Source organism: Tinamus guttatus, unplaced genomic scaffold (genome assembly GCF_059628265.1).
Source record: "Tinamus guttatus ecotype Peru unplaced genomic scaffold, ASM5962826v1 Tinamus_guttatus_pri_ptg000372l, whole genome shotgun sequence".
Lineage (NCBI taxonomy): Eukaryota > Metazoa > Chordata > Aves > Tinamiformes > Tinamidae > Tinamus > Tinamus guttatus.
In genome coordinates, this window is record NW_028288906.1 from 339,226 (window position 1) to 410,508 (window position 71,283).

Below are 71,283 nucleotides of genomic sequence, written 5' to 3' on the forward strand. Positions count from 1 at the left end.
GGTCAAACTCACTTCAGAAATTGCAGAACTGAGGCACAGAGGAAACACAAGTGACACATGCAAAGATACACAAGAACTGAGATGATTTCTTGTCATCCATTCCTTTGCCAATCACAGAAGATTTTTGAGAACTTCTCCAGATAAAAAAGAACAGTTCTTTGATGCTTATGTTTTTGATTATGATCATCTGAAATATTTCAATAGAACCAGGCGGAAGAAAAGATGACAAATAATGACATGTGGTGAAAAGATATTTTAACCAGGCATGTGGAAACATTAACCTAAAATTGTAAGTTGTCATTTCTCATTACACTGAGAATGTGCGGGGAGGGGAGAGGGGGGGGAAGCATGATTCTTACACAAGCAAGCTTAGGGTTACTTCTAAGCCTGCTTAACTTTTTTTTTTTTTTTTTTTTTTTTTTTTTTTTTTAAAGCCAGGAGACATATATTGCCTCATTCCCACCCGCCAAGGGACCAGCTGCGCCTCAGCCTCAAGCCACTGTGGCTTCCTATCAGGAACAGCCTCATTACGTTGACAGAACTCAACCCGTGAGGCAGCTAATTGATTGATTCGATTCTATGAGTCACGCCAAACAAATTGGGAAGTATGTTTTAAGGACTTGCTGTGGTCCTGTCAGTCTGCTGGACTGAAGGGAAGGGGGTTTGACGCACTATTGCCCTCTGAGTGGGATACCCTGGGCAGGAGAAGGGCGTTTGGGATGTTCGAGTTCGGCTCAAGGTTGGGCCGAACCTGAACGTCCCTATTTCTAAGGGAAGTTACTTCCTCTGTGCTAAGACCCGGCCAAACCGCCCGTTTTTTAAGAAAACAGAAATAACAACAAGGCCTCGCGGGCCCGGCCAGTTGCTGTGGCAACGCGGCAAAGCCGGAAGCGGCCCGCGGCGCAGGGCGGAAGTGGTGGGGGGGAGCGCGACCAGCCGCCTGGCACGAAGCGCCCGCAGGCCCCGCCCCGCTCCTCCCCGCAAGCCCCGCCCCTGGCAGGAAGCCCCGCCCTCCGCCGCGGGGCTGGCGCTGCAGCCGCGCGCGCCCGACGGGCCCAACGGTCCCCAACGGCTCCCAACGGTCCGGCGCGCCGCCTCGCTCCGTGCTGCCGCCCCGGCGCGGGCCGCCGCGGCGGGTGGATGCCCAGCGCCTGCCCCTCGCCGCCGCCTGGCGCCTAGCGGGCACGGCCGGGGCACGGACAGGCAGCCGCCGCCGCCGCCATGGGCTGCTGCAGCTCCGCCGCGCAGGTGAGCGGCCCGCGCCCGCCCGCGGGGCCCCATCCCCGGGGGCGCCTTCCCTGCGCTAGGGCCCTCGTCTCCGTCCCGGGCGCTGAGAATGTGCCTGATCCCCCCCAGCCCTTGCTCTGCTGTAGACGTCTCCCCCCCCCGCATAGCCGTGCTGTCCCGTGTTGTGTCCCCCTTGCCCTGCCATAGACGTCCCCTCCTCATAGCCCTTATGTCTGTCCTGTGTTCCCGCTTGCTCTGCCGTAGACGTTCCTTCCATAGCCCTGCTGTCCTGTGGCTGTGCCCCCCTACCTCCCTCTCCATACCCTCTCCAATGAGGATGCCCCTTCATTGCCCTGCTCTGCTTCAGCTGTGCCTTCCTGCCTGTCCTCCATCCCCGCTCTGCTACAGATGTTCTCCTCCCGTTGCTCCTTGTTATCCCGTGTCGGCACCCCGCTGCCTGCCCTGCCATAGATGTGATTCCTCCATAGCCCTGCTCAGCTGCAGATGTCCTCCGGCACCTTGCCCTGCTCCACCATGACCGTGCTCCCGCATCCTCCCCCGGCAGCCCTGCTCTCCCGTAGCTTTGCAACCTCTTGCTCTCTCCTGTAGCTCTGCTGCTTCTCGGGACTCTGCAGCCCTTTGCGTCCCCCCCCACCAGAGCCCTGTTCGCTGTGGTTCTGCACCCCGAGTCCGTGCCTCCCTTTCTCTTGCATGCCCTGTTTTCCCCGCATCCCGCACATTGCTTTTCCCCCCCTTTCTGGGCTCTGCTTTCCCTATGGCTCTGCACTGCCTGCTCTTTCTGTAACTTCTGCTGTATATATCCCTGTGTTCTCTTCCATGCCTTGTTCTGCTCCACCACGGTGGTTGTGCCATGCTGTGCCGTGTGCCTCGCGCACCCCTGCCAGGGCTCTGCACCCCCTCACCCACCGTCCCACCTCGCTGCCTGGCTAGTGCTCTGCACCGCTCCTCCTGTGTGGCCTCTTCTCCGGGTCTCCCTGCTCCCAGTGGAAGAGTAGCCATCCCCTGGGAGGAAACTTGTGGGGAGGCTCTTCCAGATCTGCTGCCTTTGGAATGGGAGATCTTCCCCCACCCACCTCCAGGAAGCCCAGGTGCTGCTTTGCATCCTTTTCTTTGAGGGCAGTTGCCCCCACTGCATCTCTGCTTTCTTATTTCCCCGCTCAGGTTTTCTCTTCCCCCTCCCTCCTTGCTCTCCTTTGCCCTTACTGACTCTTTTTCACCCTCCCCATCAAAATGGTGCTGCCAAAAAAAAGGCACAATCAGGAGCTCCACCCAGTGCTCCAGATTGCAGCTCTGCTTCCCATTTTAACTTTCCCTTTGAGCAAGGCAACTAGGACAGTGTTGTTCTTTGCTTGGCTCCTTTCTGGTAGCACAGGGTGGAATGGCCATGACTAACGCTGTGGCTGTATCTTGTTTCCTTGTTCCCTTTGGCTGCGTGGTGGCAAAATCCAGTTTCCAGCAGAGTGCTTATGCAGGAAAGTCCATCTCTGCCATCCCAGATGACTCATCACCAAGATGAGTTTTTGTAGCTTATCCTGCTAGCAGGCTTTTTTTTTTCTTAATTATTGTTATTATAAGATTGTGTCCTTCCAATGCAAAATGCTGCAGAGAGCTGCCCAGTTGCAATAGGGAATATTCTCTGCGTATGACAAAATATGCTGCAAGGAGAAAGAAGTGATTTGTATATTTAAGGAAATGGTTTTGAATCTCAAAGAGATCTATGCCAAATGTTTGAGGAAGATTTTTAAATTCCATGGTTGATGAAGCACAGCAGTAGACTGCTGGGGAGAGATTGTGGGCTCCTTATTTCTTGAGGTTTGCTAAGATAAGTGTTGGATGAATGTTGTCATGAATGGCTTGAAGAGAGCTGATACAGACTTAAAGCACTAAGAGTTAAGTTGATCATATTTTTAGGTCTTTTCCAGACATATTTTCTGTAACTACACAAAATGATTTTGTAGCTCTTCATAGCTGTTTACTTTTTGTGAATTGGTATTGCTGTTTTTCTTTTCTTCCTTTTTTTTTTTTTCCCTTGAGGGGAAAAAAAGCAGCCTTATCTCTGGATAGTAATGGACCAAAAGCAGAAAAATAGAAGATTAGATGTTTACAATAACTGATTCTGGTTTTCAATGAAATTTTTATGTCCTTTTCAGAGCTCATGTTAATAATACATTGCAGAGTCTTTCTTTTAGTTCTCTTATTTGTGGTGGAATGTGGTATAGTAATTGAGATTGGTATCGCTTATACACAACCGAAGTATAAAGAATGGTTGATTGTCTAATTCCTTAACCATGAGCAATTGTGTATCTCTTGAGGAAATCCAAATCAAAGGGTAACTGCTGAATATTTTATCGGCAACTGTTTTCTCTGGTATATTGATTGCAAGAACCTTATTACCAAACAGTACAGCATTACATTAGAGCCTAATGTCTCTCTTTATCCTCCTTTTATCATTAACAATAAATGTTGGGTTCCTAATTACTCTTGTCTTGTACCATCACCCTCCATTGCTACCTTTTAAGCTTTCTTTGAGCACGGTTTCATCAGATCTTCTTTCATGTTATCTTACTTGATTTTATTTATCCTAATTTAGTGGACAAGTTTAAGCTTCAAGATGGAGGGAGTCCAGAGAAAGCAAGCACAAAAAGCTTCATGAACCTGAGACTTTGACAATCTTTCCTCTTGTCATGACTCCTCACCCTCATTCCTCATGATTTTATTTTCCAAGCTGATTTCTCATTGTGTTTTATTTTACAATTCTCTTGCCTGCTTGGCATTCATCTGCTAATGCTCATTTCTGTTTCTGAGAACAGTGGTTGCTTCTGCTTTGACTTTGCCAGCCATACCCATATGTGTTCACTGCATTTCCAAGTCCTTTTCACATCACTGCGACCTAAACTTACTTAAAACTACCTGTGACTAGTTGGCAATCAGATAAGTTTCTCACATGCCTCCCTCCTAACTCTTATTTCTTCCTAAATTGCCTTTTTTTTTTCCTTCTTTGTCTTTCCCCTTCCCCAATGCATTTCTCAGCTCCTTTGTTTTCCAGGCTGACTACAGCTTTGTCTTAAACTCTTCCTGTATTTCTTTCCCTGCAGAATCTGAAAGCTTTCAGGGAGAAAAAAAAAAGATTAAAGTTGGCATATTTGTGTTTTCTCTTGTCATTTACAATGGTGGATTCTGCTGTTTGCTGCCTGCTTTTTCTACCTTTAATAGCTTCGCCTGACCCCAAAGTTCCCTTCATGTTTTTGTTTGTTTGCTTTTACTCCATGTATGGATTTTTAAGTTCAAGTTCTTGCTGCCATCTTTTTCCTTTTCCAGCCTTATTCTGACTTAAAATCGACAGCTTACCTTCCAGTTCTGTTTCTGTGCTCTGTTGAAATAGCCTGCATTAAGCTTTCTATACAGGCATCTTTTGGCCCAACTGCAAGGCTTCCCCTCCTATTTTACCCTCCTTGACCTCTCTTGCTTTTGATACTGTTGGTAATCCTCTACATCTTCATATCTTATTCTCACTGGGCTTCTACAATACGGTTTTCCTGTTATTCTTCATTGCCTTCTATTTTCTGATATTATTTCTTCTCCACTACTGTCTGTGCTTGTACTTCTAGGGTATTTTTTTCTTTCTTTAACTTCTCATTTCCTCCTATTCCACCAGATTCCTCACTTCGAACTGTTTTGAGTGATGTTAACTTAAACTTAGTACAAACATATCAGGCTGTCTTGTTTTCAGTATGCTCATTCTTTACTGTTGTTCTGTTACCATTTTGCCTGGGGAGACTTTAAGCCAGACGAATAATTTGAAATGTGTGTGTATTGTTTCCCTCCCTCCCCACTTTTTTTTTTTTTTTTTTTTTTTTACATTTTCAGTCTTACTTCATTCTTGCTCTAAGTTATTTCTTCTCTGGCACAGTACTTTTTAGTGATCTGTCTTGTTCTTTATTGTTACAACCAAAATCCTTGCTCAGTTGTGTCCTCTCATTGCTACAATTGTGCCATTCTCTTTTGTTCTTTAGGTGCTGTGTTCTCCTTATTTAGGCAAACTTTGCTGTAGCTTTTTGTGCTTGCTTTTGTTTGATTCTCTCCATCTTTAAACTTGAACTTTTCAGCAAAACAGTATGCAAAGTTAACTGTACCTACTAAGTAAGAGTACTAATCTATGTACTCTTTATTAGTTATGATGAATTGTTTTTCTAAAAAATGCCTTGAAATAGCCACTGCAGTTATGTAACTACAGTGTAGTGACCTATTTGAGATGGAAATTTTAGGAAGGAAAGGGGGGGAAGAGAAAGAGAGAAAGGAAGGAGAAGCTAACTCTGTCTAATATGCTATGCTTTTGGGTTTTAGTACCTTGATATTAGTTTCTGAGCATTGCCTTCCATTATCATGTCTATATTCTCAGCTTTTTAAGGTGAGTGCTTTTCTTTGTGTGTGTCTTTTTCCTTGTGGGTATTCTGTGAACCAATAAAAACCCATTGCATGGATTCTGCTTATTCTTCCTGAGTGTGGAGAAGGGTAATGGTAGAGTAGGAGAAACTACTGAAACTACGTAAGTGAATGCAGATTTATTCAATGCATCAAAGCTTAAAGTTTTCCCTGGGTTTTGATAAAACTTTTTTATCCTCTTTTCATCTCTTTTGGAAGAGTTACTTCCTAAATTATGGTCTTTTGAGAAAGGGGTACTGAAGCTCAGAGCTGATAGAATAATCAAATTTATCTTAAGTGTTTGCTTGAAGAAAAATGGAGTGCTATTATCTTACAATACTAGTCCATGATAAACTGGCATTGTAAGAGCTCATCACTTCCCTGTCACTGCAACTGTGTGGCTCTGCTGGAAATCTGATTGACTGAAGTAACCCATGCAGGCCTTGATTTTTTATTTTATTTTATTTTTATTTTTTAATGCAAGCAAACAAAGCTTCTTTGCAGCTTAACAGAGATTGCTGTTTCTGTCTGCTTTGTAACTCTACTAAAAGTTCTATTCTTATATCAGGGGAACACAAATTGGTGATTCATAAAAGGGACTGAGTTGTGGGAAGAAGCAGACTCTCTTAAGATACGTTCTCTAGGAATAGTTTAATGTGGAATTCCTTCTTCCCTTTTGCTCTGCCACAGTTGAATCCTTTGACAGAGCTCTCAAAGTTGTTGATTTCAGTTAAAAGTCATTTGCTTCTGCATGACATTGTAGAAAACTGTTTATGGATTTCTTATTGTTTGTGCTGGAAATGAGAACCTTATGATAAACATTTTTATTTTTACAGCTTTCCATGTCACTAGTTTAGGTAAGGAGCTTGAAATCTTCTTGGAAACTTGATCCACAAATGACAATGCAAATCTCGTTCAAGTATAGTGTTGATTTAACAAGACTAAAAGAATCTCGTGTTATAAAGGATATGAAAACAGAGTTTGTAATAACTTTCCCTCAAAGATCTGCTGTTAAAGCATGGCAAAATAAATCTTTCCTTCCACAGTTCCTAAAGCCTCAATATTTTAGATGAAATTCAAGTCTCCTGGGAGCTGTTATGAACAGAATGTATCACTACTGAAGTGATATGTTACTCCAGCTTTAGCTTCAACTGTAAAATGTTCCTGTGCTCAAATGTCTGAATACAGAGGTTTCAAACCACTCCCGTTTCACTCATGGGCATGGTCAAGGCAGATGACAAGTTGGATGGTAGGGTGGACAAACAGAAACAGGATCAGTTATGAGCTCTTCTTGCAAGAACTAGAGATCTTAGTTTCCCATTCAACACACATATAACCAGGATATGAGGCTGTCATTCTAGTCCCTGGTAGGAAATCTGATATGAAGGATGAAGCAAACAAGCAGTCTTGGAGTCAAGCATCTTACTAAGTTACTCTGTTAATGTTCTTTTAGTGTTTCTGATCTGTGACCTCCATCCTATTCCTGTGAAGCGCCAAGTATATTTAAAAAAAAAATGCTGCTACAGGCAGCTGCAAACCTGTGCAAATAATTCCTTCTGAACTTAGTTCAGAAAAGGTATTTTAACTATATAACTACATGTTTATGTTTTTTTTTTCATTTTTTCAAATTCATTAGTTTTTTTCCCCCCACTGAGCACTAGCTCTTTCTATAGTTTAGCTTATCTTTCAGTTATATGTCATATCTTAATGTATGCCCTCTTCTTTTGTAGAAAAGGGTGATCTTTTTAGCACTTCAAAAATGAAGTTTCACTTAAAGATATAGTGGTTCATGCCTAAAGATCCATACTTTTTCTATAATATATGTAGTCTAGAGGATCATATATATAAAATCTAAGTCATGTTGAGTCATTAAGAGTGAATATTAAAGCTTATACTGTTGTAACTTCTATCTGGAAATGTTGTCTACTATTGATCAGTATCATGAAATTGACCATTTTTATTTTTCATGGTGAAGAAATGGTATTTTTCTTGTGATGTAGTGAAGCTGTCAGCTATCTTTATGTTGTTGTTGTTTATGAAAGTGAGCTTTATACAAACTGCTGCTGTGCATGTGTTTTCTCCTTTGGGCTAATTGTAATTTTTTTTCCTTAGAAGTTAGTGAAATTGTTCCTTTCATGACTATTAGAATAGAAATAGAAATGATGCTTCTATTCTCAATAGAAAATGGTGTTTGTTTTATGTTTAAAACTTTCTAAATTGAAGAAGTTGGTAGGAAATCCTGTGCAGTTCTTGTGCTTTTGTCCTAAAAGCAAATTATGTGGAGTGTAGTCAAATGGGCTTTACCCACTGACTAGACTGATTGATAATTGATACCTCTATTTGATGAAACTGTGCAGTATTTTCATTGTTGTAGTTGTTGTTTGTATGTGTATGTTTCAGGGAACAATTACGTGTTGGTTGATATATGACACTTCTTTTAAATCTTCCAGTGACTTTAAACTTTGAGTGACTTAAGAAGCCATCATACGTAATACTATTTACTTCTTATCTTTAGCCTCCCACCCTTTTTTTATCTTCCATATGAGCAGTTCCAAGTTTCTAATGTAGAATAGCAGTGTGCAATACTATATAAATACTCTGAAGAATGCTTGAAAGGAGAGAAAAAACACAAAACAAACAAAAAACCCAAATCTTTCATTTTGAAGTTCAGGTTTAGAAGGCCATATTGAGGAATATGGCAGGTTTAGAAGGCCATATAGACGAAGACTAGTACAGGCATCAGTGCTACGTTTACCTTAAGTATAAATTTAAGTCCTGGGGTGACATTTTAAATCCAGTTTTTTGTTCCTGTTGCTTTCCAGATACATTGTTTGACTGAGGAAAAAAACTTTGCATATCATTATTTGGATCTGCAGAAGCAAAACAAGAGACCCATTAAAATATTTGTTCAAGGTCGTGATAATTATGTCATGGAAATGCTTTATCCCTTTGTTTGTTATGAAGAACTGCAAAATAATTGTCTACTTCTAAGGAAATATGTTAATGTATCAAGCTCTTATCTTATTACATAATTTCCCTTTCTATGCTGCTCCTATCCTTTCTTCCATAAAGCAGATAGAGCCTTCTTAGAGTAGGTTCTTACTCACCTAATACTCTTTCAGTGTCCTCAGGCACTGTGTTCTTGTAATAATCCCAAGCAGTTATTATTCTTATCATGCTAGAATTTAAGACTCATAAGTCAAGATTTTTTCTTTTTAAAAGTTTGTAAGATTTTTATTTTTATCTTTATTGGTAGGTCCAAAGTTGTCTTGATCCTTAATGAGGAAACAGAAGAGATTCTGGATAGTTTTAATAGTGTTGCTGATAACCCTCAAAAATGGTCAAATATGTTTATTTTTATGCTACCAAGAATATGTTTATTTTTTTTTCTCAGTTTCTGGCATAGATCTGGCTGTATATGGCCAATGCATGCAAGAGTGGTTTCTGCAGTGTATTGTCACAAGTTTTCTCCAGAACCATGTTCATTTTGAAATATGCTAGTATGAACTAAATTCACAAAACATGCAGCCATGTAGAAGATGTTTTCCTTTGAAAGGTAGAAAATCTTTCTGTAAAGAATGTAAGTGATGGATGATTTCATTTTTTAAAAAGTTATTCTGTGTCTTTTTTGTGTAGATTTTTCTAGCACCATCCTTGAGAGATTTGGGATTGTTTCTGATACTGAGTATTAGTCATTCTGTGATTTTTGACCCACCATCAACTCAGCAAAAGATAATAAATTATGGAAATGTATAGTGAAAACAATAAAACACAATAATTAAACTCCTCCTTTGGAAAACAAATTTTCAGTAATACTCACTTCTGTTGACAAACATGTTTAAATGATGCTCTTTGACAGATTATCTAGAAAAATGCTGTGTACAGTTTCTGACAAAATCATTATTATGATAGTGTTGCCACACTGTTGCCACAAGGTCCTACAAGAACTGTGATGCTGTTTTTCTGACTTTAGAATTCTAACTTTAGAACTTTAAAAAGATGAAAAAATTCTTTGGAGAAAATTACTCATCGCATATGAAGGGTGTGCATAGGCCGGGGTAGCATTTTCTGTGGAATATCCTTCATTTTCTGTGGAAACATCTAATTTGACAGTTCTGTTGTGCTGTATTTTCTTTGCTAATGTCATGTTGTGAAAAAGCTAACATGTACTTGAAAGTTAAGTGCATGTTACAGTTGGATAATGTTTTACTAGTGCAAGCCTTGAAATTACTATGTAATTTAAGACTTGCAAAAATCTCATAGTGAGAGTAAAATCTTAGAATCTGTTAAGCAGATTGATATAAAAAGAGAGGTTTCAAAGTAGAGGAAATAGGTGCAAAACATCCATAAAAGTGAACTGTTTCTTTTGGCATCACTCCATCTTAAAGATTAAGAACTATGGAAATACTAAACACATCAAAATAGATATTTTGACCATTTGAAAAAAATTACTGTGATATTTACATGCACTATTTATTTATTCCTGCTTTCAAATAACTGTCTATGATGGATAATGAAAAAAAGAAATGTTGTCAGAGTTAGTCTGAGCTTTTCTCTGCAGATACCCTTATTTGTAAGCTTTAAAATATCACAGAGTGTTATGATCATGACAGCTTTTGATTTAATCAGCTGTGCTGTGTTTCAAGATAGCTATTTAAGTTGTAGGATCTTTATAGTGGAAGCAAAGGAATAAAATATTTTAGAAACAATATTTACTGTAAATTGACTGAAAAGATGAGTGGAAGTTGATCTGCAAAAAATATTAACCATATGACAGATTCATAAGTGAAGTCTCTGAGTATAGATTTTCAAGGTAAATGTCTTTCTATTATACTATCAAATATGTTAATTCTTGAAAGTGTTGGCTTATGTACTCTAAATTTTATTTAGATTGTGTTGAAAACTCAAAAATATCATGTGAAGAGTAGGAGCAGCTAGGTGAAGTAGCAGATGTGGAAGCCTTGCATTAATAGTATGCTTAGTCTCTGAGGAAAAGCATAACTTAAACTCTTTATACATTCTTGAATAATTTTAAGTAGTATTACACGACCAAAAACATACTTTTTTTTCCAGCAAGAAATCTAATTTTTGTACTTGTGAAGCACAGCTATTTCTTTCCAGTGCAGAAGGCCTCAGAGAATAAATGGTGATGTGAGTGTTTAGCCTCCCTGTAGGGCTAAAGCAGATAGAACTTCACATAGGTACCTAAATCCCTATCAACATGGTTTTGAGTGGAATTTAGAACTTTGAATGTTATTTGCTTTGCAGTGATCAGAAAATAAAGCATTTTTAAATGTATCTGAAGCAGAAATGCCATGAAAATTAGCATTAGACACTACTGTGTTTTACATTTTCTGAAATGCTGTCCCTTTCAGGAGGCTTGGAGGTGTTTGTGCCGACTTGTTGTTCAAAGTATGGAATAGAGGGCCCATGCAAATTATGGTATATATTATTTTCTTTTCTCTAGAAATAATTGCCACTTGTGTTTTATTTCCCAACTCTTTAATAAAATTACAATTGTGAGCTCACGTGTGCCTGGAAGTGGGTGACCTAGCTTTAGTCCTGCAATTTTGGGGAACTTCAAGCACCCTCTTTACCTCCCAGGATAATTCTTTAATCTGCAAAATGTTTGACTCTTTGGAGAAGGAACAACACTTCTCCACAGGTAGCTCCAAGCCAAATTTACAGTAAGAATTTATTCTGAGTGCTTATGAAGATATTTTTATTGGTACAATAAATTGCAGTGTAGTTAGGGCACAAATATGCACCAGCAAACCCAGTATTGTAGAATCTGGGTTTGTTAGTGTGTATTTCTGCCCTAATAATGGAGTGTCAGTAAATTGTTCTATAGTAAACCAGTTGTAATGTGAACCTTAGAATTGGAATTCATGTTGTGTGGCCTGCAGCAAGCAGCTGTTTGGTATTTTGCCTGGACAATGAGAAATGCATAGGAAGTGCAGGTAATCCTGAGTGTTTTAACTAGGGCAGGTTTGCACAGTGTTCCTACAATTCACGATGCAATAAACTGAAGGGTTTCTTTAACAGATTATAAGGTCACTGGGGTTTGATGAGGCTATTTAAGAGAGAGTCTTAACACCTTGGGACTCTGTTTTGGGCACTTAAATATACTGCATTCGCAGCATGAAGTTTTTCATGTATGGAGCTAGATTACTCAAGATGTTTCTTTTTTTCTCACAGAATTGTGTGTGTGCAGGGGGATGAGTTTTTTTAGGAACTGAGTCATCCGTTCTTCAGAGTCATAGAAGATACTAGAATAATGATAAGCTTCATTCTCCTTAAAAAAAAAAAAAAAGGCAGGAACTTTGACACTAGCCTCTGCTTATGAATAGTAAAGGATTTAAATGCCCATATGTCTTTTCTCTGCCTCAGTATGATATTTTTTTTCTTGTCCTGTTTCTTTAACAGGCTAAAAGTTATATAATATTTTTGTTTGAAAACATGAAACAATTTGCTAGATCTTAATTTTATATTCTGATGTTTTCCAGAGTCAGATCAGTTGTTACTTGCTAAAACATCCATGCATGTAGACAAATACTTTGTTTTTCATAAACTAATTACTGGATCATGGTGTTTATAGAATGACTCATTTATTCCAGACGTGCAGCTGATAAAGCTTTTATTTTTTTTTTTTCTGCGATCAACATGCGATTCCCAACCTCGCAGTTTGCTCATGTTCTTCCTTATACTTAACATCCATGTTGCAGGGAGAGAATCCACTGATTACTTCATTTGCTTATGAATGGGGAACTTTGTATGATTTTAGGATGCTTCTAAGTTATTCTACCGTAAAACTAAACTATTAATGCCTGGAGTCTTTCTGTTCCCAGAATCCCAGAATGGTTAAGGTTGGCAGGGACCTCTATGAATCATCTAGTCCAACCCCTGCTCCAGCAGGGACACCTAGAGCACGTGGCACAGGGTGGCATCCAGGCGGGTTTGGAAGATCTCCAGAGAAGGAGACTCCACAGCCTCTCTGGGCAGCCTGTGCCAGGGCTCTGTCACCCTCACCATCGAGAGCTTTTCCTCATCTTCAGGTGGAATGTCCTGCCCTTCAGTCTGTGGCTGTGGCCTCTCGTCCTGTCACTGGTGCCACCAAACCTGCCCCATCCTCTTGACACCTCCCTTATGGTGATGAGATCCCCCCCAGCTCTGCAGAAGGCAGGGTGGGGGGATCCCCTTCTCTTCTGCAGGCAGAACAGCCCCAGCTCCCTCAGCCTCTCCTCACAGGGGAGATGCTCTGGGCCCCTCATCATCTTCGTAGCCCTGCGTGGGACTTTCTGTAGTCGCTCCATGTCCTTCTCATCCCGGGGAGCCCAGCACTGGTCACAGGACTCCAGATGTCGCCTCACCATTGCTGAGGGGAGGACCACGGCCTGCTGCCAACATTCTTCCTAATGTACTCTTGGAAGTGGCCTTCATGGTCACGGGGGCATTTGCTGGCTCATGGTCAGCCTGTAGTTCAGCAGGATGCCCGGGTCCTTCTCCTCAGAGCTTCTCTCCATCAGCTCAGCACCCAGTCTGTCCTGGTGTGTTGGGTTGTTCCTCCCTAGTTGCCAGACGCTTCACCTGCCTTCATTGAATTACATAATGTTTCCCTCTGCTCAGATCTCTAGCCTGTCCTACTCCCTTTGAAGGCCATCCCAGCCCTCCAGTGTATGTGATAAAACTTGTTGAGGGGGCACTGTGTCATTTGATGAAAAGGTGGAACCAGTCTGCACCCCATTCTGATCCTGGGGGGGTCACTGCTGACTACAGCCCTCCAAACAGGCTCCATGCTATTGACAACCCTCTTGAGCACTGCTGTTTCACCAGGTCTCAGTCCTCCTCAGTGTCCCCTCATCTGATGTACACTGCCTGAAATTGCCTGTGAGGATGTCTTGGGAGACAGTGTCGAAAGCCTTGCTGAAGTCAGGGGAGATTACATCCACTGTTCTCTCCACATGTACAAAGCCAGTGATTCCACCACAGAAGGCTCTCTGGTTCGTTAAGTAGGATATTCTCTTGGGGATCCATGCTGGCTGCGCCTGGTCACCTTCTCTTCTTCCATGTGCTTGGAGGCGAAATGCGAGGGCTGAGCTGCTGCATGGCTTCTCCTGGGGGTGGAGGTGAGACTGCCGGGCCGGTAATTGTGGGCATCCTCCTGTTGCGAAGGCTGGAGAGCCGTCAGCCTTGTCCCGGCTTGAGGCACCTCTGCTGCTCTCCAGGATCCTCGAAGGACAATGGATGGAGTGGCCCAGCACTAACATCCACCCGTGCCCTGGGCACTCGTGGGTGCATCCCCATAAGGGCCCATGGATTTGTGCGTGTCAAGTTTGCCTAAAGGATCTCTAACCCAGTCCTCCTCAGCCAAGGGAAAGTTGTTTCCTGGGAAGAACTCAGAAATGGACCAGGGTTTAGATGTCAGTTCTTCTGTATGTAATATTGCAATGAAACCAGCAATTCTGGAAAGCATTAGACCTACTTTGTGCATGCAGAATGCCTCCGTGTGTATTAATTGTGCTTCTACAATAAACTGAATGCTATCAGTGGAGTAACTGGTGCTTTGCAAAGCCATCAGAATCAGTCGTCTTCCTAGGAAATGTATCTCCATTTCTCACAAGATCATAATGAGAATGAGTATCCTCTTTTGCCTCCAAGCACTGTGTTTTAGTGACATGTGTACAGTGTGGCTATTTGCTTTGTCTCCTGCATAGATAAGTAGCTATACAGTCGCTTCTGAATTCTTCAAGTTGTGAGTACATACACAGCTTCCAAAAGTCGTTCCTATTTACTCTTCTGTGTTCAGCTACGGTCACATACATTGTGAAAACAGATGTTAGATCAAGGTCATACAACAGCGTGGGTTTTAAAGGGGACATAATTAGATGAATGTGGTTCTCTGGAGGACGTTTTGTGTGATCTTAGAATGCTACATCAGTAACAATGTCCTTGAGGATTTTTTAAAGCATGATAAACACTATCCTTCAAATTAAAAGGAAAAAAAAAAAAAAGAAAAGAAAAAAAAAGAAACACTACCTCAAATTTTCAGTACTGTTAGCCTTACTGAAAGTGATTAGAAGTGATAACGTAATGAATACTCCAAGTTCTTTTTTTGGGGAGTCTCAGCAGAAAGGAGAATAATAAATGAATTTAAGGTATTTTGAAAAGCTTAGTTATGTAAACCTTTTATAATAATTCAAACTGATAATAAGTTACATAAAAAAAACTTTGGCTCAGAACACACACACTTAATTTCTTTGTGAAACTACTTGTTCTCCAAATGTTTTTTAAACTCATCTATCTAACTTTAGCCAATTTTATGGTGATAGTTAGTTCAAAGCTGTTGCATTTTTATGAGCCTAATGAATTAAGTGCTCAGAATGAGGTCAAAAATGGGACTGAGGCAAAACCTAAATCAGGAACAGAAGCCACCAGGAATTTTTCTGCTGTTTACAGAACTCTGATCATAACTTCCACTTCGTTAGAAGTGAAAATCTTAGCACAGGATGTAGGAAGCCCAAAGATAATGAAACTTCATGAATTACGTGGCTTCTAGAACTGTTTTTGTTTCATGCTAGATTTTATGCTTAGAAAAACAGAATGAACTTTTATCCACTGGAAAGAAAACTCACTTTGACAATAGCTTCATTAATGGCTGTTAGAGCTCTTTTGTAAATGTGGTTTAGAATACCTGAAACAAATCTTTGCCGTCTAGGAAATTCAAGATGACTTCTAATGTGAAGGTATGTATAGAGGTTATACAGAAAAGTTATGCTAAAGGTTTTGCTGGGCAAGCCAGAATGCAGCTATTCATGTAGCCCCGATATTTGTAATAGACATTGTAACAGGAGGAAAGGAAGGGTCCTGTGGAAGGAAGATGAATATTAACCTTTTTTTAATTTTCTAATTTGACATCATAATGTTTTTAGGAAAGGTCCTTGGATTTTCTGTGGCGATTAAGATACTTGAAGGTTTGAAGGTGTTCTTAATATAGAGGGGAATATAAGGGCATGCACAATGTGCTGATGAGGGCCAGCTAGCGTGGGAGTATGCAGTACTTAAGAAAAGATGGAACAATTGCTGAATTTGAAATAAAAACATGATGAAAACAGGTGATAAAGTTCCCATACACCAGATACATGCCTGACCATAATCTAACTCTGGATCATCTACCAAACCATTCAAAAGAGGAGTGAAATTATTAGTGGTCTAAAAAGCTGTTTTATTAAAGCATGGAATCAGCTTCTGCAGGGGGAATGGACCACCTGCTTGAGTACTTTATTATGCTAGTTTCTAGAAAAGAAAAAATCTTTGAAGTCTGGTCTTGTGTCTTTGTAAATATATGAGTCAAAATATCTTTTGTGTATTCAACATTGAAGAAAAAAGTGGTCATTTCTAGGTGTATAAAATGTGATTGCTCATTCTCAGTGCCTGCAAATGTGTAACTGGGTATTTTGCAACATGCTGTGTTAGAATCAGGTTGAAAGAAAAAGGAAGCTATTACAAATAAAAGAACTGATTGCTTTTAAAGAGGAAATATCAAAATGATATTTCCATGTATGTGTATTTCCATGTGTCAATGGAGTGCATGTATGTTTGTCTTCTGTACTCTAGCAATAATTAAAGTACGCATGGTTTTATGCTATGCAGATAACCGTTTAAAGCAGTTATGAAAAACATTGTGTTTTAAAGCATATGGGAGAGATGCAAATTCAGACTTACTGCATGATGCTGCAAAGATATTTTCTGGAAGGAGAAAGAGACAAAAATCTGTGAATTTTATTAGATTAGGTGATTGGATGCAATGAATAGTAAGAATAGGGTGCCTTTTTATTTTACATTTGCATTTAGGGACTCTTACTTGGTGACCATGTAGATCTGAATTAAAAGACAGTAATTAGTCACTATACTGGCATTCTTCACTTTTTGGCAAAAATAGCTTTCTTTAAGAACCTCTGTCCTCCCTCTAAGGTGTCTCACACCTTAGATTTCAATTGTAAAAGTTAAGTTTAGATACTAACCTTCGTAGATATGGGACTAAGGTGTAGCTGTAAGATTATGTAGCACCTAGCAATTCAGACTTGTCTTCAAGAAGCTCTGAGTCTGCAGATCCTGAAAATGGGTTAATAGGTGGCAAACAGAACATGTGCTATGTGTTTCTGAACACATTCATTTAGATTATTGAGTAAATTATTCTTAGCTGTTAAAATCAGCACCTCGTAGCTGTTACGGAACTCTTTTGCTGTTCTGGACAAGCAAGGACAATATAGGATCAAGAAGTTTTGTCTTGGAGAGTATTTTGTTGCCTACCCTCTGCCTTGGCTGATAAAGCTCCTGATCCTCTGTACTGCCCTGACTGTGAACAGGAAGATACTGAACTTGGTTAGTGGCAACTGTATCAACAAGTAGCTTGAAATACACCACAAATGCTCTCTTTTAAGAGAAAACTTACATTGAATCTAAAAATTAAAAAGAAAAAAAAAAAAGCACTTATTTTCCTTTCTTACTGATTTTGGCCTTTCATCTAGCCAAATTAAGACTCCTTCAATATTTGCTGATGAAAGAAGTATATAGATAAAAATCTGCCAAATAAAGATTGTATGCAAAATATGTCAGCTAAAATTTTGATAGTTCTTGAATTTACAATGGAAATAAAGCATAGTTTCCAGATGGCAAACCAACATTTTTAGACATTATATTGAACACAGAATAGCAATTTGTGTTGCTCAAGCATTAATGTTAAGGTCTGAGTAAGGATCTCGGTGTGCAGAGTGGGCCTGGAGTTAACACTAAGCAACTGGAGAGAGGCAGACATCAGCATCTAAGATCCTGTGAGGGCCAAAGGGAGTGAAAACCATGGAGGAGCTTCAGTGGGAATCAAGGGTGTAAGAAAACAATTCAGAAGAAAACACCAAATAGTTACTGGCAACCAGCTTAGGTTGTAGCAAGACCTGAAGGGAAGTTATAAAGATATATCACTATGTCTTGTGGTTTTGCTGGGTGGTTAAGGTATGGGCTGGTTATATATCCTGTGAAACCACTTTTGAGTTGCCTCAAAAGGTACTCATTGTTTACAATATCTTCATTAATGTTTTTGTTTTTTCTGGAAGTAAGAACCTATTTTTTGGAGCCAAATAAAGACTATGAGCACAGATTGAATTCCTTCATTTGTAACCTTCAAACTACCTGCTGTACCTTGCCTTTTCAAGTTTCTTTCTGGAATCTGAATTGCAGCCCACTTCCTACACGAAATGGATTATTACAGAAACTGTGACTAGTCAGACATCCTAAATCCTTGTCAGAACTGTTCCAGAGGATGTTCAGTGGCTTTTAAAAATCCTATTAAAAGATTTTATTTGTGGATGGTACTGAGAGGATAAAGAAAAGACACCTCATGCGTCTTATTGCCACCTCTTCTCTCAAGGGCAGATGCTAAAGATGCTAAAATTTGTCTCTGTGCTGTTTGTAAATAAAAGTAAATCTCCAGTGAATCCAGGGTTCTTGCAGTGAATTTAGGAATACTGAGTATGAAGCTTTACGCATTTTGTGTAGTTCTGATTATGCTAATTATAAGAATATAAATGTCACAATCTTGCTGTAAATGTTAAGTTTGAACAGTGTGTTAGTTCTAAGTGTGAACTTGCCAGGATCAGAAGACAGTTTTATTGAATGAGCATAGTAGAGTGCATAATGTGACCTTTTAACACCTCTCCATAGTGATTAATGAGTGAAATAAAAAGAAGCTTGATTCTTCAGAGCCCAAAGTGAATTTGTGCAACTGGAATTTAAAGTATTAGCTGGGACCTTCTTAATATAAAACAACAAACAAGGCATGGAGGTCCCTAATTCAAAGTCCTACTGCTTAGAAAACTGTGCTTTTTGATGTGATATTGTCATAGCTGCAAGCAAAACAACCTGTCAAACTCAAGTAGTGCTATTCGCACCTTAACTTCAGAACACTCTCTGTTCCTCCTAATTCTTGCATGTAAACATGACTTATGGTGCGTATCCTCTACATAACAAGTTCAGTATGTACCCAAATATTATTTTTGCTGTGTATCTTTTCAGATGCTGTTTGTTTGGTTGGTTTTGCTTGGTTTTTGTTTTTTAACTTTGAGCTGTGATAGCTTTCTCCTGCATATTGTCTAGTTGTTTTGTCTCAGCTCAGACTCCAGCTGAGCAGGGTCAGACAGCCAACACATGTCAGAAAAGGTTGATTCCCAGAGAGCTTTTGTTTTTCTCTCTCATCCGTCACAGATTAGAGAACTTGTACGTGCAGCTTAGACTAATACAGGAAAACCTTAAAAAATATTAAGAAATTACCAAAGCAGTGAAACATCAGGCTACAACTGCAGTTTTCGTTGGTTTTAATTCATGAGATGAGGTACATGCAGGATTTCATTTGTATTCTATTTAGCTTGTAGATTTCTAGTGGCATTGAACATAAAAATTGCTTTCTGATTGTGACTTAGCTAAGAGCAAAATCATGGATACCCAAAAGCAACTCAGTGACTTCACAAAAGTTATTTACTATAGTATATTATATATTTTTTTAAATTACAAAAGTAGGTGCTAGAGGTGGCTATAAATGGTTGGATGAAATGTCAGTACTGAATTAAAATAAAAGATGTTGATTAGTTGTCTTATCAACTAAGTCTTCTAGATGCTTCAGAGTCCTGAATGGAGAAAATATGTAAAAATTGCTAGGTTATCCTTACTGGTTTTGTCTTGGAGAGATGTTCTGTATCCTCACCACACCAGTCTCCTTTTCCTTTCCAAGTACAAAAGCAATGTACATATTCAGGATCCTTGTAGAATAATGTGAATAGTGTAAGCATCTGAAAACTAATTAAAAGTTTTTTTGTTAATGAAATGTAAGTAGCCCTAGTTAAGAATTTCATTACAATTACCATTTATTTAGTACAGTGGCTAGTGTTCATTCTTGCCTTAAAGCCTTTTCTAGATGGCAAAATGATCATTTCTAATAGACTTTGTTTATCAGTGTAAACAGACATAAGAAGTTTTATGTCATAAGCAGTAGACTATTTGAATTGCTTATAGCAATCTGTTTATACTTAGCAGTAGAGCCTCCCTCTCTCAGTGCTTTAAATTTGTAATTACAAAACTTTTCTTTCTGGGTCGTGAGCAATACTCATTCAGGATTTCTCTGCGAAAGTGTTGAACTCAACTGCCTCTTGGCAGACAGAGAACTATTAACAGCAGCTGATTTCATCCTTTCTTTATGCACTACTCTTTCTAATATTGCCAATAATATTTTAAAACTTACAAACTTTTGCAAAGCTTAACCTTTTATTCTTCTTGGAAAGCAGATTACCAGAAGATAGCCATGGGAGAGTGCAATAACAGCTATTATTTATTCAGTGTCTTTAGCTTCTCTTTTCTGCTAAAACTAGGGAAATTAGTGAAATGAACCTTTACTGTTTATGTACTTTCTGGATAAATATTTTTTGTTAATCTAGCTTCCAGTACACTTCTTGAAATGTCTTTCGTGACATGTTTTAGATATTTTTTTTCAGGTAGATCTGAGTTTAAAGATAACTCCTGCTCTATGTTAATGCCCTGGAGAACCATTTTCTGCATTTTTTTTTCTTCCATGGATAGAAGACACTAAATTGAATAAACACTGTTTAACCCTATCTCTCTCCCCTCTTCCAAGAGCTCCAAGCGAGAGTGGAAACCATTGGAAGATCACAGCTGCACAGATGTGCCATGGCTACTCCTATTTATCATATTCTGCATAGGAATGGTGAGTAAAACGCACAGAATTCTCTGAGTGTTGGAGAGTTTATATTCATTAGAAAAAAGGGTTTTTTTAATCATGTATTTATTAACTTAGTCAAGGACAGGATGTATTACTGTAGGGATTGCCATCTGTGAACCAGAAAAATGTTTTATTTTAGCACTGTATACAGATAAATGACCTTTCAAAGGGATTCAGAACTTGTAGTTTGTACCACGGCTTGATCTAGCACCTATTCCCCTGAAACATTAGTTTCATTTATGGAGTGATTTCTATTGATACAGGGTAGCAGTTGCCTTCTGCTTCTTATGGAACTGCAGGTGTCCTGAAAATTACAGCTTTGAGCCTGGTAAACATTTGTGTTAATAACAATAGACCTATGGGTCAGAAACAAAGATTTTAAGCATCAAACTGCTGACCATTTTCTATTTGGATGCTCAGTAAAAGCACCTCCTGCCAGCAAGCTTATTCCCAATGGTAAAGTGCTTCCCATTCCATCCGAGAAGTCCCTTCCTTGTTATCTTAAGAAAGGTTAGATTTTCAACATACAATGCAATGCATTTTATATTAAAAAACAAACAAGCTCCCAAGACCTACAGGGTAGTGAAACTAGACATAGAATGTCCTAGTTTCTTTTTGTCTTGTACTGTTTAATGTTGACCTATGTATGCTGTTTTTCCTAAATGTAGAATGTCTGTCACTGTCTTATACTGAAGTTTTACAAATTGCAGGTCTAAGCAGGTCTAAAGAATTTGTGATTTATATGCTATCAGCTTTCTTCTTCTCCTCCTCCTTTTGTTTTCTGGAATTCTTATTGCATTGATAGAGTGGTTTTCCTTTCTCATTTCATTGAAGTGTTTGTCACTCACCATGCCTTCAATGCAAGATGTTAATGTTTTGCTTAAATTTTACTAATAATGTTCTCACAGTGATTGCGTATATTAGCTGTGAAATGCACAGTGTTTCATGAAAAAATGCAGTCTTTCTGGTTGTGTTTTTCCTGCCATTTTTGCTGATGTTCTCTAGTAATTCAGTCTATACCTACCTGCAGTCCATAATTATAAATTTGTCTGCTGTGAGTTAGTTTCCTAGATTTTTTTCGTCTAAGCAATATAATACGCAGAGCGAACTTGGTCAGGTACAATGTTACTTACTGTCCTAGATTACTTTGTTGGAGAGATCAGTTAGTACCGTGGGTCAGGAGACTGTGGTAGTATTGTTTGGAATAGATTAGAATGGAGGAGAATTGTGTGATTTCACTCTGTGTAAGGAAAGAATTCTTGAACAAATTGATAATATGAATACTACTGTACATAAAATGCAAAGTAGCATGTCCTTTACAGGGATCCAAGAAAATGAAAGTGAGTGCTGTAAATCATCTTTAATTATTACTTGTGCCTTTTGCTCCCTCTGCTTTCACTTGCTTTCATTTTGAGTGTTAAGTCTGTAATTATATTAGAACATTGGCAAGAAAAAGATAATAACCAGCTTATTTGGAATGTCTCTGCTGTGGTAATCTAATCTTGGATACTTCCACCCTCGAATGTCATCCTCTTGAATTTTCAACCTTTGAAACCACCCACATTTTGTCTGTTCCAAGCTGATCGTTCCTTGCTGTCGTCATCTTGTACAGTCCTGTTGCTACCATCTGTTGCTCCACACACTTGTCTCAGTCATTTACTCTGCTTCACATTTCTCAAATCTTAGCTTGCAGCTCCTCTGTAAAAGCAGTTCATTGAAGGTATTGGAGGCAGCTTGCGATTTATTTCTCCCTGTCAATGGTATTGCTAGACAGCTAATGGTATTCTGAGGGTGAATTCTCCTAATCATCTCATCACTGTTTTGAATCTGATTTTGCTAGATCTTTGAAAGTTTATGGTGAGATGTACCTAATATGGGGCATTTCCTATATTGTTCTGTATATGGCCTTCTCCATTCTCTTCTTCCTTATTTCTTTTCTTTACTGCGTTTAAACCCCAGGGTATGAAACCTTGACAATTGTCTCTCTGCTCATAGCTGTCCTTCGCTGCCTGCCCTTACTCATCACTTATCCATCACTTCATTAAGATATGACAGCTCTCAAGATTCTTAGCTCTGCTTAGGTAATACGTAATGTTAGAGATCTGAATTCTTGATTTGCCTTCTATTTAAATTCACAATTGCACACTAGTTCTCAGAGGATTTTCCTTGTCTTTTCTTTCTTGATATGAAAGGGTTATTTTTGAAGACTCTGTGCTGAGAAACAAATGAATTTAGATGACTTTTTCCTAATGACAAACAAAATATTAGTAAACAGTCTTTTTTTTTTTTCCACAGGGTTTTATTTGTGGCTATTCAATAGCTACAGGAGCAGCTGCAAGACTGCTGTCAGGATATGACAGTTATGGAAATATCTGTGGACAGAAAAATGCCAAGGTAGAGGGAATAGTCAACAGTGGTTTGGACCTCACACATAAGAAGTGAGTATGTGATTCCATTGCATCATTCTGCAGGCCAGGAGAGGCAAAATCTTTCCTTTTTCTGAGAGAGGTTTATAATAAAATGAGAAAAGAAATATGTTAACTTACCCTGTTGTTCTTTGTCCACTCCTCTCACCTAGGTAACAGCAATGGTCCTTGTAGAAGGCATGTTGATACATGTGTAATTGTGTGCAGCTAGGTCGTTGAGAGGTGTTCTTTCTTAATATCAGCTCTGTGGTTAAGAAACTATATCAGCCTACTAAAGAACTTGGTTAACTAGGATTTTAGGTATGAGAAATATTCTCAAAACCTCTTACATGTGCATTAATATAGAAATTGTTTGATTTTGTGCTCCTTTACTTCCACTGTGTTTTTCAGGTTCTAGGTTATACCCAACACATTAAGATTAGACTTTAAATCTTTAACTGTAAATGTACAGATGGCTATATAAAGGTGGTTCCTGAAGAAAACATACAACTTAAAGGTGGTGCTCAACTCTTGCTGAGCTGTGTCCTGCAAACCTTTATAGGTCTAACCAACACAGGTATTCCTTATCAATGGTGTGGAAAAAATATGACATGCTGTACTGAGCACAGTAGTTAGGATGGAGCTGAGTAACAAGAATTTTGGATTCAAGGATTGAAAACCTAGCGAAGGTCTGAAATTCAACCTACCAGTCAATGTACATGTGTACAATTTCGATGTCTTTAGAAAGTGAACTAATTAATCTGTAACCTTAGAATAGCACAGAGTATTAATTTAATTTAAAAAAAAGGGTGTGTCTTTCACCATTCCGTTATTTTAACTGTAAAGCAATTAAGTTTTAACTTGAAATTCTAACTCCTGAGGGTCATGCTCTTTTACTTCATAATAGCAGATATGAAGTATTCTTAATACGTGCAGATTACTTGGAAAGACGGCTGTCTAAAATCTGTTTATTTTGAGCTGCTGTTATAGAATTTTCTGAAGTATCTGAAGTATTCTGAATATTCTGAAGTAAGATTTAATGTGACCAGGTAAGTGGTATATTATCAGAAGAATTTGAATGACATAAAAAAACCCAGAAACTTTTACAAATTTCTTCTGGGAAGAGAATCCTTTCTTTAGCTCATTGTAACCTCCATAAGAATCAAAAGGTTTAAAACTTTTGCAGGGAACATGCCTATTTTTCTATGCTAATATTTTTTATTCTTTTGAAAATCAACTATACTCAATACAAAATTATGCTGTGAGAGAAAATGCAAACTTAAAAATTACTGTTTGAAACCTCCTTACCTTTAGGAAAAAATGTTTCCTGATTTGTGTATGTGGAGATGAAGGATTCCAATAAGTAACCAAGAAACTCAGGGCACCTCATTCAGACAGTTAGTCTAGTAGTGTGACAGTGGTTCCTTTAAACCCCAGAGTATCCATGTGACCAAATTCAGGCTATCATGAGGATATACGAAGAATTGCTAAGTATGATCACTTTGTAAGGGCGTGATTGGTATGCCACAGCAAACAGAAATTGAGAATGTCTTTAACACTTAACATAGAACTTCTTGCCAGAAGATACTGTTCAGCCAGAGTCTTAGGAATCTTTCACGGGATTGTATTTTTCTGATAAAGATACCTTGAGACATGATTTGAACGAATAAATGGATATGCTCTTCTATTGGGCTGAGAGCAAGAGAGCTACCTTCTGTGAAGGCAGTTTATTTTGTATAAGTGTTCACAGTGAAGTGTCTGCGACAGTCCAGGGCATCCAGCTTTGATACAGAACATTTCTTAGGTAAAGCATGTGATCCTCCCTATTTCATGCTTTATAAGAGTGCTTTTGTAGGCAGCTTGAAAAAAAATTAATCATTCTTACTGCCATTGTTTCAGATCTTGTAGAAAAAAAAGGAAGTCTTATCCTCTAAAAATGCATTTCTAGAAACCCAAAGTTATTTTTGATTTGTTCTGCTTCCAGGATAACTAATTTTGCAGGCCAAGGCATAAAATTAAGTCATCTATAACAAGAAGGAAGTGAAATTAGCATGATCTTTGTAGATGTGGGAAATCAGGGTGGGAAGGTGAGGAGCAAGTGGCATGATCTCATGCGTATACTGGAGGTGGGAGTTGGGGAGGAGTTTTTTAGAACTTGATCTCGAGTTTTTTAGAACTTGATCTCGTCAACAGTTTGCTTTTGAAGTTTTGGCAGTACAAGGGGTTAAAAATGGCCTTTGACATGTTGGAGTACTTTGCAAATGAAAACAACAGCAGCAGACACATACAAGTTCATGAATGACAGTTCAGTCTGAATTTTGATCAGTAGTATTTTGTTACTTGGACAAAAGTCATTCTGTGTTGCTTTTTCAAGTACAGAAAGGCATGCACATACCACTACAGAGTATGGTTAGAGTGGGATTCAGTCCTAATAATCTTATTACTCAGGAGACTTGATTTCAGGTACTAGGAAAACTCAGGATGAGTTTACAGCATTCATGCAAAGAAGCTGGATGAGTCAATCTCTGTATGCCCAACACATAATTGGTATAGACTGGATGATCATTAAATTCACTTCTCCATTATTGCAACACGATGACTTCAGATCACAGTGAATGATTGTTCTGCTCATCTGCGCTCATCTGACTATGAAGAAATGCCTTGAGGGCTGACAGAAAATCGATTACTTTGGCAAATACAAGAATTTACAGAATAGTTGAAGACAAGATAGGCTTGTACATATAGTAGGTTGCCATAATTGCTTAAATTTAGTGTTCATGTTTCTAGAATCAAGCATATCTGGAGGAGAAAAAAAAACTTTGTCTTCTTCTTCTTGCAGGGGTATATCTCATGGGCAATAGCTTGTTCAATAAGCTACTAGTCGAAAGTAGTAACTGTTTTTTTCTTTTTTTAACCTCTGGTTGTATTAAAATTGTATTTTTAATTCTGTGGAAATGTGTTTTTTTTTCTTTTTTCTTTAAGATTTTCTTTTTTAAAGTAACATTGTGAAATATAAACTTGAAACAATAGTTAAATGTAAGGAGGCTCCTACCATTCCTTTTTAAAAATAAATTTCTTACAATGCATTTTGAAAAGTCAATTTTGAATTACATGCCTTAGGATGGGTAACTTGCTGCTAACCTTATTCTCTGATATGCTGACTTGGGGAAAATTAAACTCTTTCCTCCTTTCCATTTAAGTTTAGGAATTGGCTTGAAATTAAATGTAAGCTTAGCATTTCAGGTATTTATTATGGCTAGGGAAAATTGACATATTCAAAATTGCATGCAGTTATTTTTACCTCAAGTAATTTCCATCATGCCATGATTTAGAGGATGTTTTGACGTCTAGCTTGTTAAGGTCAAATCCTACATAGGTTTCCCTAGACTTCTGTCTATAATACGAAGTCATGTTTGTGTGAATTTGCTTTCACAGAGAGAAAACAATAACAAAACTGTCTGGTCATCACTAGTATTGTATTGGATAGGTTAGTATCAACACAAAGGTATATTATTTGAAGTAAAGGGAAAAATATGGAATCAATGGCATGTTCCTAACATGGTTACCTCGACTATGTCTGAAGGATAATCATCTTCATTTTATGTTTTCTTGCTGGATTTGTATTGTTTGCAGAGTACTCTGGTGTTTAGTATTACTTATTAAATAAAAAAATAGTACAGGATAACCTTCCTAAAGATATTGGCAGTATTTCCTCAATAGGAAAAATTTTTATGAATGTTACTTCTATTTGTTACTGTATTGCAGTTAATCTAGATGGCACGGGGTGCGGAGTTGGTGGGAGCTGATCACCTACAAGGGCTGGAGGAAGTAAGATAGCTTGGAGGATAAAAAATGAGTAACTGTGCTAAATAGTAATAATTCTTGAAGACTGAGACTGGATAATAGTCTTTCTGTAGGGGCAGATTAGACTAATAACCACATAGGCTGAAAATGTATTGGCAAAAGGTAATTGCTAACCTTCATGTATGGGGCCAAGTTGAGCGATATATGTGATCTTTCCTAGTGTATGTACCATGATTTTTGAGCAAGGTTTGTTCTGGTAGTTTAAAATAGATTTATGGTTTGACATTCTTACATTCTCTGTAGAGTACCATTATAAATGTGGCCTTAAAGATGTTATCTCTAAAGTGTGCGGTATTAAACATTTGGGGGTATTGCTTTTGTTTCCTTATTACACTTTTTGTCATAGCAGGAGATTCTTCCTGAAAGTTTCACTATAAGGAGCTAAATAAAGCATGAATCTCTTGGAATACTATATTTTATTTTTATTGCTCTTCTAGCAATAAAATCTAAGAGTTGCAATGACTGCAAATATTTCTGTTGGTATACTTAATGTTGTGTAACTATATTGTAACTTGAAATAAGTTTTCTAGGATCAAAAAGCATTTTTATTGATTATGGAATAAATTTATGCCATGAGGATTATTAAAATAACAAAAATACCATTTTATTTGATCCACGAATAAATGACTGTTCTGTTTTCCCATCGTGATGTTACATAATATGAAGAGAATATTTCAATGCACAACCTACCACAAAAATACGAATTTTTCTTAGCTTTCAGAAAATACAAGGTTCCCTATCTGTATTTTATCATGAATGGAAAATACCGTAGCTAGTGTTTGCAATGAGATGTTTATAGCTACACATACTTGTTTTCTGTGAGGTTATAATGTCTCATAATGTCTCATAATTCTTTTTATGACAGTGAACATCATGAAAACGTGTCAAATAAAATCTTTTAAAAACTTTGCACAATCACAGTAGATAGTCCTATCCAAAATACACAACTTTTATTTCAAAATAAATACCAGTATGATCTGTTGGATAATATTGGACAGTGATATGAAAAATCAGTGTTCAAAACAAACAAAAAAAGACTTTTCTCATTTCCTTTTTATAATGCAAATGTAAACTTGTAGGTTTTTATGTTGTGTCTTTTTTTTTTTTTGGAAAAAACATTGGAATCTTGAAGCTAAGTTTATGGTTGGAGTGAAACCTAATATTTAAATGTTAAAACCTGCATCTATGAAGTGCTACTATTTCATAAAAAGTAGCATTTGAGCAACTTGAAAAGTTATCAGCAGACTGGTAAAATATCCAAACATCTATAAATAGCAGTATCTTTGTAGTTTTTATGTTGAATTCATGAATACATGAGTGTACATTGAAATGAAAAACTCACTTGTTTTTCTTCTCTAGGTATGTGTTCTTTCTGGATCCATGCAATGTTGATTTAGTACATCAGAAGATCAAATCTCTTGCTTTGTGTGTGTCAGCCTGCCCAAGGAAAGAGCTGAAAACTTTGGCCGATGTTCAGAAGTTTGCCGAAACTAATGGTACGGAAAAATACATATGTTTTTGATCCTGTAGCAAACATTTTTGTAGAATTAAAAAAGGCTTGGTTAGCTGAACAAAAAATGAAATACAAAGAAATAGTAATAAAACTGTTTTTATTGAACTAAAACTTTCCTAAGAATGTTATTGTATTAATATGTGTTCTGTCATGTCTTAAGCAGTTTTGATACTTGTTCTTAAAACATGGGAGCAAAGTGTAAGGAAGTTTCACTAGTGGAATATGCAATTATAATATCTGTTGTTCCCAGCTCTGCCAGAAACATTCTGAGGCTTGCTGCTCAACAGCAGTTCTCGTGACACTTCCTGATGTACGCTGGGCTAGTGAGAGCACATTTTTCTTTCTAGTGATAATCTCAATCCATATTTGAACTATGGAATGATATGCACTAAGGCGATAAATATTTACTTCCAAAAGTACGTAAATATAAAAACTTACATTCATTTGAAGAAATTTGTGTTATTCACCTACTCAAATGGAAGGTGTTGTATCTGAAGCTGTCCTACTTGATCTTCTTGAATGCTGTCGTAGGATTTCTTTGCGAAATCTGGCTAGTGGTGAGTCAGTCTGAGTGACCAAATTGAAAGCAGTGAACTGTTTACTTCTTGTAAAAGCCTTTAAAATGTTGACTTCTGTTGAGACATCAATTCTGTGAGCACTTGCCATGGTGGAAGCACTTCCACTGTTTTGTCTGCCCTTGCAGTGTGGTAGCACAGCTGGACATATGACATACTGAGTCAGGGAACTGAACTGGCTGAATTATGGTGAGGAATAAAAGCGAAGTATTTGCTTGTGAGTGCAGCTCCTCAAACAGTTGTGCCAACATGGTATAATGGGTGAACTGGGGCTAGCAGTTTCCTCATGTGGGTAGGCACTATTGTCAAACACTAGTCCACAAATGAAACTGGTCAGTATTGGAATATGGTTTTATAATTTACCTCTCAACTGCATTTGCTGTATTATTCTTAATACATACAAATTACGTGCTTCTGCAAAAATCAAATTAGTCAGTAGTGGAGTTCCTTGAGTACCTCTTGAAGTAATGAAATGCAACCATGTAAACCTTGTTTTCCACAAACATTGTTTCTGTGTTTGTGAGTCAAGTCTCTTATTAAGTGTGCATGAAATATGATAACTGATAAAATACACCAAAAGCCATACTTTTCCTAAACTGTACTACACCTTGTCATGAACCTACAATTCTAACTGTATCTCCCCTAGCATTTCATGTTTTACAATAAATATTTCTGGTCAGTGGGTTTGAGTTGAAATTATATATATATATGCATATACATGCATATATTCATTTATGTTATATATACACTGTACATTAACATATAATAATTTTATGTTTGACAGTCTATTTCAAGTGATCTTAGAATGTTAAAGACCTACTGTAGGAAGAATAAGGAAACCTCAAAACTTCAAAAGCAACTGCACATAGATCAGTTACAAGCCAATTTCTATAGTGTTTTGTAATTATAATTTAAAATTGTAAGAGGGAAGACAAGTGACGTATGTTTAGTTTTTTATGATAACTGTCTTTAAATAATCAATGCTGAATTTTCCAGGTTTACAACTTCTAAAACTTTTTTTTTAATTAAAAAAAAAAAAAGTGAAATAGCATGCAAGTTGCCTGCATACTATACCTATGCTGAATGCATTAAGCATAGATACAGTATGCAGGCAACTTGCAATTTTGTCCTTCTGAGCCCTTTTGAAAGTTGTAACCCTTCCTACCTACCTGAAAATAGCAATTGCATTGGAGAAGGCTATACTAAGGTACTTGCATGTGTGTATGCATAGTTAGCTATGTTCATCTGGCTTGGATCCCATCCCTGAAATCACCTTGCTCTGTACACTTTGGGAGTTCCTTCCTAAACTACTGTTCAGGAATACTTTCATTGTAAAGGAATCCTGTGCTGTTTTGATCTGTCAAGAGATGGAATGAGTGGATGTGGAATTCTCTGTTACAGTGAGGGTGACAGAGCCCTGGCACAGGCTGCCCAGAGAGGCTGTGGAGTCTCCTTCTCTGGAGATCTTCCAAATCCGCCTGGATGCCACCCTGTGCCACGTGCTCTGGGTGTCCCTGCTGGAGCAGGGGGTTGGACTAGATGATCTCTAGAGGTCCCTTCCAACCTCAACCACTCTGTGATTCTGTGACTGTGTTTTCTGCATGTGTCTTTATTAAAAGATATAACACTAAAACATAATGCAACATTACTATTTTGGTCAAGATTAATACCAAGTACAATCTTTCAACTATCTTAGCATTTATAGTATCTTCCTAAAGTGAGATAGGCTTGTAAATGCCTATACACAACAAGGCAGAAATGTTAATACCCAGGGTTGAGAGCATTGGTGACAGAGCTCATATTTATTTTGAAGTCCAGCTAGGGTTTGTCTACAAGCCAGATCATAAATAAGCAGTCAGGGCAGAGGAAATGAGTGCTTGAGGCATGAGGAATATCTTATGACAAAGAAGCTTTGTGGCTTTATGGATCAGTAACGATGCACTTCCTAATCTCTTGGCTCCTGGGGAAAGGAGCTGACTTGATGATTAATGCAGAAGTTCAGGACAGTAATTTCACCTATTTGTCACTCTATCTCACCCTCCCACGGTCAGGTTTTGCATTTGCAATATTGTTCCACCTAAGAGAAAGAGAGCTCTGTCCGTCACAAAGCTTGGCTCGTCAGAAGAAAACCAGAAGGTGTGTAGCTTTAGTATGTTCAGGGTAATTGACACAGAGAGGGCTGGGAACTGGTTGGACTTCTTGCAGAAAGAGATAAATGGAAAGGAAAAAACTAGGCAATTGACTTCTGGGATATTCAGCTTTAACAAAGATGCAAATTGAAAGCACAGGAATTTTCTGTGTCGATCCTGGAGCAGATGTGCAGTGTTGACTGAGAACATTTTCTAATGTTATTTGCACACAGCTCTGTTTTGTTAATATCTGAATTTGTAGAACTGTGAGTTGGACCCAACTGAGAAAATTTTATGTTGTAAGCTGGCTGCTGCAGTCCCCAGAATACTGTCACTTAGTAGGATGCTGAAGACAAGGATTACTTAGGAATCAATGTTTTTATTAATCTTGGCACGTGAAAAAAAAAAAGGTGTATATTGAATGATCTGACTGAAAGCTTTTTTTTTTTTTTTTTTTTTTTAAAGAAGGGTAAATAATATGTCAAAACTTAATGGCCAGGAAATATCGCCATGAGCATTTCAGAGTCTTGCTAAAGCGGTTTTAAACATCACTAAAGAAATAATTCATATATGACTGTGCCAAATAACTAATAAAGTGTCATTACTGAAAAGAAGCATTAAACATATGGCCATAACTTTGAGATATATTGAATCCAATAGCAACCATACTACATAGGTCTTTCTAGGAACAAATATTCTTTAGTCTCTTTATTCTGTTAGATGCTGCTTTAGGGAACGTAAGATGAAATTCCTATTTTAAAATATTTTGTTAGGCACCTCAGCTGTCAAGAGTTCTGTAGCAGAGACTTAGCAGAGACTTGTGAAACTCTGCGTCCGAAGGACTTAGAGCCTGAGGGTAAAGCTACATTAAGTCTGATATTGAGGCTGACCCGAAAGAAATCAATGCAGGAAATCAAGCTGGGCAAGTCAGAGTAGGTCATTGCTCTGTGCTCTGGGAAAACAAAAGATTGTTTTGTCTGAAGTACAATGTAATCTTTGGGTTCAGTAATCAGAGTACATCTTCGCAGTGTATTGTTGGTCCTTATTTTAGAAATAACAGTTGCACTAGTTGCTGCTGACTTTTGACATTTTGTTGTTGTTCTCACTATTTTTTTGTGGAAGTGTGCCAGTTAAAACTTATTTGCTTGTGATTTTTCTGAAGCTTTAGCTGCAGAATATCGGATTATTTAGAGACATACTATGGAGAAAGTGATTTGACACCGCTGAATTTTTAGGGATTTGAGTATATTATTTTTGAGTGGCATTTTTGGAATGTCTTGAATAAGAATACATTATTACTAGGTTTTGTTATTACTGCCAATAGACACAGTTTTTCTGAAGTCATGCAACACTGTTCTTGTCTGCTTTTCATTACCTCCAGCAGTGAACAGTGGATGGTAGTCCTGTGGAAAGACTGCATGGCATCATACCTGTACTCTGTTTTTGTCACTGTGGAGTTTGCCACGGAATTCCTTGAAAATATGTGTTTGAAAATAACCAGTGTGTTAGCCAACTATTTTTCCTATGCGTGTTGCTCATCTGTAATATACTAATCAGCTATGTAATGTACTAATAGTAGCATATCAGATTGTCGCATAGTTTGGTGCTCTGGACATGAAGCCTAAGTTGCAATAGTTCAACAAATAGATGCGAGAAAAGTACTGGAGTGAAGAAAATCAAAGGTGAGAAAAATTTCAGACTCATAAAAGTTAAGAGCCTTGCCTTCCCAAATATCAGTGAACTCCAGCTCTGTTACTCTCCTGATGTTGATCCTTCTAGCTGTATTTTGCAGGCTGGTTAAGCATAATTAAGCACTGTTATGTATGAGTCATGCATTCACAATGTTAGCTGTGTTTTAATTGATGAGACTTGTTGATAGAATACCTAGGACACAAGGGGAAACAGCACTGGGCTGTAAGTAGAGGCCGATAGTTATCCTTTAAACAGTCTCACTCTTCTTAGTATTTCTGCACACTGCGTATCCCTCATTACCTAGAGTTTGGAAACTGTGCTGGAGGATTTCATGGATTAATAAGATGTTTGTGAAAGATCAAATATGTAAGGTACAATTAGGTACAGATTTTTGTTCCCAACTATAATCTCTACTTTATTATACCTTCTTTTGGAGTGTATCACATATTTTCACAATACATTTTTACGAGTGAGGCCATATATAGAAGACCTCATAAAAATGACTTTAATAAAGTCATAACTTCTAGTGTGTTCATGTGCTTTATGATGTGCCTCTGAGGAAGGAAATGCTTATTTGCTTGGAACCGTACCTCGCTTAAGCAGAGCACACTGCTAAAAATGACTGTTCTGTATGCAAGTTAGCCCAAATATTTTGTATACTTTTGTATTTTTCTGCTAAAATCCTTAAATCATGAAGTCCAAGCTTTTAGATGTGGAATTCCATTTTTCAGTTCTTGCTAAGAGCACGGAGAAGGAGATACACACTGCTGTGCTGCTTAGAATGGAGTCCAAGAATACTCACGCACTTTTCTACCACTGTGGCTCAGGCACTGTGATGTTTCTCTTTCCCTCTGTGGACCAGCTCTGAGCAGATAACTTAATGAATCAGTCATTTCTAAATCTGTAAACCTCAGTATTGGTAGTGATGATTATATAGCAAGGTGTGCGTGTTTTTATGGGAAAGTAAATACAAGGAGGAATGCTAAACTGCAGTTTTGTGCAATGAGAATGTTTTTAGTTGATTTACCTCAATCTAGCATAGAATATTCCATTTACTATTACACAGTTTCTTTTAAAAGAAAAGGAATGAAAAAAAATGGAGCTCTTATGTGTTCAGAGAAAACAACATACAGAATGACAAGATGCAACCACCTGAAGATCCCTCCATCTTTGTTCTGATATTTTTCTGGCATCTTTATGTAATTTATGTTAATTGTAGCTGTGTTTTCAAGACTGCCATAAAGGATGATTGTTCAACTCTCTATTAATCAAATACTAATGAAAAAAGAAAGATTTTTGAAGGAAATGGTTGTTTTCTAGATTGTGGTTAAAAAGAAAGATTCTGTTACAGTGGAACATGTGTTGGATTCGATTCACTGTTCCACTGCAGGAATAACTACAATATACATGTGCAAAATAAAAAAGAGCAGTAATAACATGAGGAGCTATAGAACCAGGACCTTTGACATGATTTGCAAAAAAATAAATGTGTTTAATTTTTCTGTCTTTTTTTTTTCCCTCTCAAAAGGATCCACTCTCTGCAGCTATGAACTACAGCCTTCTGAATACACTACAGACCCAAGGGCTGCCAAGCTATGTCCTAAGTACCCCGTTCCAGAGAGGTAATTTTAACTTCTTGTCTAATTGCGGGTGGAGATGTAAAGAGCAGAGGTTTTTGTTTGTGACAGTTCTTTAGAAAATAAGAAGCATAGATAGGTGAATGTTTTAGTGTTTTAATGCTGAAAGTTTATAAAGACATCATCAAAGCAACTCAACAAAAAAAGAGCCAAACTATCCACGCTTCTGTTATTAAGGGTTTTAAGCTGACATCTCTCATCTTCAGGTTGTTTTGTCTTATATAACTGAAATTGTACTGAATATCCTCTGGTTAGCTTTCTTTCACCCTACCACCAGCTTCCCATCAAAGCTGCAATTTAGTCGTGATTTTTGAAGGCTTTTGGATCTTTGGGAGTGAAAATTGGCATATTCAAACAATATTCTCTGCAGTATTCACATCTTAAACCAGTATCAAGCAGTGAGATTTAGCAAATTGCTTTGTTTTTTGATTTCTTCATTTCCCAAATGATCAATCAATATGAGGTTGTTCAAATACCAATCTCATAAAAAAGAACTGTATTTTATAAACATATTGGCCAAGTTTGTTGTTTAAAATATTGTATAGGCTGTTTTTCTTTATAAATAGGGAGAAAGGATTGTATCTGCAAAATAAGGCCACTCAATAAATACCACTCAGTCAGCAAGAATCATGTTGTGTTTTTTCATATTTTGGCTTCACGGACATTCAGTGGTAGACCTGAATTGCAGACTACTGCCCCTTGCACAATTTTCTATTACAGTTATATTAAATATTTTAATCCTGTCAGTTGTTGAAACCGATTTTAAATATATCTTGCTTGCACAGTAGCCTTTCCAGTGACTAATTTCTTTTTAGATTGTACTGACAATAAGTAGCAGCTGGAATATTAACATTTTATTTCCCCACAGCAGATCAATATTCCATGCAGCTAAGTTAGCTGTTATAGCTGTAATACAAAAACAAATGAAAACTTGATTGCCAGCTTGCATACTGAAAAGGCTTGTCAGTCTTGATTTTTGCCAGAAGTATATTAACTTTTCCTGTATGTTCCCATGTCATTCATCTGAATAAATGTAGCTTAATATGAAAAGAGGCAGATAGAACATTGTGTCATTGCTTTAATGCTGGTGTGTAAATTCTGCACAAAAACTACCTCATGAGTTATTTCTTGAAAAGGTATTACATCAGTGCAGTGTTTCCCCTTTTTTATTTAGCACAAATAAATTTTGACAATTTTCTGAAATTTAAAGTCTGACTTGAATGCTAAAAAGAAAGGGAAAAACAACTCTAAACAACTCTCTGTGTCTGTAAACAACTCTAGCTAAATTATTTGACTAAGTTAGTATAATTTGAAGATGAAATTGAATCATGTCAAGGCAAATGAAAGATCATACCCTATGGGACACTGAGGTGTCCTGGGAGAACTTACCTAACACTCTCTCAGATTTGATCTACCAGATGTATGAGCTGTAATGCCAGTCCATTAAGTCCATGAGGCATTCCCTTGTTTAGTTTATGCCATGAGGGCTGTCCTTTGATGGGTTTTTTTGATGACAAGGCTTCTTCATGCCTTAGAGTTGAGACTCTACGTCTCAAGGAACTCTGATCCTTCAGCTGCAGAGCATCATGTCCAACTGTGCCTCGCTAGCCATTTGTGTTTCTTCGAATAATTTTGCCCAGAATCTCTGACCTTCAGTAGAGTATGATTTTGCTCCCTAGTTTTGGAATAGAGAACTCTGGAAAAAAAAAAAACTATTCCAGCCTTCCACTGCAGCATTTGTCTGTCAACCAACTCGGCAAAGCTGTGCCGAGGAGCTGTTCTATAGGGGTAACAAAAAAGCAGACCACAGTGGCACTCCATCCACGTCCACCACATCAAGTTTCTGTATATGCCTGGCTATAATTCTCAGAGAAGAGAGTTATCCTGTGGAAGCCAGTGCTTGAACAATTAGGTGGGTCTTGTGTTCATTTGAATATTGCTTTAAAAGTGAAGCTTTTGTCATCATAATCTTCTGCCTTGAAACTTACCGTTCTTGGTCATGATTAAGTGTCAGGTCATTTTCAGAAAGATACAGAGGTCACTGGGAATAGATCTATTTGGTATTTAATAATCAAGACATTTTATCTAACCTACTAATTGAGTCAGAACTACTGAAGTAGCAGATCTCAAAAGGTAGATTCTCAGGAGTCCTGTTTATTCAAGAAAGTTCATAGATAGTAACCACTAGCGTTGTTTTTTGTTAATTACAACTAAGTTAGAAATTAATTTTTTCATTTAAAAATAGATTATTTAAAATGTGCAGTGAAATTGCTGCTGCGTAAGAGAGCTTAGAATCTGTGCCAAAAGCGTTTGTTCCTCTTCTAGCATTTATTTTGAAACAGCATGATCTTAATCTTATTAGTTTCCATTTTCAAAATGGTCTTTTTCTTATTCAGTCTTTGCTTACTTGAAGCTCAGAATTTGAGCTTTGTCACTGATAATGAGAAGTCGTTGTATGTTCTAGTTTTTCTTCAAAATTGAAATAATTGAAAATTAGATAAAACTCCCAATCTCAATTTTTCCTATTCTCACAGCATATAAATAGCTGCAGTATGCAATATATGTTAAAATTGTGTATGTTGTAAAAGACTGAGAGGGTATATGGGCTGCTTTTTAAATATGCAGCGATTATGGATTTTATTTGTTTTTTCCAACTGTGACTAATACCCAATTACTTGCTGTGTTTAACTGCTGTCTGCATCACTAACCAAAAGTAGAGCATTGATATGAGCATCTGCAAATTCATTTCCCTACTTTGCACCGTGAGTTTAAAACCATTTAATTTAGGATTGTCTGCCGTTCAGACACACAAAAAATTAGGATCTATTAATTATCTATGTATGGCAGATTATCATAAATTCTCCTATTTCTGTGCAGAATATTTTCACCCTCCTCCCCCTCCACCAAAAAAAAAAAAAAAAAAAGTAACCTGCAGGAGGGATGCCAGTACATGCTTTAAGTGGGGGCTGGAGTGTTGCAAGGATTTGGTGTTAAAAAGAGCTATTGAGTACAGAAAATCATTGGTTCTGGAGGTTGTTGCTGAAATGGGGAGACTACAAAAGATTATCTGCATTGCTGCTACAGTCTGCTGGAATCTCTTAAATAAAATTAAGGTGTAGAAAACAAACCACTAGATTAAAAGACGGCCTTAGTACAAAAGACACCTTATTCATTATTCACTAATTCATCCAATTGCAGCAAAGAACATGTAAGTCGTGGAACATACCTTAAATGCAACTGGGGATTGAGCAAAATATGAAATAGTCCACTTTGAAATCTTGCATAGTTAATAAACAAGAAAAGCAACCTGGTTAAACACTTCTAATGTGAAGTTTTAAATTCTTTTAACTGTCTTTTCACTTCTTCTAATGGGCTTTGTGATAGGTTCTGTTGAGAAGTTTAATGTATAACATCATTACTTTGGAGAGGATGTTTCCAAAACCATTCAAGAACAATGAAAGAGTTGCAACAGAAACATCTTTGCATGTTTTACCGATAATATAATGCATATTATACAATATAACATACAAATAATATAGTGCATTAAAATTATTGCCATTATTGTAATCTTCTGATTACAGAACAAGCTTACTATGCAGGAAGACTAAGAAAAGATATATCAGCCATAATTATAAATGTTGATTTATTTAAACACAAAGTATATCCTTCTTGGATTTCTATTACTACAGATATGGGCCAGTATTCCATAGGTGAAGGCAGGTGCAGGTTAATTACGTCAGTAGGAGATGCTTAAGCTGAAATAGGAACTTTTTTTTTTTTAAATAATCCTGGCTGTTTCCAAAGGATGGGAGGGTAGTATCTTACTGTAATATACACTCCACCTTCACAGGGTTCCTTGTAAGAACTGCATCACATGCCATTATGATCATCCTCATTTCAGCAGCACTTGTGCATTTAACACACAGTTCCTGGTTATGATGTTGTGAGGGTGGAGTGGTTGCATCTATTCACCTTTCATTTGTGTGTGTTGATGTGGCATTTATATTAAGTAGGAGTAATTTTTTTTCTGATTTTTTTTCTTGTGTCACCAGTGCACCTATTCCATTCTTCCATCGCTGTGCTCCTGTGAACATTTCCTGCTATGCCAAGTTTGCAGAGGCCCTGATCACCTTTGTCAGTGACAGTAGTGTCTTACACAGGCTGATTAGTGGAGTTATGACCAGCAAAGAGATTATAATGGGACTTTGCTTGTTATCACTAGGTAATTGTTTTTCTCATTATTAGTTATTTCATAGTACTGCAGTAGGAGATTGTTAACACCCTCTAAGCACAATATGAGCAGAAAACGTGCATAATAGCAATAAACTCTTAGAAAACTATTCAGAATGTTTTTTTTTTTTCTGTTCAACAGCTCAGTAACCTTCTCAGAATTAGTATAAATGTGCCTTCTGGTTTTCTTACTCTTCCGTGACCTGATACAGAGGTTGTGGGCCAGGCAAATAACCATTTTAACTTTGGGCCTAGTTAACATTTTATTATAATACTCACCTTGCCCTTTTATATTATTCATTTGCCTTCTGCCAATCCTAATCCCTTTCCAAATAGAAAAACATGGGCAAGAACTGCACAGTAACACACTTTCCTAAAATGTTTTGATTTAACTATTTGTTATAGAAATTTGGGAACTTTAAAAGGAAAACAAGAAAGTTAGCTGCCTGTTTGTTGTGTTGTTTATGTCCTTCCTGCAAACTGGAAGAAGTTCAGACATTTGAAAATCTTGGCTTTGTCTAAAGAGCAGGAAATTTCCAGCAGCACAGAGATGCTGCATGGTTACTACAGTTGGGAAATGCGTGTTTCTGGACTATGGAGTGACAATTCATATCACTCATATTTAAGCAGCTGAAATGCTTACGAATTAAGATGAAGTGCCTTTCACCCACATTAATTACTTTCCTAATAAATTAATTTTACTCCAAAGTATAAAATATTTAATCTTAAACTGAAAAGCTGAAAAGTTAGAGGATATTAGCCATGTATATGAATCATCTGCAGTTTAGGGAAAAAAAACACTACTCCAGAAAAAGAAGTCCTCTTTTTTTTAGTCTACCTTTGTGGTAAAAGAGAGGATGATAGATACCACTTCAAAAAGGGTCAGACCATTGAGCATCTTTTCAACTGTAACTAGTGAGCTACTTAATCCTCTGTACTGACAGCTGTAGTAATTTGATGTGGTAAAAAGAATATTCAAAATCTGACAGCTAGTGACTGAATTAGTGGTGCTGTTGGCGTAGGGTTAGGCATTAGTACAGAGTTCTATGTACAAAAAATGTTAATCTGAATGTGGAGAAAGTGTGATAATGTTCACCTTTTTTTGCATACTCCCATAGCTAAACAAAATATCTTTAATTTTTAAACTCACTCCTAGATTGTGTGATTCACAAAGCCTGGTTCCAGTTGTTTTCATATGGAAATATAACCTCTGTATACTAATGTGTGCAAAAAAATGTGAATGAACACACACTACATCTTAGTTGTCTAATCTTGAAGAGGGGTTTTTAACATGCTCTTTCAGGAGGGCAATAGGACTATATCAACAAAGCTTGTTATAGAACCCACTTTGAATGTTGAAAATAAAGAACAAAGCTGTCATTTTTTTTACTTTTCACGAATATGTCATTTTGAAATAGGTAGACATCACATTGTCTTCACTTGTTTGGCAAGTGTATTTAAATGTAAATTCTGCTCTGTTCCTCAGTAGCTGTGCTCATGTTACTAGAATTGCAGTTCTGTCATGTCTGTTTGTTTTGTCATTGTCTAAATACATCTCTGTATGTATGCATTATGTCTCGTATGCAATGTGCCATGTAAATGTGTTTATGCTCTTTTTGTTTTAATTGGCAGCATCAGAGTCGGATTTGTAGAAGTACTTATTTTCCTATCTGAGCAGTGAGTGTGTTAGCCATGGAAAATAAATATCTCTCTGCCTAAAAAATTACTGAAAGGCAATTATTTAGAGTAGTGAGAGAATTGGAGAGTCCATTTCTCCTTGAAATAATTGTTCTGCTTATTTTATTTGTCTTTTTTTGCAGTGCTGTCCATGATTTTGATGGTTATAATCAGGTACATTTCAAGAGTACTTGTCTGGATTTTAACAATTCTAGTCATTCTGGGATCACTTGGTAAGTCTTGTTGTTCTCTCCATTTTCGAGAACCCATTTATAATCTTTGTCCTCTAAGTCCACAGGTCACAAGTCTGAAGTCCATGACGTCCCTTTTACTTTCTTTTGAACCCCTTCGAGATATTGTTGAAAATGACACCTTTGTAACTTGTGTCTTCTACCAGATTGTGTCGCTCCTTCCTTGGAGACTTGTTGCACCTTTCTGCTGGGCAGGCAAACTTCCTGTCAGCCAAAATCACTGGTGTCCTTTTATGCTGTACAGAGTATTCTTTGCAGCCCTTGCAACGCAGCCCTACACCTGCCACTTAAAACTCTTGCCTTCAAAACACAGTAGCAGTCTAGGTCTGGTGTGGGTCTGATGGCACTGCAACCTGCTGGTCATACTTGAGCATGCAAGGATCCATTGCCAACTTCAGAGGGCCTCAGGATGCTGTGTGTTCAGCCTTGACAGATCAGCCCTGTCAGACATCTGAGTAGCTCCCTAAGCATGTCCGAGATATGTTCCGGAGATGAGAACCTCTGTCATATGTGAATCAAATATTCAAATTTCTGTGTGACCAGGATGTCCTCTATGGCCTAGGATATGAAGTGCAATAAGCCATGCCAGCTTTGTTGCCCGACATGATTCAACTTCTGTGAAAGCAGGTTTAATTTAAGATACTATCTTTTACATTTGTTAAAGTTTTCTATTATTGATACTCAGTAACTAAGCAAAAATGTATAGCCAGATAAGAACAGGGAAAGATGAAAGATGGAATGTTTATGTTAGGAAATACTTGTAAGTTAATTCTTGTAATTTTTTACTGCAAGTATTGGAAAATATTCAGCAGACCATCTGAAGAGCCTCCTCAGTTTTAGACCTGAGAGTACCTTGTGCAAAGACTTGTGCTCTTTAATAAACTTATACACCTGTGTGAGGAATACAAACAGAGCAGGGAAGGAAACTCAGAAGGGGAAAAGTTTGCCAAAGGGAGAGGTCAGCTCACTGAGGAATTGCAAAAGAGTAGTTAAGAGAATTTCCCAATCTTGGAATGGTAACCAGAATACAAGAAAGTTTTGGTTATAAGGCACTAGTATTTCATAGCAGGGGTCAGTGTGGTGTAAATTACTTCCTTGTGTCCTCAACTTTTGTTAATGTGTTTTCCAGTGCCTGAATGACATTTCCTTGATGCAGGCATAGATATCTGTCTTAGCTGTTTTCAACATTCGGTATTCCCCTTCTCTTTTCCATTAGCCTTTTCAGGAGTTACAGCCTCTTTGTTTTTTGCTTCTCTTGGTGTTTTGCATCTTTATCCAACGATTCCTCTCTATCCACTCCTGATTTCCCAAATATATCCTACACCTATTCTATCATGGGGGCTGTAACCTTTTCTAGGACTCCATGGGCACTAGTCCTTTTATGCATCCTAAAACAGAAAGGCAAAGCGTCTAAATGGACATAGTGGGGTAAGGCTGTGAAAAATATCCTTTTGGAAGACAGCAAGAGAGAAGATCTAAGCACTTCTCTGTCTTTAAAAGTTCCTTTTCTATTGGCCATCAATATCCTTTAATATTCTATGCCAGACTATATTTAAAGGAAAAAAAAATGTTTTGTTCTGTTTTGTTCTTTTTTTTTGTTCTAGGTAGCATGTCTCTGTCCCATAAAATAAATGTTTTCTTAATCTTTTTTATTCTGAAACATAGGTGGTACAGGAGTCCTGTGGTGGCTTTATGCCAAGCAACGAGCATCTGCCAGTGCTGTTGAGACTCAAATAGCCAAAGACAATCTTCAGGCTCTTCTGATCTATGCCATTTCAGCAACAGTCTTCACGGTATGTTTTGCTAATGACTGCCTGTTCTCTCTTACTGGCCATCCCCCTTTTTCTATTCAGGTGAGAGGTTTATATTGCGCATGTGGTTTTGAAGAGTTTCTATTTCTATTACGGGTTGAGTTGCTGTGATTTTTTTTTTTTTTTTGTGCTTCTAGGAACTGTTCTGAAACACTTATTCTTCTAGTGTCAGGAGAGAATTCCTGACCCACAGCTGTTCTGTTCTACTCTAAAATGTCCACAGGGACATCCATGACTAGGTGCAGTATTGGACCCCCAAATCACTTTCAGTCACAAGATTTTTGTTAGATTTCCATTTCAGAGGTACTTGATCATTTCAATTTAGTTAACAGTCCTTAGAACATTCGTATTTGCAAAAACAGTTATTGTCAAACTCGTTCTGCTTACAGAGGGGTTGTTGTAAACTTAAATACTAACCATGCTGAAACAATTACACTCTTTCTGGCCTTCCCATCCCTTGTTTCAGTATTACTTCGTTAAAAGCTGGCAATATTTTACGGACTTACCTGACAAGTCCACTATACCTTGCCCAAAAATAAATGTTAAGCTATATTCCTCATTAAATGTTGTTACTCCTCTTGATTTCACTGCTCTGTAAAACATAACAGTGGAATCTGGCCTAGTCACTTCAATCTGAGATCATTTCAAAATAAGTACAAGATTGGAGTTTCCAGAAATAAAATTTGAAGAATAATTTCTCATCAAAGAAGCTGAAAAAATATTTGCATTTTGATCTTACAAGCTGTATCACCCACCAGGAATATGTGTTAATTTGATATTTTTGAAAATCCTCCTTGCACAAAATTGTATCATGCTTTATTTTCACTTCTCTAAAGTGTCATTTGGAAACTTCTTCCTCTAGGTGATCTTGTTCTTGATAATGTTAATTATGCGCAAACGAGTAGCTCTCACCATTGCCTTGTTCCATGTGGCCGGCAAGGTCTTCATTCACCTGCCACTACTAGTCTTCCAGCCCTTTTGGACATTCTTTGCGCTTATCATCTTCTGGGCATACTGGATCACTGTCCTGCTTTTCCTTGGTACTACAGGTAAGCAGCTACCAGGCTTGTTTTAAATTTCACTTTATTTTTGTTCTGTTTCAGATAGATTTGGTTAAAAAGAATGGTGGAACCTCTAGGAGGGGGAAAAAACAAAAAACAGATAAAACCTTTTGGGCCCTGTTTTGATCTGCATCAGTGACTTCAGCATATGTCTGGAAAGTTATGGCACATTTGTGAGCCTACATGCTTGTATATGACTTTGTGTTTTAGACCAGTTTTTTGATTTGATGCAAACTGTCATGTTGGTAACTACAAGAGTCCATTAATCTTAAGACTTCAGTAAATTTTGCAGATAATTTTATCTGGTTTTATAAAAACAAGTTAAAAACAGCTCGTCTCATCTAAAGATAGATGGGAGTGTGTTTCAGCAAATTCTCACATGGATAGTTTTTCTCTTAAAAGTTGAGAGGACTCTGCTTGCACTGCTGGTTTAATGGGAGCTTGTGGAGTTAGTCAGTGCTGCTGGTCAATATCTTTATTATTTGAGCAGGGAAGTCTAACAGCTGCTTTCTAAAATAGGACAGATATGTTATTTTGGAACAAGTTGTGGCCAGGAGAGATGATAGAATTGTAGGGTTGTTATGGTTGGAAGAGGCCGTCGAGATCACCGAGCCCAACCACAAGGCCCTCACCACGCTGCCTGCTAAACCATGCCCCTGGGCGCCTCCCCTACACGTTTCCTTGAGCACTGCTGGGGACAGGGACAACGCCGCTTCCGCGGGCAGCCGCTTCCAGGGCTTCGCCGCTCGTCCCGTGTAGAAATTTTTCCTAATATCCAACCTTAACCTCCTCCAGTGCAACTCGAGGCCATTTCCTCCCATTCTATCAGTAGTTGTTCTCATCATTCATTACTAAAACCTTAGAGCTTTGAAACTGATTGTTAACTGCTAATCCAAAAATCCAAAAATAGCAATGTTTTGGATCACGGACCTATTTCATGGTAGTACAAGATAAACCTTTTGGAATTGTTGACCTGAATTTTTAGCTAGGGGCAGAATTCACATGTTCTTCCTCTCTCTAGTGCTAGAATTTTAGTTTTCACTGCATGATGCACGATATGTGTTATATCAGGAAGAGTAGATGACTGAAGTGCTAGTCTCACCTTCCGATTTGTGACTTAAGATCACTTCACAGAGGCTCCCCTAGTAGGGGATGTACTGTCAGTCATCATGCACTGTAGTGCTTTTCAGATGAAACAAAGATTCCCCACGCTTCTAAGGGTATGAAAATTTACTTTTGTACTCTGTAGAGCAACAAGTCATGCCTGTAAGTGCCTGTTAAGCCACAGGTATCATTGAAATACATGCATGGTTACTTACTGCACTGGGAAAGAAAATCGTTTACTAGTGTTGACATCTAAATCCGATTTAATGTTTAATTTCACTGTGTAAATTATATCAACAGACTAGGAGACAGAAAATTAAGAATGATCATTGCAAACTTCCTTTTATTATGTTTAATTATAAGAGTACTTGTTGCTGTTAGTTATTCTTGGAAATTTTAAATCTACGTCTAAAAATAAAAAGCTGAATTTTGAGTATATTCAAAAAGAAAACCTGTTCTTTAACTGCCATAATGGTTTGTTCCAAAAACAGTACCTTACTTATGAATATTATATGTAAGAGGAATATGGGTTGGTAGAAACTGAAATGGTCCCTCTGTAAATGCATGTGTACTACTAATGCCATATGCTTCCTTCTTTCTGATCTGGTAAATAAGTGCTGAATAAGGACTATTTCCTCGTTTATTCTGATTTATTCCTAGGCAATCCAGTCCCAAATGAAGAAGGATTCGTTGAATTTCGGATGGTAGGCCCTTTGAAGTACATGTGGTGGTACCATATGGTGGGGCTGATCTGGATCAGTGAGTTTATCCTTGCCTGTCAGCAGATGACCGTAGCAGGGGCTGTTGTGACATACTATTTTACAAGGTAAGGACTCGTACAGCTGTACTGTGTAAACCAATATGGAAATGGGATCCAAAGAAATAAAGAGAGACAGAGCTTTGGAGAAAATACTTACCTTTTTCTTGGAAGCTGGAACGCAATAGAATCGCATTAAGCCTTTTATAGTAATATCAAGCCCTGAAATCTGTTTTGCTGGCTGTAGACTATAGCATTGATATTACGGACTTGCAGTCTTGTAACCTGTGCACAGCATAAAGGCATGTAAAGGACTGTTTGCAGAAGTGGAAAGCATCTGGAAGAGCTCCTTTTCTAATATGAATACTGATAAACTCTGTAGAGATTAAAAAATAACAGACAATAGTTGATTACCATAATTTTAATTGGGAAACATTTAAATTATTCACAGTGCTTCATTAATCTTTTTTACAGGAGCTTGCTCAAGGTCTAATTAAATTCATTGTTTTCCCACGTATTCTAGCAGGATTGTTCACAAATGTGCGAGTAATATAAATTACAAGTGCATTAAAGCTGCATATTTTTTTCTGTATTTGTGTCCCAAGTTGTGTTATCATGGTATACTGTACCCTGGCTGTTCTGCTTGAATGTGATAGCTTTTTGAGATGCTTATGCTGATGATGTTTCACAATCAAACAATGGCTTTATCAGTGTTCAGGCACAGGGATTTTGGCTTCACAGACATGAGACTGATTTCAGAATCATAAGTTTTTTGAAATGAATGAATACCAGCTTCATTTGAAACTATAGAATGTGCAAATACTGTGTTTTCTGTTTTTTCATTACTATAGCTCAAGGTTTGTCTTCAAGCAAAAACTAGATACTTACTTCAGTGGTTTAGAATCTGAAGTGTGGGGAAAAAAATTATCTGGTGCTTTGTTATTATTCCATGAGTATAAATAGTACCTTGGTGATCTGTGTTATAACATTTTGATATATGATTTAAGATTATTGGCAGTATATTTAATGAGGAAAAAGAATCAAGTGCATTGTTTGTCCTGCTTTTGTAAAAGCATACCTTTAATGAAGCTTCTGCAGGTAGAATCATAGAAGTTAGCAGTTCATGACACATTTGCTTTAAAAAAATAAAAACAGACCAAAACTATCATTTCAGCAGTTATTTCCAGTGTTTTCATGGTATTCTGCAGACATTGTAGATGCAACCATTCTAGATAAAGACCCTCATGTGTTGGAGGATGTTGACAAGATAAAAGTCATTTTTTAAGTGAATATATCCAACACCCATACTCCACTGTTATGTGTTTTTTAGTCTGTTTTCAAATATTGGGTTTTCAAGTATTGCGTGCAGATTTTTTTTCTGCATCACAGTGTTCCACATCACAAGTGTTTAATAGGTTTAGCTTTGTAGCTGAGACTTCTTTGTGGATTACATGTAATTGCTTATCTGCCTTAATCTCTTTAATAATACATAAAACATATTTATTAAAAAATATATGTATACTAAAACACATATATATACAATTTAAAAATGCATTTATATATATCAACAGCATGGAATTAGTTGGCAAATTCTGTTTCGTTAATGGTGAAGTCCTCCCGTATAGCAACTAAATGCATCAGTGAAGCTATTAAAAGATGTTACAGGGACATAGTCTTGTAAATAGTAAAACTAGGTTGAGTGAAGAACTAGAAAAAATGAAGTAGAAAGGATAATCTTGCACTGAATGAAGTGTTAGCAAGTTTTTTGTCTCATGCTTCATCTTTAAATTTATGTGTTTTCAATTACCCAAAGGTAATTCATTTTGCTTTTAACTGTTCCTTGCCTATCATTCCTTAATGGAAATTGTATTATAAGTTAGTAAATACCTATTTCTCTCCACTACTATTCTTTCTTGCCTTTTAAAAGAAAATTCTACTTTGAAAGCGGAAATCAGTAAAAGTGGGAAAGATACTAATTTGGGGCATGCCATTGTTTTGCCTGTCAGCACCTTTTCATATCAGATGTGGTCAGGTTAGGAATAAAGAGATTTTTTTGTATACTCACTATCCGCTCACATCAGCAAGATCCCTGCAAATCAGGTGATAACAGAACTCAAGGTTCGCCAGTATAAAGTCTGCCCTCAGTTCCATTTACTTGAAAAGGGGCACTCGAAATTTGATGAGACTTTCATGTCATTTTACCATAGGAGAAAGGGAATTTGTATGCAGCCACTTGGGCTCTAACCACTAATGGGAAGAAAACATAGTAAAAATATTTTTTAATTATTAATATCCCAAAATTAGGTTATATGTAGTTTAGTTTCATAGAATTAAGACCCTTCTTTGAATCTTTTTTGAATGAAACTCACATCAAAGTAGTTTTTTCCCAAGCTCAAGAGCTATTTTGGGCTCAGAATGTTGATATTTTTTCTTTCATATATTATCATCATCATATACATTATGATGTTCATGTTTATAATAAGGAACAACTGTTCTTTAAATATTAAATTGAACTGTTCTTTGCTAGAGAATTAGAGGTGACTTCCTTGGTAAAAAATGCAAATACAAACTGTAAGAGGGAATTGCTTCAAGACTGTGTGAAAGTGGATATTCTTCTGACATATTTAAATATGTTCTAGCTCTAGCTCTGTTACAATATAATAGCTTGTTTCAACACTTAATATTTAGTTCCTGGAGGATATAATAGCTAGATCAGTTAGACATACAAAGCATTGCAAACAAATTGAATTTTCATAATAAAAGTGGAAGTTTTCCTCTTTTTATCTTCTCCAAGATGGTTTTTATGAAGACCTCAAGCAGAATTTGAGGGGAGCGGCACAGCAATTTTATCAGTAGACTGGTTTAAGAATGTTTTCATTGTTTCTCACTTTTTTTTTTTTTTTTAGAGTTTGAGTTGTGTACTACACACCCCTTGAATGTGTAGCTTAAAAGGAGTGGGTGTTTGGCTACAGCTGTAATGTAGTCCCCTGACAGTACAAGTTTCCTTATGATCTGTTGATTCATTATCCTTTCCCTATGACTACATTAGAACCAAAACTGTGACTTGCAGAAGTAGTCAGTGTTTTGTGTAGTATGAATGATACTCCCCCAAAACTAGAACGAGAATAGGAAATTTCTTTTGCCTATTATTTCAGTAAGGATTTGTTTCAATTTCCTCTGATGCTATTAAATCCATATTGATCACTCTACTTCAATCTTTTTCTTTTTTCCATAGGGAGAAAAGGAATCTGCCATTTACACCTATTCTGGCATCTGTTAATCGCCTTATTTGTTACCACTTAGGAACAGTGGCAAAGGGATCTTTCATTATCACACTAGTGAAGATACCACGAATGATTCTTATGTATATTCACACACAACTCAAAGGAAAAGTAAGAGAAATAGATCTCATCTTCTTAATAAAACTAAAGGCTTGACATATTCACAGTTTAACCTTATTTCATCTGTCTGGGGGACTTGAAGTCTCAGTTTGGAATATTTGACCCTTGAAGGTCTTAAATATTTGACCCTTAAAGGACTGACCCTTAAAGGTCTGATAGAGACAGAATAAGTTATCGAGATAAGTATCAGTTTCAAAAATGACAAGATTATTGCCTTCTTTAGATCTTTTGTTTTGACTGTGTAACTTTGCTATCCTGCATTTTGTGGCTGCTCTAGGAAAATGCCTGTGCTCGCTGTATGCTGAAAGCCTGCATTTGCTGCCTTTGGTGTCTAGAAAAGTGCCTGACCTACTTAAATCAGGTAAGATTTTCAATATTTATAGGTAGAAGGTTGATATTATGTGCAATTTCTAGAACGCAGTCTGAGGCTGACACGTAATATATTGTACTTTGGAATTAGACTGATCTGAATCAAGATACTTCAGTCTTGTCTCCATTATTGAAATTACGCTGCAGTTACTCTGCACTGGTGCTCATTTACAATCCAAAGGTGAAAAATTATCAGTGTTCGTTTTTGTGCATAAAATGTCTCAACATTATAACATATTTTTTTAAATGATCAGAGATGTTCTTCCTTATGCCCAGTCTTCCAGAGTAGATCTGATTTTGAAAACTCGTTTGCTAGGACATGACAGGGAACCTTTTCTGTTGTAATAGTTGCTGTAACAGTTCACATTGTGACTAATCAGACCCTTATAGTAATTTTTTTTAGCCTGTGTTTCCACCTGTATGAAATATATATCCTGTAACTCTCTTTTTCTATTGCTCCATTTTTGGATTGGAAATAAAAATAAATATTTTGTTCCTTAACATATAACTTTATAACGTGCAGTGTTTGTTTACCCAAAGGTCTTTGTTAACAGGAGCACTTTTCTTTTGGTCAGGGGATAGCCACTATTTATAAAACTTTAAGATAGTTTTTTTGGAAGTAACTTTGCCCAAAGAAGGTGGAAGGTTGTAAGTCTGGCTATTGCTTATATTTTAATGGGTTTATGTAATTAGACTCCCCTCTGAACCTCACTGAATCTTACCAACACTCCAAATTACAAAAATATGATTGGCAGTAAAATAAGGAGGGAACATTAAAGATGTGTGTAATTTTTGAGCATTGTCCTAGCTTACCTTGACATTACTATTCAGTGGTTTTAGCCAAAATTGGAAGTGTTGGAAGCAGAAATAGAGATAGTGAAACATCTGAAGATTCTTCCATGACTATTAAATTGCTTTATATATCTGGATTATTCTTTCTAACTACTTATTGTTGTTGTAATTACTGACGTGACTACCCAGCTCCTACTTCTGCAGAAAAATAGTAAATTCTATTTCGATAGTTTTCTTGAAATTAATTTTTAATGTGTAAATGAAGAGCAAGCAAGAAGAAGGGAGGCTGTACATCACACAGTCTCCTTTTTGATGGCCCCTACTGCTTGACTTAGCAGCTCTCAAGGGATTCTGCATTCAATAACATGACTGACTGTGCCATGTTTTATGGTATTAAGTGGTATGTTGTATGCTAGTAGGTCATATGGCTTCCTGTCACCTATTCAAAAGATAAAAATTATTCCTCCCCCTCTCTTCTCCCCCCATAAAAGCCTGTGAAACATTTTTTTTCAGAATGCTACTCTTAACCTTTTTTAAATCTCTAAGGAAAAGTATATTGTGTAGAAATTAGTGACATCACCTGGTCAAGTAGCTAAGTCTGTTATTAAATCTACTGCTATGGAACGTAACTTCCTGTTATCCTGAAATCCTCTCCTAACTGTTATTGACCAAAAACCCTGGGATGTAAGGTCTGAAACATCTGATCAATCTGTAATTAAGGCTTCATTTTGCTTCTCCTAGAACGCATATACAGCCACAGCTATCAACAGCACCAACTTCTGCACCTCAGCAAAGGATGCCTTTGTTATTCTGGTGGAGAATGCATTGCGGGTGGCTGCCATAAACACGGTGGGGGATTTCATGCTTTTCCTAGGAAAGGTATGCCTGCTGTGTACTGCTAGGGACTTTGGTATGTCCAAGGTACAGGTTTTGGGGGCTTGTGCTTGTTTTGTTTTGTTTTTTTGGAGGGAGGAGGAAGGGATTGTCTGTTTTGTTTTTGCTTTTGTTTTTTTGCAAGCAACAAGCTTTGATTCACAATGGCTTGCATCTCGGATACAAGCTGCCTGCACATTTATCTCACCTTATATGCAGTTTTGTCACACCCAGTTGCATCCTATCAGCAAGAGACCATCCAGGGAAGGGGAGGATAAGCACCTGCTTATGTTAAATAAAACTGATCAGAAAGTAAGAGCTTTAGATATTAACACATTTTAGAGACCTTTTTTTTTTTTTTTTGCATGTTTTTATTTTTAGAGAATCAAGAGACAAGTGACAAGAAGTTAGACTTTTTGGTAGGATTTGTGGTTAAAAACCTAAAAATTTAAGGAAGGAGTACATTTCTTCAAAATTCTATTTAGTAAGAGTTTTAAAGAAAATTGGCACATTATTGACAAGTGGACTAGAAGATAGTACAGGATTCCGCTGTGAGGATCTGTCAGCTCAGGGAACTTAGTTAACTTTACTTTGAGAATTAAAAGGTGACTAGCGTAATTGTTGTGATCAGTCAGCTTCTTCTGTTTCCAAACACTGATGGAAATGCACTTTAAGAAAACAATTGAGTTATTTTTATTCAGTAAAAGATTTTTTTCCTGAAGGAGGAGTTACTGAAATACTTAATACCAGTACACTAAATCACCTATCCTTAAGTATTTGAATACTGCTTGAACTAAACAGTCTTCCTTCCTATATTCATATACTGCTATTAAATCACACTACTGTGGACTAAACTTCTAATCCAGTAATTCTAATCAATGAAATGTGAGGAGAAACACATAACGAAGACAAAGATGTCTGGGAGATGGTGAAATGCATTGTGCAGAAATGTATCCCTAAAAAGATGGCTTTCAAATTATTAGAGAAATAAGAGGCTGATGGAATTCTTTAAATTAAGAGTGTAACATACCTAAAAATAGCTAAACAGTGCTCAAGCTGCGAGCCAGGTTGTTCCTCAGTCCAATACAGCTTTCATACTACAGCGAAACTGATGCATTTTGCATTTTGGTGGGGTTGGTAATAAAAGGTTCAGAAAATGTTCAAAATGTTGAGTGGTCATGGCAGTTGTTCTAGTTTCTTTTTCATCTCCAAAGACCAAAATGGTGTCCAGTGAAACATCTACTCGGGCACAGGCATATATGCTAGTTCTGGGATGTTATAGATTGGTATGTAATGTAAGTGCCTTACATTAATTTTGACCTATTTTCTCTGCGTAGAGATGAGCAAGTGATAATGCAAGCTCAGAAGATATTTTGGCTAAGTGTTTCTGCAGCAAACTGAAAAATACCCTCTCGTTCCCCCAGAAACCACAAAACCACCACATTGGTTGGGGGTTGGGTAGTGGCATCTGGTTTTGGTGTTTTTATAATTGGACTGTAATACTAGAAGGAGGACGGCATGATGTAAACATAATTAGCTTTCAGGAGCTCTGAATGGTGTCTTTTATACTGAAGGTGTGTTTGAAATCAATCAGATATTCAAATGCTGAGCCAGTGATAAAGTGCCATTTACATGAAAGGATACAGGATGTTGAGGAGGTAAAGGTTTTATTACCACTTTTATTACCACATAAGCATCTGCATCCTTCAATTCTAGCCCTGGCAGGAAAAAAAGAAGAGCATAATTTAAGAAAAAAAAAAAAAGGTTCTGACATTACAGTTTTCACTGAAATTGTTTTCTGTTTTCTCCTTCAGGTCTTGATTGTCTGTAGTACAGGTTTGGCAGGGATTATGTTGCTGAACTATCAACGAGATTACACCATCTGGGTGCTACCACTCATCATTGTCTGCCTGTTTGCTTTCCTGGTTGCCCACTGCTTCCTTTCCATTTACGAAATGGTCGTTGATGTCCTCTTCTTGTGTTTCGCTATTGACACAAAATACAATGATGGAAGCCCTGGAAAGGAATTCTACATGGATAAAGTTCTCATGGTAAGTTTCCCTTAAATCTAAGGATATAGTTCCACAAGCTGAATATTCTGAGAGCAGGATGAGCTTTCCAGATGGGTAGAAAACTGTTATTTGCTTTAGCTGGTTTTTATTTCTTTTTTGTTAATGACAAGAAGTGACGCCTTCCTCTTTTAGCATCACAATTATTCTCTGGTTGTCAGATGAAGTGTCCTCTTATGGAATCGTTACTATACTGATCGTTTATTTTAAATGATTTTTTGACAAAAAGAAGGAAACAAAAAAGAGGATTTTTTTCCCCACTTTCCTACAAGGATCTGCTCTTGGGAAGAGAGCACATAGCAGATTATTCTCCCCACTTACAAACACATGTAAATAGTAATCACAGAGGATTTTTATTTTTAACTTTCAAGTGCGCAGAGACCCATGCATGCTTCTCAGTCTGCCACACTTTGAAACAAGATATTTTTACTTTCATCTTCATGTTTGGAAGCCTGGATTTGCAGAATTCATTTGTTATTTGTTGGTTCCATTTTATCTACTATTCATTCTAGAGATCAAGATGAAAAATTCTGCTCCTCAGGCCATAATTAGGTGACAGTTTGTTGCTGAGTTAGTTAGTTTCTTAATCTTTTTCCCATTTTCAGTGGCAACCACAGAAGATGTCGCTGAAAAAATGTAACACTAGGTGTTGTAGGCTAGAAGTAAACTCTCAACCTTTTCTTAGCCCTCCTGTTGAAAAAGTGTCTCATGAATTTAAATTTAAAATTAAAAATCTACTAAAAAGGCTACAGAACCTAGAATACGTAAAAAAGAAAATCCTAGATGATGAGTTGTTTTTTGGTACAGAACAAGAGTAAAATGAAGCATCCTGTCTAGGAAGATGGCACATGTAGATCATTCAGGAGAGCAATCTTTGGCCTCTTAGCGAGGAGAAATTCCAAGGGCCCTAAAAGGGTTAGGGCCCTAAAAGTAAAAGAGGGCAAGGGGTGCAGGGAAGCTGGTTAATATTCAAGCATCACTTCTTCCAAGCTAAAGTTCAGTGGATCCCTATGAGCCAGAAGACAGGCAAAGGAGGCAGGAGGCCTACATGGATGAGTAAGGGGCAACAGAAGAAGGGAGTCCACAGATAACAGAAAAAATGGACAGGCCCTTTGGGAGGAATATAGGAACGCCACCACAGTGTGCTGGGTTGTGATGAGGAAGGTAAAGGCCCCTTGGCATCAATCTGGCAAGGGATGTCAAGGGCAACAGGGCAGCTTCTTCAAGTACGTCAGCAGTAAAAGACTAGGGAAAATGTGGGCCTGCTGCTGATTGGGGTGGGTGTCCTGTCCACAAAGGATACAGAAAAGGCAATTACTGACTGCCACCCTTGCCTCAGGCTTTACTGCTAAGGTCAGCCCGCAGGAAGCCCAGGAGGGAGTCTGGAGCAGGGACAACTTTCCCTTGGCTGAGGAAGACTGGGTTAGAGATCCTTTAGGCAAACCTGACACCTAAATCCATGGGCCCCTATGGGGATGCACCCACGAGTGCTCAGGGCACGGGTGGATGTTAGTGCTGGGCCACTCCATCCATCGTCCTTCGAGGATCCTGGAGAGCAGCAGAGGTGCCTCAAGCCGGGACAAGGCTGACGGCTCTCCAGCCTTCGCAACAGGAGGATGCCCACAATTACCGGCCCGGCAGTCTCACCTCCACCCCCAGGAGAAGCCATGCAGCAGCTCAGCCCTCGCATTTCGCCTCCAAGCACATGGAAGAAGAGAAGGTCACCAGGAGTAGCCAGCATGGATCCCCAAGGGAATATCCTACTTAACGAACCAGAGAGCCTTCTGTGGTGGAATCACAGAAGTAGATGTAGTAGAAGAGTAGATAAGGGGAGAGCAGTAGATGTTGTCTCCCCTGACTTCAGCAAGGAATTTGAATTAATTGGTTGTTTGGAGTTGAAAAAAATACACATAAGGTAAATGTATGGTAAGTGTAAAAGTTCTAACAGTACTTAACAGAAAACCTTTTGGCTTTCAGTTCTTCAGAATTAGGTCAGAAGGGAGAGCTTTGTGGCTGGCTCTTGGTGTTTTGTGGAGAAGTCTGACCAAAAGAAGTGGGAGGAGCATATTCACATTTGTGTTCACGAGTTGAATATTTGTGAGGTTTTGTATCTAGACTAGATGTTTGCATATCACTTTATTACTGTTTTCCAGGAGTTTGTGGAGAATAGTAGAAAATCTATGAAAGAAGCCGGTCGGGGAGGTGGAGCTGAGGGCAGAGAGCTAAAACCAATGGTAGGTGCAGATGAGGAGGTGGCGATCCTCCAAGAGTTTCACTTTTACTTCCTCTCCCTCTTTGTCTTTACTGACTGCACTTCTTCAGGAGAAGTTTTTGTTCTCTGTATCACTCAAGATGTTCTGCTTTTTCTGTTTGTGAGCTTGCCTATCACCTGGATGGCAGAGTTTTTGTCACAGCTGAGACCATCTCCTGTAAAAGTAAGATGAAAGGAACTGTGTCATATGAAACAAGCAGTATCATTTCATTAGGATTAGTAGTGCATGCTAGGTGTTATACACAGACAGCCCCCACTACTGAGCACTCTCAAAATAAGATGACTCTGGAATTCATTAGACTTTAATCCTCTTTACCGAGCCGAACTAAACAATTCTTGCTCATCCTGCATTCAGTACATGAGCCTGAAGAACACTACTGAGCACATCCATTGTTGCAAAGTAGAACCGGTCATTCAGGTTCTGACCAGATCATTTTATACAGTGCCGGGGGTTGGATACGGTGATTCCTTTCAACCTGCTTAATTGACATTTCTCCCAGTTGTTTGTTTTTTATTGCCAACTACTTACGTTGCTTGTCTCTTGTGTGCTCTTTCCATCTCACACTGTCAGATACAGAGACAGTGAACAACGCATCATTTATGCTTCTGCAGCCTGTTTTACTTATGGTTTGCCTGTTAGGAAGGCGTTGCATGTCTGAGTAGCCTGGAATAAGGAGCAGCTGTAAATGGTACAGATAATACAGTTATCAGTATAGGAGAATGAGTTTGGAAGGTGGAGAAATGAGAGCATATGATGAGAAGCCAGGCTGGGCAAGGTATGATTTGTCACTGTGCAATATGACTTTGTAAAAAAAAAAAAATAGTATTCTGCCATGAGTTTCTCAGAATATTTGGGGCTTGTCTCAGTTCCTTACCAAGTGAGCATTTTTTTTCCCCTTACCTCAAGGAATCCAAGTGTGTGCTAATAGTATTTTTTTAAATTATGTATGTGTAGCCTCTTGCATGAACACTTTTGACCTTGCTGAAATGAGTTCCTGCTCTAGAACCAATAGATGTTTAGCTTTGCGTGTTTCGCTATTCATTATAACATACCAGCCTCTAGATTTGCTTATGCCTAACTGCTGCCATGTTTTTAAATTTTACAAACTAGTTCTATGTTCATTTGTGTTTTCCTTCAAGATATAATTCTAGTTGAACAAACAGACACTCATGTTGGGATTTTTCAAAGTGTTTAAGCACTTAAATGTAAAGCTGCCATGAGAATGATTGAGAATTGGGTTTGCACATCCTCTAGTTATAAGATCAAAAAATCTCACCCTAGAATTTTATTCTAACCTGTGATTCAGACTGTTTGCCAGTCATGCTCTCCTCGGAGACAGCACAGACTGCTACCTAAATTTTTGTTACTTGCCTGCCTAAGGCTTGGATTTTAAAACAAGGAAACAAACAAACACAAAAAGGCAATTGCAAGTCAAGCCTCTTTTCATTCTTTTAGAAACTAGACTCCAGGCACTCAACCCTGGCAGGAAGTCCTGCTAGGACTGCTGGGGGATACTGAGCCTGTGCACACTTAGCCTGGTGTCACGTGTGGTCATGCTCACAGTTCTGCCCATTTGATAGTCGTCTTTGCAACTGGTGAGCTTTTTTTCCAAAGTGGTCTTCAGTTTTGGGATATGCAGCTCCCTCTGCATAGGGTCTGAAATTTTGGGACCTCACTTCCTGACAAGAATGGAATTCAGCAATAATTCCCCTGTGTTCTTTCTGAAACCTCTTCCTGAAGCATTGATAAAGGCCCTTCGTGCTGTCCGAGTAGGATCATTCATAAGTATATTCTCTAAGAGTAATGCCTGTCACCTCAAAGTTAGGGGTGGCAAGATTAAATGAAACTTTTTTAAAAAAAAATGAATCTATACTGTTTTGCCTCAGGTTCTCTAAGTATGTTATTTCTTAGGCATGACAGTTATTTATAAAAGTGAAATTCACAAAATACAGTTGTAATAGCAGAGGTGAGGAACTATTTAGGACCTTCTGTCTCCAAAGAGACTATCAAAGCACAAGAAAAAATCCCATTTACACTTTTTTTTTTTTTTTTAAAGAACTATTTCCAGTGTCCCCTTTGACTCACTTTCTCCTTATCCTTTGGCATTTGTCTAAGACTGTACTATATGACTTTGTTTTCTAGGCCTCTGGAGCAAGTTCATCTTGAAACTAGCCAGCCATTATGGAACCCATTGACATTCCAAAACAGTATATATATACATATGCACACACACACACACACATACATATATAAACAAACAGCCAAAATCAGAGAAAAGGAACAGGGATTTAATACTTTTTTTAACAATTATTTTTGTGAAACATGTACTCTTTTCATACGGGTGGCTTTTACAAGCAGCTTTATCATTGTTCCATTTTTTTTTTCTTCTTTTAATTATTCATTGTGGTCATAAAACTGTTGATTCTTATCTGCTTGATATTTTATAATCTGGAGGAGGTATCATTGTAAAGATAAATGATGATTGAATTTAGAGAATCAAATATGTGATTTCCTGTGAAACCACAAATGTGCTGAGAATTTTACTTGTTTGATTTGTTCAAATTTACACTAAATTCAGGACAATTATGAGTAAAATCTTCCAATTAAAAAAAAAATCAAATTTAGGTTTTTAAAAGGTGGTTTCAGTGAGAGCTAATTCAGTTCTGATTTGTGAGCAGACATTTTACCTTTCAGCCCTGGTGGGGCACAGTGGGAGACATGTAGTTTTGTTTCAGTATCAAATATCACAATAACCAACCTCTCAGGTATTCAGATGTGTGGGAGCCCTTGCTTACAGAAACCAGAATATGGGGAAGGATGACTTTTATATGCAATTTTTTCCTGTTTTACCTTACTTTCTCCTCTCCCCCTCGCCCTAACTTCAGTCGCCTCCTTTGCACTTCAGCAGTGCTCCTTTGAAGGGTATGGATTTCCATGTGAGCAGTTGAACTAACAGTTTATTAAAGCTCAATCTTAGCCATACTCATGATTAAATCATGACTATATGTAAGAATATTGGGGATAGGAAGAGAAATGAACTCTCTTACTGTACAAAAAAGTAAGTACTGTATATGCTTCATTTCATCTAATGCTGCAGAGCTTTCGGAGGTGGAAGGGACCATTCCTTGCCTGTTTTTCATCCATATTTGTATGTACTGTAGCAGGTGGGAAAAACAGGAAAGGGCAGAAAAACGTTTCTTTGAAAGTGTCACTGCCAGAATATTTACCTAAAGTTATCACATAACCACAAGGGGATATACTCTTTTTTTATTTGTAGAAATTACATTTATTTTCACTATGGAAACTCACCAGATATGAATGCTAATATTCAATTGTTCAGTGTATTGTAATGGTAAATGCTTACAAGTGTATTTGCTAAGAACTCATGATCTGTCTCTGCTATATACTCCTTTTGTTACAATTTTTTTAAGAAAACTATTTTTGTTAATGTAAAGTTAATATTTCAGAGCAGAATTTTTAAACTTATTGCACTAAATATAAGCTCTGTACAAATAAATAATGCCTCAATGGTTTGATCACTCCATTCAAGAAATTTTTTTTGAAAGAGAAAAGCCCTATTGCAGTAGCTTTGCAAGAAAAGTGGGGAGGTATGTCTAGGTAGAGACACTCATGTCGTCAGGGTTTAATATTAATAACTTTAATGTGCTTCCTTTCAGAGGACTTCTAAACTGGTGATAAAGGTGGTTTGGTTATTTTTTTAATCATGTAACTAGTCAGTGCTTTTGGCGATAGTGAAATATTTCACTTTTGCTTCTGTAAGAAATTTGATGCTTATTTAGGTTTCTTTCAGTAAGTCCATCAAAATGATTTACTCTTTCCATATCACAGAAACTATATGAAAAATACTGAAAATAAAAATACATTTATAAATGATAACTAAGGGGGAAGCAAAAAGATTTAAGATCTAATCCTTAAAGCACTTAGGCACTTGTTAACTGAACAACGTCTAGTTTCACTGACATGAGGAGAGCTGTGTGGAGCTTGTGCAGGTTGCACCTCTGTTTAAGGGTTACCTGGACTAGGAGTTCAATCTAGGACTTAAGCTGGAGAACTGATGGGGCCTGTCAGTGCAAAAAAGCTGTCAGGCCACATAAAAGGGGCCCTGCAGCAGCCTTTAGTTTGTGGAGAGAAGGCATTTTTGGTGCAGCAGGGCCTGCGGGCACAGCGGTCCCTGAACACTGAATGTCTGTGTAGATGGGTGGGGTTTGGCAACAGAAGTTAAAACGGGCTCATAGGAATCCTAAAAACAGGCTGTCAAGGCTAATAGACTTAATACGTTCCCAGTTGCTCCAGAGAAACCGTAGTTATTGAACAAGTTACTGAAACTTTGGATTCTGCAGATTTTTGACATCATGTTTCTGCCACGGTGCATTCCACAGGTTTGTGCTCTTTGCTCACTGGAAGTCCTGGGTGGGGGCTTTTCTCTTAATTCATAGCAGGACTGCAATTGGAAATAAATTTTGTATTTTTGTATGACTTGACTGTGCACCAGTTTTATAATAGTTTATCCTGTTTTACAAATAAATTTTCTTTATTGACATAGTGTTTAAAAGATATAGGCAATGCTTTTCTATGGGTAGCTGTAATGCTTGAGTGATATATCTATATCATTATGAAGTTTTTAATAAAATTTTGTGCACTGTTCTTGAGCATATACCTGGCATGTAGACCTTGTCAGTTACAAAGTGGCCATATCAAAATACCATTTTAGTGGCCCTTCAAACCTTTTGGATGCTTCTTATAGCTTGTTTCAACAAAAATACAGGCTGCCTTCTTCCAGCCCTGTCTTGTGCAAGGAGATAAGTAGAAAACCGAAGTCCAAAGAGGGAACTTTTCAGGACAAATTCAAACAATCCCTTCATTTTGTTTGGTAATGGGGATAGTAGAATAGGAGAACACTTTGAATGTAGATCCCTGCTTGGCAGTAGAGGTGCTGGGAGCTGCTGGTGGTGACAGACTAAATAATTTTACATGCCAGCTGATGTTCTAGGCAAGTGCACAGATTGCTTTGTGAGAAGCTCTGGCTGGAGAGCGGTGCTGATTCTGCATTGGGAATAACACTGCAGAGGGAGTAGATGAGACAACTAAGGTCGAGAAATCATCTCCTTGGAACGTCCACTGCCCCAAGCAGTGCTGAGGGCTAGTGGTTCAGTGGGCCCAAAAAACTGAGCCAAGGCGATTACTAGTTCCTGCAGTCTGACTGGATCATAGTCTCCAATGAGTTAGATGTCAAAGGAGAGCAAATACACCTTGAGAATATTCTCAAATTTTATTTTTCATGCTATTTTTTCTTCCACATTATTTATAAACTGATGGGTGTGAGGTCTTTGTTTCTTCCAGCCCCCAAGAGCCTTGTCCCTCTCGTAGCTTTCGCGTCTCTCTTGCCCTTCTCAAAGGAGAGCAGAGGAGTCTCAAGTGGCAGGGTATCTGCTCTCCTTTTCCATACCGATACTGGCACACGCCTCATCACCTTCCCAAGGCAATATTCAGGATATTGCAAGGATCCAGCTATGTCAGGAGAGCAGACCCTCGTTCCTACACCTCCAACACAGCTCCACAGGCAGGCTAAGCACATCAGCTGCCAGAAACAGGGACTGAGTTCTACACGTGGCCTTACCTTGGTGTGCTGACCCCAGGTGTTTCTGCATTAGGAAAGTGCGACCCAAAGGGAGATCTTTGGATGGAGAGCCTTGTCAGAGGCCCAGCTACCCAGCAGCTAATCCGGGAGTGAGTCATTCCCCACATTTCCTTCAGTACCTTCTCAGGGTGGTTACTCCTTTCTGAAAGGGCTTTTCCTACAGCAAGCTCCAGGGAGCAAGCTGGCTCTTACTCTTCCAGCAGAAAATGGGGATGCAAAGCAGAGACAAGCCCTGCTCGAATGAGCCAGTGTTTGAGACAATATATTTAATGTGGCCTCATGACATGCACTTTAGTGGTTTGCTCTGAGTGGTTATAATGTGTTCTGTGAATGTACGACATGAAGTCAGAATAAAATGCTTGTAGCAGACATATATACGCTTAATCATGAAGCAGTGATCGTTTATTTCTTGATGTATATTACATGCTGTACTGAATATGACACAGTGATTTAAGAATTACTCTTAATAAGGTTTTAAAATAGGTAGTATTAAGCATCCTTGTTTTTAAAACCGTGGCTTTGCTTGTACAGATACAGTTTTCTAAATCTAAACATAACAAGTCTATTGCTTCCTGAACAGTTTGGTTGTGTGTTACATTATCGGCACAAAAATCCTTTTTCATCTTTGTGGGGGAAAAAAAAAAATCTATTCCCCAGGACCAAACCAAAAGACTTGTCTGAAGCATTGCTTGCACTCAGCTTGGTTCTTGGGATTGACAGAAGTCTGCTCTAAATATTTATTTTTTGAATGCTATTTCAACTATTTCACTTCTGCTGTTAATCCCATCATGTATAACACAAGAGATTGTAAAACTAGTAAACCTGTATTTCTTGTGCTCTGTATCAAAATAATGATCTCAAATTTTATATATACATATATGTATATTTAGAGAGATCAAAGAAGAGATGCAGCATGTCTCCTGTGATGTGGGTGTTTTGTATGGAAGGCAGAATTTCTGTTCTAGAACAGAGCTGTGATGCGTCTGCTTGCTGAGTTTGCAAGCTGATGAAATCAAGCCAAAGCTCTTCAATGATTTCAGAATTATGAAAATATTTCTAGGAACAATAAATCACATGAATACTCTGGAAACATCTATTTGGCAGAGGTCTGATAGAACTAGCAGAAAAGTTGGAAAAACACCATCAGACCCTACTCGCCTCTCTGCAGCAGTCAAGTGATATGTGAATAGGCCAAGCAGGACTTGAAGTGTTTGGTACTTTTTGCAGAAACATGGCCCTCAAATTAGAACCAAAGTTACCAGGGTTCAGAGCAAAAGCTTTAACAGTTAAGCTTTAGCAATTTCAACATGTTTAAAGACAATTTTAGCCTCTCTTCATTCACAGGGTAAGTATTTCAGAAGAGTTTTATGAAATCAGGATACTGAATACTCTGGAAATCTAGCAAATTGGGAGGTGACTTGGATTCCTAGGATAATCTTATTTTTTAATCCTGGGATAGAAGCTGCACGTGGTGCAGTGCTGGTCTTGGGATGGGTGATATCCGTCACAGTGACACCGTCGCCCACCCGAGGAGTGCAGCACGCACGGGCGATGGGCAGCTTCCCATTCCCCTCGGATTAACAACAAGATAAACAGGCGAGTGTGAAAGGCCGGTGCCTTGCTCACTTTACAGGGATGGTTTAGAGCGATGGCAGAAGTTCCTTTTAACCATTTTAAAGTAAGCTTTTTTGAGGGACTTGCTGTTTCTCTACCCCTGGCTGAAACCTGAAGCGATAATATTAATCCTGCTGAAGTCTTGCCAGTCAGACACGGAGGCTGGGAACTTGGATGCGCAGTGAACAACCAGCCTCTCTTCCTGCCTCTCAAACCACGCTGTGCACAAGGAGCCCGGGCCTCCCTCCTGCTCCCGGGGGTTTTGGGAGCGGTGCCGCGCGCTGCTCCCTCCGCTCCCAGGGAGAGCACACGGACCTGGCAGAGAGGGAGGAAAAGCACAAGGCTGGGATTGTTTCTCACCTAGCTGGCCGCAGCCGTGCAGAACATGGTTTCACATACACAGCATTACACAAAATCTTCACAGCTATTAGGAAAATTCATATTCCATCTCACTGACATCTCCCAGCCACATCCACACTGTCCTGCTTTCATTTTGCTCTGGAGTTTCAAAGCAAGAAAGAGAGTGTAATCCTCTACCTGTACAGGAAGGAATTATTTTTATACTGTGGGACTGTGCTGCTGATTACCCTGGCTGCCCTAGAGTGGAAGGAGAATCCTCTGAATAGATTTTAAAGGCTTGGCAGTAACTCAAACACTACTTGCATTGTCCTGCTCCATCAAAGCGTCATGTGGAAACAAGATTCCGTCGTTTCACATGTACTCCCAACAGAGCAGCCAAGCCCCTGGACTGGTTAGTGATTTACATTGAATCAAGATCAATTAACAAGTGCTCCTTTCTCCTGTGGAATGCCACCTCCTTTGGGAAGGGAATGGGAGAAGTGAATGTGACGCTGTTCATTGCTGCCTGAGAACTTGAAATGCTTTTGCACTGCAAGCTGTGAAAGTAGCAAGAGAAGGGAAGCTAACAGCGCTGAGTTTTCTGTGTGAACTGACAGAGTGTGTGCCAGAATACTGATGCAAAACTGTATTTTAGTCAAAGAAATGTATAGGTTTTTTAATGTATCCAAATAAAAGTTTTGTTTAAAAAATAAGGGAGGTATTCGTCTATTCTATATGAACTAGCAAGCCCTGCCCTTCTACTTAGGAGGAGTATCTCATACCCCCTGAGAGCCCAGGTCTTTGCGTGGAGCAGCCCTGCGGTTCTCCCACACTCCCATTCCCTGTCCATAGCTCCCAGGGCTCAGCGCTGTTGCACCCGCCTGGAGCTGGCTTCCCAGTCACTGTTTCTAAGGATGAAGCTGCTTGGCTGGATTGGTTTATCTGCCCAAAGCAGGAGAGGCTCAAGGGGAGCCCTTCTCCAAGTGCCTGTAGCCACACAGGTTATCCAGATTCCAGGGGCTTCCCCCCAGATGCGCAGCAGAACTGGAGCCCTTCGGCTCTCCAGCAGGGACAGCCCAAAACGCTGGTTTCTCCAGCTCCTTTTCCAGGCAGACAAGGCGAGATCCCGGTCTGCTGGATCCTGACACAGCTCCTTCTTCCTGCTGGGGGACACCGAGGAGCTGGCCCAGTTTTGGTCACTGGTATTTAGATGCTTAATGGAGATAAGCTAGTGCCTGGAGAGAGATTACGTAGAATCTCTAATTACCATTTGAATTATGGATGTGGGAAATGGTTGAGCTCGTACTCCTGTACACACAGCGCCTAAAAAAGCTGGGTTTCTTCTTCCTTTCCTGGAAAAGAATGTCATATTCTCCATCTAATTAGCAGTCCTTGCTTTCCTTAGCTACTGTAAAAGTGGAAGAAAATGCAGCGCCAAGGCAGATTTGTGAGAGCTCTGTGAGAGCAGTCCCAGCTGGAAATAAAGCCTATGGTAGGAGCTGCCAAATTGTTTTACCGGCCACCTGAGCTGACAGCAATCATGCGGGAGAGCAGGTATTTCACACAGGAATGCTCCGGAGACGAATCACGAGCATCAACGCTGCCCTCTGCAAAAAAATATAAAATAAAGCAGTAACAGAAAACCCTGAGACTCTGCCACAGTCTCAGATATAATCACAAAATGTCCCTTGCTCTATGTAACTTTCCTGATAGCACTTTAGCAGCCTTATTCTGCTTTTAAATGCAATAGGAAACAGAATTGCCATGTCAGATGGAGCCAGAGAGCCAATTCCATGCAAGAGGAAAAACACCTGTGCGAATCCAGCGTTCTGTCCCTTCCGAACACCCCAGAATAGCACAAGCCCTAATGACAGTGGTAAAACTCAACTTCACTTTGACCATTTCTTGCTTTTTCTGTTACCTGGAGCGGGAGTGTTGCTAGAGCAAGCAAATAGACTTCAAGGCATGAGTTTCTGCCTTCTGAGAATAAATTAGAGTCTTGTGCTCTCTACGGTGAAATAAAAACTTGAGAAATTTGTCAAAATGCCTTTTTCTTAAAAAAAAAAATCAGCATGGGAGAATATAATTTTCAGCTTCAGAAGATGCATAGCCTGATAAACTACTGAGCTTCAGATAGAAATAATAACAAGGCAAAAACTGCACGGAGGATGGAAGAGAACCATCCATAAACTTGATGTGGATGTTCCCAGCACCGTCTTCCTGAGCCAGGGCCCTCAACCTCCCCATAATCACGAGCCAGTTTATTTTGGGAACAGTGCGCAACAAGTACAAAGAACCCACCGAGTTTCCAAGCCCTTGTTCAAAGCAAGTGAACCACAAACCGTGGTGAAAGTCTGCAGGCCTTCCCAGGGTCCAGAGGGCCTCGGACGTGACACTGTGAGGGCAGGAAGAACGGGATATGGAAACAGCAACAAGAAGTAAAATCAGATGTGAACATGGGCATAATTCAGAGATCCTGCTCGGGAAGGGACTGCAGGAGAGCACACCGGGGATCCTGGGCCCTGAGCACAGAGGGGATCCCTACACCAAAGTAGGCTGTTCATTAGGGAAAAGCAAAAGTATTACCTGCTCGTGAGCCAGAGTTAACTTTTTCTACTAAAATAAATCCAGAAAAAACTCTTTTTGTAGTCACTGTTCCAGATGAGCCCTACTAACTCACACAGCCTGACAGCTCAGCTCAGCGCGAAGCATAAGCAGCACGGGGAGTCTTGGCACTAATAGCCTCATCTGCTTCCCTTCCTTCACAGTCACAGTAACACTGCAGTCCAAAGGGAATTAAATGTATTCCCACTGCAGAGCTCATCAGCCACCCCTCACAGTTTGGCTGTGAAATAAACAGCCATTGACAAGAAAGGGCAATTAGCTAGTGAGGCTGGTGCTTCGTCATAACCCCCTTCTTTAAACAGGCTGCTGACAGAGTAAATTTGACACCAAAACAGCGTCACACAGGAAATCCCAATTCCCTAAAAGCTCCCTGTGTGCCTGAGGACGTGACGTGGTGCTGGGTCCCGGTGGCCTCCTGCCTGCAATCAGTGGAACCCCTGCCCCATGCTATTTGTCAGTACTTGTCCGTATTTGTCAGTATTTGCTCCCCTGCAGCCCCCCGTCACGATTTCCGTGACAGCCTGTGAGATAACGAAGGTGCCTGGCGACCGGCTCAGCCCCGAATCCGGAGATGGTGCCCGGGGTCCTGCCTTGTCACTGCGCGGCCCCACACAGTGACCAGAGGCAGCAGGGAAACAAGCCCAAGGGCAAAGGATACCCCATCCCTACACACATCAGCTGTAATAAAAACAGGACAGGGTCAGAAAATCCATTTCATGCTGCTCGGCCCCTTGTGCAGGACACGGTTACGTCTCAACAGGTCGCGGCTTCTGCCCCTTGCGGCCACGAGGCCTTTCCCGCAACATGCAGCAAGCTATGGGCTCAGGGCAGCCATTGCTGCTCTCCTATGGGGCACACGACGTGTACACAACAGCCTCATGCACAAAACATATCCAACAACCTCCAAAGACGCGTGTCCGCAGCTCTACTGTGCAGTTCGGGTGCTAAACTGAGCCAAAATCTCCGTGCTTCACCAGTAGAAACGTAACAGAGAAAACAGCTCTGTTGCCTATTCCCTGCACACTCTATGAGAACATGAGGCTCTCAACAGCAATGCGAAATGTCACCAGGGGAACTCCAAAAGCACTTGGCTCTGCCCCTCCTTGATTGTGCTGCAAGCGTAGTGGAGAGAATAGGGATCCACTTTTAACCACTTCTAAACATCTCCTCACAAAATGATTTGAAGAAGGACCCCGAGGCCTCACTCATGCACGGCAGTTTTCGACTTCATTTGTCAAGTAGGTTTAAATGAAAGTGCTAGATGCAGGGTCCACGCTCGCATTGCAGTATGCACATGGTAGCGTAAGATAAATATAGACAGCAATCTGCTCACATTTCCGTCAGCAATCGAGCCCGGAGCGAGATCTAAACGGTCCCCAGAGCTTGTTTCCAGTGTGTGTGCCGCCTTGGGTGCAGTTTTATGAATACGATAACTTAATTAAAGCCTTCCTTTTGAGAAGACAGCAGAAAGGTGTGCACCCCACGCTGGCTCCAGCTCAGACCGTGCAGAGATTCACACCGATTTCCGCAGGGTCTCGCTGCCCCTGTAGGCGCAAGGTCACCCCAATGTGACTTGTGTCCTCAGGAGCCGCCATTTTGTGGCGAGCCCTTCGTTGGGCTGATGAAAGACAACGCCCTCTGGTAACGTCCTCGTTAGCAGGGGACGGTGCCACGCGCTCAGTAAAACACACACTGCCCTCAGCTGGGCACCTGCAGGCGTCAAGCCTTCCCGTGCGGAAAGCCCGTCGGAGCATCCTGTGAAGGCCACCCAGGCCGAGCAGAATTAGCAGCTCCGGAGCCTGCTCCTGAGCCCTCTGCTGGAAAAGGCCTGTTTTTTTTCCCCAGGTGGGCTCGATTTTCCATCGTGTGAAAAATTCCTCTTCCTCTTGCCTCTCTGCTCCTCTCCAGCTCCTCTCTTTGCTGCAGGACTTCTCAAGATGTGCCTGTCAAATGCAAAGTGACTTCTGGACCGGCACACTCCGGGCCCAGCCTTCGCATGTGGTAGCTAAGAAAATTCACTTACTTGCTGCTTTTAGACATGGGTCAAAGCTGATTGCAATGGGCAGCTCGGCATAAGGGGACCAACATCACAGCCTGACAAGCTGATCTGATGTGAAGAACTCGGTCTTCGTGTTCCAGTAAGTGACTCCTGAGCAATCTCCTTAACTTCGTTCTCGAGTAATGGGTTATTTCCTTCTGTTCAGCAGCCTCATCAACTCACTCAGCTCTGCTATGCTTGAGTGGTGTATATAGGTATATTCCACCTAGATAGATATGTGGTGTGTTTTAAAGATTTCGAAGAGAAGAGAAGAGAAGAGAAGAGAAGAGAAGAGAAGAGAAGAGAAGAGAAGAGAAGAGAAGAGAAGAGAAGAGAAGAGAAGAGAAGAGAAGAGAAGAGAAGAGGTTAACCTAAGCTGAAGGAGTTAACCTACTTTCACCCCTATCTACCATGAACTCCAGCAGCTCTTTGATACAGAAATACTGATTTTTGATACTGATACATTTTTACGACAGCGCTATGACAAGATCGGGACCCAGCTGTAAGGCTTCTGTGATGCTTCTGACTCCATGGCACGAGCTGGGAAGTGGAGGGTGTAGCAGCCTGTCCCAAGGGAAGATGATCTGACAGGCAGGAATTGGCCTTGAAGTCCAGGATCGTAATAGGGTGGCAATTGTGGGAGGGTGGCCACAATGTGGAGCGTAGGAAATACGTGGGTATGAGCACTGCAAGCGGGAAAGTAAAGTGCTGCAAACATCTGAACTGAGGGGTTACTTCAGGGAGGACAAGAGGTGGCCAGCAGAGAGCTGGTTATCTCGGAGAGCTTGTGTTTCCACACAAGTGGGAAGCAACAGCTCCAAATCCAGATGCCAAGGTGGATCAAGGGGATGCTCAGAGGCATGTTTCTTCTTTTTCTTCCTTTCCCTCTGCAGAAACATCCACTAACTGAACTGCAGGCTGCACGTGGCGAGGCAGAGGGAACTGGCATAGACACGGGATGTGTCTTGGAACTGGCAGAGGGCAGGATGTATCCTTAACAGGCTCAGGCTCCAAGCTCTTCCATCAGAGTGAACTTATCAAGTGACAGCTGGAATGAAAAGGATCTTATCCTGGTGCAAGGCTATTGATTTACCAGGTGCCAAGTGGCCATGGTGGTTTTTATTAGGGTACAGCACCCTTTCTGCCCCCAGGCACTTTAAGCTATTTTCCTCCCTCCTTGTAATTCAGTGCCCTCAAAGACAGACTCCCCACTGAGCTGCAGTGCTTTAAATGGGAGAAGAGTGTAAAAAAGGCTCAAAACATCATCTGACACCTTCTTTGCACAGGCTTGAGGCCATCACAGAGCGGTTGCGAGTCAAGCAGAGGAAGTCAGGTCCTGGTTCTTCCCTGTCTTCAGTTCTAGTTTCCAAACCAACGATTGCTTCCCCATGCAGAAAAATAGCCATGCAGGAGATTTTAATGTACCTTCCAGGGGAGGAAAAGCAGCTGACCTAGTCTCAGAACACATTTTTATTCCCTTCCCTATTTTAACAGAAAGGCTATTAAGAAAACTAATAAGAAATCACAGCCCTATTGTGCTAAGATGTGCATCTAACAAGCAGTTCTCAACCCAAAGCACTGTTTGTGTGTACGCGTTAATTCTGTTCCTGCAGAGCCTGGTGAAACAATAAAGTGATTTTGACAGGCACGGCCCTCTGTGCATAAAACCTTTTTGTGCTTCATCCAGTTCAGTGACTCGCTGACTCAAAGCTGAAAAGGAACAGCAGGAAAGCCTGTTTTTGCCTCTGTCCACATAGGAATCAAAGCACAAGGAGAAGGGTTGGCCTGTGCTGCTTCTGAAGCACATTTTAGGAGGGCATTTTAATCAAAAACACTCAGTTTTGCTCATTTACTGCAGCTAGCACTTGCTTTTGCTTCTAATAATAAAAGTGCAGAAGTTGTTGGTGTGGGAGATGGAAATGCCAGCAGTCGTCTTTCCTGCCAAATCGTGATAAAATTGTGATCATGTTTAGCACAGTCACTGCACTAGCTCTTAAGCTTTGGTTACAAGATAGTGCCCGAGCGGTCAACGTCTTGACCATTCATCCAGGAGCACTTTTTTTTTGCTGCCTCCTCCTTCCTCCACGCACAGATGTACCTGACACTGTGAATGAACAGAAACGCTGCAGTCCAGCTATTGCTCCAAAGAAACAGCAGCAACATCAGAAGAAAAGCACATTTTTACACTTGGACCTGAAAGACAGAAATCTCTCATTGCAATCTCCTGGGTTTCAGGGTGTTAAGAGCAGCAGGCAGGTGCCCAGGCTGTCCAGGCTAATCCTTGCCCTGGGGCTCAGACACTGAAGTGCAGGAAGGGAGCAGGAGGTTCAACACCAGGAGAAGCTGCGCTGGGGCAAAGTCCTCCCACGGTTTTACAATCTCTGCTGTAAAAGATGAGTTATTATAAACATAATAAATAGATATTTCTAATTTGCCACCTCCCATGAAGGCAGATTAGATTCAACCTCTCTGTGGATTATTACCTGGTTACTCCAAATTGCTCTGTTCTTGTCTTATGGAGTTCAAGCATTTCTTGCTGCAATAGGTTTTCACTGTTGCTTGTTTCTCTTCAATCTTCCTCCCTTGACAACTCTTTTTTGGCCTAAATTGTGCTAAGAGCCCCAGTTTACAGGATAGTCTATATCCCCTCTAGCAGAGTTCCTACTTATACTTTAGATTAGGAACCATCTGTTTTGTAGGACAATTAAGCTAATACAGTTCTTGTGCGTGGCTGGGGCTCCAAAGGGCTGCTGAGGGTCCATGTCCCTTTCATGCTGCTGAGGGCTTCGCATAGGTCACCTTCATCTTGTCAACCCCGCAACAGGGAGGATGAAGTAATACTGGCCTAACCATCGTTTTAAAGATTGTCCCCTTTACAGAGGAGTAACTCAGTAGATTAGAAAAAATAAATTAGTTTCCTGAAACTAGAATGATATTAAAATGTTTAACTCTTCTTTTTTTTTTCTTAATGTAAGTCATTCTGCAATTTCCTGAAAGAATACCACTCTGGACAAATTTAATTGAAAAATTCTCATTAATATGGACCCTAGTATGGACCCTTCCTCACTGTATCATTTAACTTGACTTGAAACTCACCAGCACAAGTTCTAGGCATCACTGTGGAGTTTTTTTGGTGAGAAAACTACTAGAGATGCAGAGGTTTTGCATCCCTATTGCCCTGGTCTGTACAACGCAGTCTAAAACGCCATTACTGCTTCTGGTAAAGTAAGTTCTAATAATTCAAAAGGTTTCTTCTCATCAGCCCTTCCTCTTTCTAAAATCTCCCATTGTGGAGCACACAGGATTGATACCTCTTCCCTGGACTTCACGGAGGCCCCTGAAGTATATACCATTCCACACAACATAAGGGCAAGTCTGCGCTATGGGTCGCTTTAAAAAAGTCCTGTTTTAAAAAGAACCATCATTAAGATGATCCAGCTTCGAAGGAGTTTGCTGCTGGCTCAGTGTGAAGCAGGAGAGATGTCTATGGAAGCCCAGGTGGCCAGCGGGGTTATAGGGAGTAGAGCAGTGTCAGTCAGTCCTGCTGCTCCCCTTGAAGCTGTAATTTCTTTATTAGTTTTGTTTTCTTTTTTAAAATATTTTATTTTATTTTATTTTATTTTATTTTATTTTATTTTATTTTATTTTATTTTATTTTATTTTATTTTATTTTATTTTATTTTATTTTACTTGCAGACACATACAGCAGAGCATGGCCTGGGAAGTGCAGACCAAGGCGGGCTGGGCTTCTCCTTTCTCTTCTCTTCAACAAAGATCTGTTTGTGAGACCTGTAAAATGAGCAGGAGGCAACAAGTGGATGAGGAATGAATGGTGTGATCCAGCTAACCCAGAGATTAAAGGAAAAAAAGTCACATTTACAATCTGAGGACTATTTCTTTGAATTTCTGTATACGCTTTGGAGCTATGGGCTATGAAGAGGGAGGAGTGTCTGTAAAACTGAGTTAAACATTAACATGGAAAAGTGTGCAGCATTATTACTTCAGGACAGAAACTTTCATTTATGTGATGCGTGTGTTTCATTGATGAGTATGATGACCAGCTCATCACCACA

General features: G+C 39.1%; 1 protein-coding gene across 2 annotated transcripts; it reads left to right on the forward strand.

Moving 5' to 3' along the window:
• Positions 1-1,184: 1,184 nt before the first annotated feature.
• On the forward strand, positions 1,185-58,455 carry SLC44A1 (solute carrier family 44 member 1). Of its 2 annotated transcripts, XM_088530406.1 has the most exons (16): positions 1,185-1,248; positions 20,348-20,437; positions 22,748-22,890; positions 28,081-28,217; positions 34,159-34,252; positions 38,320-38,489; positions 40,318-40,407; positions 42,091-42,218; positions 43,099-43,285; positions 45,062-45,227; positions 48,394-48,550; positions 48,837-48,920; positions 50,462-50,599; positions 52,408-52,644; positions 54,816-54,896; positions 57,078-58,455. In XM_088530406.1, the coding sequence occupies exons 1-16, from the start codon at positions 1,222-1,224 to the stop codon at positions 57,099-57,101; spliced, it is 1,953 nt and encodes a 650-aa protein (XP_088386532.1). In that variant the 5' UTR covers positions 1,185-1,221; the 3' UTR covers positions 57,102-58,455. The 2 variants fall into 2 exon arrangements, with proteins under 2 accessions (XP_088386532.1, XP_088386531.1); XM_088530405.1 differs by lacking the exon at positions 57,078-58,455 and having other exon boundaries at positions 54,816-55,364.
• The last annotated feature ends 12,828 nt before the right edge of the window (positions 58,456-71,283 follow it).

Excerpts from the sequence above, each read along its gene's own strand:
- SLC44A1 (XM_088530405.1), top strand. The coding sequence starts at position 1,222 with ATGGGCTGCTGCAGCTCCGCCGCGCAG. Across the intron at positions 45,228-48,393 it reads GTGACATACTATTTTACAAG|GGAGAAAAGGAATCTGCCAT; the intron begins GTAAGGACTCGT and ends TTTTTTCCATAG. Across the intron at positions 48,551-48,836 it reads ACACACAACTCAAAGGAAAA|GAAAATGCCTGTGCTCGCTG; the intron begins GTAAGAGAAATA and ends TGGCTGCTCTAG.